The sequence below is a fragment of the Miscanthus floridulus genome, chromosome 7 (genome assembly GCF_019320115.1).
Source record: "Miscanthus floridulus cultivar M001 chromosome 7, ASM1932011v1, whole genome shotgun sequence".
NCBI classification, from domain to species: domain Eukaryota; kingdom Viridiplantae; phylum Streptophyta; class Magnoliopsida; order Poales; family Poaceae; genus Miscanthus; species Miscanthus floridulus.
The window spans coordinates 10015527-10087615 of NC_089586.1; the positions used below are offsets into that span (position 1 = coordinate 10015527).

The 72089-nt window shown below is 46.6% G+C and overlaps 2 protein-coding genes and 3 long non-coding RNA genes across 5 annotated transcripts; 3 read left to right on the forward strand and 2 right to left on the reverse strand.

Moving 5' to 3' along the window:
- The first annotated feature begins 13197 nt into the window (after positions 1 to 13197).
- LOC136462541 (uncharacterized) lies at positions 13198 to 18784 on the forward strand. The gene is made up of 5 exons (XR_010760743.1): positions 13198 to 13302; positions 13711 to 13785; positions 13985 to 14097; positions 18236 to 18614; positions 18705 to 18784. It is a non-coding gene; the product is annotated as an uncharacterized lncRNA (long non-coding RNA).
- On the forward strand, positions 16863 to 17446 carry LOC136462542 (uncharacterized). Its single transcript, XR_010760744.1, has 3 exons — positions 16863 to 17077; positions 17153 to 17273; positions 17341 to 17446. It is a non-coding gene; the product is annotated as an uncharacterized lncRNA (long non-coding RNA).
- Positions 18785 to 20067: 1283 nt separating the features above from the next.
- LOC136462543 (uncharacterized) lies at positions 20068 to 20698 on the forward strand. Its single transcript, XR_010760745.1, has 2 exons — positions 20068 to 20200; positions 20395 to 20698. It is a non-coding gene; the product is annotated as an uncharacterized lncRNA (long non-coding RNA).
- A 6377-nt stretch (positions 20699 to 27075) lies between these two features.
- On the reverse strand, positions 27076 to 32450 carry LOC136462544 (AT-hook motif nuclear-localized protein 7-like). Its single transcript, XM_066461639.1, has 5 exons — positions 31643 to 32450; positions 30150 to 30217; positions 29822 to 29953; positions 27829 to 27990; positions 27076 to 27672 (listed from the first exon to the last, which is right to left on the reverse strand). Exons 1-5 carry the CDS (start codon positions 32097 to 32099, stop codon positions 27373 to 27375), a joined length of 1119 nt encoding a protein of 372 aa, XP_066317736.1. The 5' UTR covers positions 32100 to 32450; the 3' UTR covers positions 27076 to 27372.
- Positions 32451 to 56795: 24345 nt separating this feature from the next.
- On the reverse strand, positions 56796 to 57753 carry LOC136462545 (probable calcium-binding protein CML11). Its single transcript, XM_066461640.1, has one exon. The coding sequence runs from the start codon at positions 57654 to 57656 to the stop codon at positions 57015 to 57017; it is 642 nt and encodes a 213-aa protein (XP_066317737.1). The 5' UTR covers positions 57657 to 57753; the 3' UTR covers positions 56796 to 57014.
- Positions 57754 to 72089: the final 14336 nt, after the last annotated feature.

Below are 72089 nucleotides of genomic sequence, written 5' to 3' on the forward strand. Positions count from 1 at the left end.
AGATAGAGCGAGGGTACGCGTTACCGCCGTAGTCACATTCTCCACCACTCCCATGGCCGGCAGCGCTGTTGTCGTCCAGGCGGATCCTTGGGGTCCGTCTGACATGTCTAGGGCGACGCTGTAGTCGCTCGTCGACGACGGTCTCCTCTGCCCGGTCTCTGACCCCAATAGGCCGGAGTGGATCGCTCCGAGGAACGAGCTGGAGCCGAGGCCACGCAATGGCTACATCGTGAGTTTTGTGGCCTTCCACGAGCGCGGCCTCAGCTAGCCAGCGGATCGGTTCATGCGGGCGCTCCCGCATTACTACGGCGTTGAGCTCCACAACTTCAATCCCAACTCCATCGCGCAGCCGGCCATCTTCGTTGCCGTCTGCGAGGGGTACCTGGGCATCGCCCCCCACTAGGAGTCGTGGCTTCACTTCTTTCGGGCAGGGCTCACCACCAAGCCGACGGGCACGACGGGTACATGGAAGGCGTTGAGGGCCGGCAGCTGCACTCTCCAAGTGCGCCAAGACTAGCAGCCCTTCTACATCCCGGCCTAGCTCGCGTCGTCCAACCACCGCTGGTACAACAGCTGGTTCTATCTCTGTAATGATGACAGTGGGCTTCCCCCCTATACTGGGCGGGTCGTGGAGAGCCAGCCGGAGAGGTGGAGGCACGGCGTCCCATTGGTTGATCAGCCCAACCTGCAGCCACTCCTAAGGGCCCTAGAGAGGCTGCGTAGCCGTGGCCTTACGTCGGCTGTGGTTGTGGCGGCCTTCCACCACCGGAGGGTGCTGCCGCTGATGGCTCGGCAGCAGCGCTTGTTCGAGATGACACCGGATGAGCCGATTGACGGCATCCGGTTGTCCGCCATTGCCCTCTCCGACGAGGAGATTCTGCATTGGGTGAGAGAGATGGTGGAGGGGCGACTGAGGAGCAGTGGTCTAACCCTGTTCCCGATGCGCCCGTCGTGGGGGTACATCTCTCTGGTAAGTTATGTGTTGCTGCGGCCTTCGAGGCCTTCTCGCTCCTTACATTTTTGGTCCGTTCCCTTATTGCGTTTACCGTTCCTATAGGGGATGAGGGATGTGCGAGCCTCCCCGCCACCTGTTCCCGAGGATGTCGAGCGGCGAGCCGAGAACAGGGCACGCGCCGAGGCGTACAAGGAGCAGAAGGACGCCGAGGAGTCAAGGCGCAAGAGGAAGAGTCTCGAGCGCGACGAGCTGGAGAAACATCGCTGGCAACAGAGGCACAACGGTCTCTCGGAGGAGCCGTCTCCGTCATCCTCGCCGATGGACCTTTTGAGCGACGACGACGACGAGAGCGAGGCGGGGCGAGGTCCCCTGGACCACCTCCCTGACATCAGGGAGACGGTGCCCGGGGCATCAGCGAGCGGCCCGGCATCTCCAGGAGGAGGAGGAGAGGGCACCTCGGGGCTGGCGATCGCCCGCCCCAGGGCCAAGGCCGACATGCCCAAGACACGAGCGTCGGGGAAGCACAGCGTCAGTCTGATGGGCTCGACGATGAAGGTGGAGCGGGCGACAGTGGGGGCGGCCCAACCGCCTTCGCAGAGGGCCGAGGAGGCGTTGGAGTCCAACGAGGGCCGGCCGGTATCGGCAGACATGGCGGCCGCGCCACTGCCACCGCCACCGCCACCGCCGAGGACGAGGGACGTGGTGCGAAAGCAATTGGTTCCCCGTTCGAGGTAAGCGTTTTTTCAGCGGATTTTGCAGCATTTCCCACTCGTTCTTTGGTCATATGCCGACCTCATGAGTGGTTTGTTTTTAGCCGAAATCGCCAGGCGGAAGCACCCGCCCTGGCGCCACTTAAGGTGCTCAAGGTGAGACCAGCTCCACTGCCCGATGGGTGGTGGACGCGTAGGCCGCCTTGTAGCGTGGCGCGGCGTCGGCCAGGGCCGACCCAAAGGAGCCGGTCGCCCAAGGACAGGCTACCGAGGCATCCACGGAGCAGGTGGGGGAGGAGGCACCCAGGACTTTCGAGGCCGAGGTGGCAGAGGCCAGGGCTTCTGAAGTCGAGGTGGCAGACACTGGGGCTCCTAGGACCACCGAGGCCAAGGTGGCGGAGGTTGGAGCTATCGGGACAACTGAGGCCGAGGTGGCGGAGGCCGGCGTGGGTGTGGCAGAGCCAATGGCCTAGGATGCGAAGACGAAGGCGGGGCAAGCTTCGGTACCGCCCTCGGTCCAAGACCTGCCACCGTCGCAGGAGGGCGCCCGGGAAGTGGAGGTTCAGACAATCTCCTCCGACGATACTTCCTAGGGGAACGAGGTGGCAGACATTGAGGCGGCCAGCACCGCGGAGCAGCCAGTCCCGACTTCTGGCGAGGGGAGCTCGGCCCTTGTCCGGGTCTGACCCGAGCCCTGGGGGTGGGACAGCCCGGGTGTTCTGTGGCGGAGCCGGGACAACCCTGAGGGGGAGCCTCTGTTCGCCCTTGAGGATGTGGCTGAGGGGGGCACTGGAGCTCTCTCGAGCAATTCCACTAACTGGCAGAGCGGTCGCTGCGGACAGCGCTGTCCGTTGTGGCCGAGGACTTGCCCGGTGTCGCCCAGGTACGTGCTTTCCTCTCTTGTGCCGCGTCGTCTTTCTTCCGAGTTCTCTCGCAGTACCTGATGTGTGTTTTGCTTATCTAGGAGCTCGAGGCCCGGTCCCTCGAGAAGTCAATGTTCCTCCGGCGGGAGAGGGACTTCTGGGACCAGCTCCGGCAGCAGAAGGACCTGCTCGCCAATGCTAATGAGCTTCTATCGGCGTGGAGCGCTGAGGTAGAGGACCTCCACCTTCACTGTGCTGACATGAAGGCCGAGGCAGCCATGGCTCGGGAGTAGGCCGCCCCTTTAGCGGCGCGGATCAAGGAGCTGGAGGAGGAGCTGACCTAGGCAGCCGGTGAGCGGGACACCTTCAGGTCTCGGGCCGAGCAAGAGGCAGCCTCTGCCAAGGCCATCGCCAAGCAGCTGGAGGCAGAGCAGGGCACGCACCTGCTGATGAAAGGTGCCTTGGCGGGGGCTGTCAAGGTGGCCGAGGCCTTAGCCTGGAAGGAAAAGGCCAAGGTTGAGTCCTGTTGAGCCACGCCCCCTATTTTATTTATTTTTCTTGAGTTCGACCCCTAACTCCCCGTCGTGACGCAGAGCTGGAGAGGGAGGCTTACAGGGTGGCCGAGGCCTCTCGGGTCGAGGTCCAAAGCAGGAAGGAGAAAGCCGAGGGTGAGTCTCATAGGCCTTCACCCCTGTTTGGCTTGTTTCCTTTTGTGCTTAACCCTATCCCGCTTGTCTCGACGTAGGTTTGGAGAAGGAGGCCTTCCAGACAGCCGAGGCCTCCATCGCAGTGGAGGCGGTGCTTGAGGCTGAGATCTAGAAGCACAATGCGCTACAGAGCACCGCCCGTACCACCTACGAGGCCCTGGAGGTCGGGGGGTCGAGTCAGGCAGCTCCCTCGGGAGCCGCCTGATCGCGTTGAGCGACCACGTCCACGAGCGGCTCTGGGGGGCGCTGCATATGGGCGTCAAGCGCGCCCTGGCCGTTGTCTCCTCATACTACGCCGGCGTCGACCTCGAGGCCATCAGCGATGGTTATGTCGTGGCTGAGGATGACGAGAAGGCCGAGGAGGAGGTCTTGAAGCTGGTGGAGGCGGCTGAGGCCCCTAGCACGGCACTGGCTAGGTTGTTCGAAGAGGAGGTGGTTCCTCCTACGCCGACCGCCGATGCTGGCGACCCTGAGTTTTGACCTGGGCCAAAGGGGCCATGTAAATAGATTAGGACTTACATCATTGTACCATGACGCTTGTGGCCATCGAGGCCTTTTAAAGTACTTGTGTGTATATGCTTTTTAATCATTTTTTATTGTTTTTCCGAGCCTCTGCCCTCTGTCTCGTCTTTGAACATATCTCTTGCAAAAAACTTCCTCGGAGCCTAAGCTGCCCTTCGGGCAAAAGGTGGTGAGGGAGTTGCCGTAGCCCAGAGGCGTAGGCCGTCTCATGGCTCGGCCGACCTTTTGGCCCTGAGGCAGACTTTCGGTCCTTAGGTTTTTTACAATCGATTTGTCAGAGTACGCGAGAGAGTTTGGCGTATAATTTTTTTCGAAAAACAACTAAAAAGGTGTCTGGGACTTAGGGGGGTCACCCCTCCTAGCCCCCGAGGGAGGCTCGGTTCTGTAGAGGCAGAGCCGAGTCTTGTTCGAGCCCCGCGGTGAGCACCTCTGCAGAGATAGAGCCGAGTCTCCCTTATAGCGTTATCGTAACGCCGATCCCCCATCGATGGGCTCGGGGGGTTTCTCGAAAAATTAGAACAATTAAAGAACACTTCTTTATTATATTTCAAGAAACAATGTATACAATGCTTGTGAATTTAAGGGTAGAAGTGACGTAGCTGTTCTAGGTTCCAAGCGTTGGTGAGGATTTCACCTTTCTTCTTGGCATCGTCGTTGGGGAGCCCGAGCTTGGCGTAGTAATGTCGAAGCATGGTGCACTCTTCGAGGGTGTGCTCCACCGGGCCCTGGTGGTAAGGGTAGGGCTTCTTAAGCATGTCGTCGAAGAGCCCAGGGCCTCTAGCGGGGTCTCGGGGATTCTTGCGATCTATGGCCACGACTAGATTGGCCTCGAGGACCTCCGGCTTCCCCTAGCGACCCTTTTTCTTTTTCTTGGGGAGGTGGGGGGTCGAGGTCCTGGGGGCCTTGTCCCTCCGCTACCCTTTGACATCGTCGTCGGGGAAGATGGCCCCGATAGCCTCTTCGCCCGAGGCGAAGTTGGTGGCGATGTCGAGGAGCGCGGCCGCCGTGGTCGGTACGTTCCGGCCTAACTCTCGGACCAGGTCTCGGCAGGAGGTGCTGGAGAGGAACGCCTGGACAATTTCTGAGTCGCCGACGCGGGGCAACTCGGTGTATTGCTTGGAGAAGCATCGGATGAAGTTTTGGTGAGACTCGTCCGGCCTCTAGCGACAACTCTTGAGGTCCCAGGAGTTCTCGGGGTGCACATATGTGCCCTAGAAATTTTCGACGAAGACCTTTACCAAGTCGTGCCAGTTGTTGATCTGCAAGGGAGGGAGGTGTTCGAGCCAGGCTCGCGTCGAGTCTGACAGGAACAAGGGGAGGTTGCGGATGATGAGCAGGTCATCATCCGCGCCACCTAGCTGACAAGCCAGGCGGTAATCGGCCAGCCATAGCTCGGGGTTGGTCCCACCGCTGTACTTTGAGAGGTTGGCCGATTGTCAAAACTGGGCCAGGAAGTGGGCGCCGCGGATGGCCTTGCTGAAGACTCGAGGGCCAGGTGGCCCAGGTGAAGGACTGCGGTCCTCCCCACTGTCATAGCGACCACCTCGGTGCAGGTGGTTGCCTCGAGCGGGCCCATCGTTGTCGTGGCACCGTCGCCTGCTGACCACATCGTGGTCGCCTTGCGCTTCGCGTCGGTCGCTGAGGCAATCGTGCACCGAGGGGGCCTTGTTGGCTTTTGGTGCCCGAGCAGGCTTGGGATGAACCGAGGCCTCTCTATCCTACCGAGGTGGTGCCGTGGGTAGTTTTGAGGCGCCCCCACGCCGTCAAGAGGAGGAACTTTTGGCCTGCTGTACCACAGCGGTCTCGAGGAGGTCTCGGAGCTCGCCGTGGGCCCATTGCCCCTCCGAGGTAGAGGGCTCGGGCATTGTCCGGAGTAGCATCACTGCTGCCACAATGTTCTGGCTAGCGCAATTGAAGATAGGGGGTTGCTTGTCTCCTTCATCGTTGTTGATGCGGTGGTTGACGTCGCGAGCCCTCCGTCGGGCTGCTCCGCCATCACCGCGACCCCGCTGCTCTTGCTCGAGAGTGTCTTGGAGCTACTGCAGAAGGAGTTGGTCTTGTTTGACCTTGGCCTAAAGCTCATGGAGCTGCTCTAGGTCTAGGCGTCGAAGTTCCTTGGGGGCGGGGTTCTCGTTCCGCGCTGCCAGGGGCTCGACGCGTGAAGGTGTGGTGTCGCCTGCCCCCGCGTGGGGCAGGGAGCGATTGCCTATTCCTTTGTCCTCATTGCTCGCGCTTGGCATCCCGAGCTCGACGTTGAAGCACTCACGAGTGGGGTCATAAGTGTCTTTGCCATCGGAGTCGGAGTACCGAAGCAGTAGTCGCTCGTGGCCATGAAGCGGCGCATGGCTTTAGGATCGCAAAGCCCGGAGAAGTCCGCTCTGGCCCACGCCTCGTCCTCCTCCGAGGAGTCAGCGTGGGTGTGGGTCAGGGTTGTGACGATGAGGTCGAGGGCAGAACGTTGGTGGTGTCCTAGGGGCTCTACGTGAGCGGATAAGCTAGACAGGTCCCCAGCCAGGGACTATGTACCAACAGCCGGGTATGGGGATACTGGCGGAGCGCGGTGCGTCACCCTAAGCTCGGGCGGTGTCGGGGTGGTCCCGCCTGCATCGTGCCTGGCGAGTGCGACGAGAGCGGCGGCCCGGGCGTCGCCTACGCCTAGGCTGCTGGTGTGTGATGTCGTCGTCGGTCGATGGGACTCTGGGTGGGAGGAGTACCATATCGTACTCATATCCTAGAGACACGAACTCTAGGCTCCCGAACCAGATCACCATGCCGAGACGCAGTGGTCGCACGGGGTCTGTCATCCGGAACTTGTTGGGATGACCTAGCTCACACACAGTATCTCCCCTACCTGGCGCGCCAATTGTCGGTGTTTTGGACCGGGGGTTCCTCAACCGACTAGTGAAAGTGTACTGCGTGCCCCTAATTCCGGATGGTGATGCAAAGAGACACAAGGTTTATACTGGTTCAGGCAATGAGTGCCCTACGTCCAGTCTGAGAGAGCGAGCTTGTATTCCTTGCACCGCGGTGCTTATAGTAGGGGCTTACAAGCTGGGCGAGAGAGGAAGCTAGCCCCAGGTCTCTGTGAATTGTAGTGTGGGTTGCTTGAGATGTTGATCTCTTGCAGTGAAGGAGTGTGTGTGTTACAGAGTGTTGTGCGTGGCTTGAACCGGTCTCCTCCTTTTCCTCCTCTCCTAGAAGCGGCCCCGGTCACTCCCTTTTATAGTCGAAGGGAGGCACAGGGGCGGTACATATATTTGCTACGTGGTGTTCTTCAGCAGGGGCGGCGTGTCCGAGCCCTACAACTTGTCACTGTGCCGGCGCGGTCGGTGGAGCGGCCTTGTCCTCCGTGCACTGGAGCGACGCGTCGGTCACGCCCGATCCTGTGCGACGTGGGAGTTCCTGCGGTGGCAAGCGCGCCTGGCGTGCTGGTCACTGTATGTTTGACCGGCGCGGAGTGCCGAGGCCGGGTTGATGCAATGGCGCGGGTACGCTGATTCCGAGGCTACAAGAGCCAGGCCCTGTGCACGACGTGGGAGCTCCTGCAGCCTGACGCAGGGTATGGCGCGTTCTGCGGGCGACGTGCTGGTCCCAGAGTGCTGACAACGTAAAGAGCCGAGGCCCAGTCGATGCAGAGGCTGGACCGTCGTGGGGGGCTCGGCGGGTGCGAGTCCCGAGGCTACAGGAGCCCGGAAGCGGATAGCCGAGGCTCGGAGGGAGCAGTTGGTCTTGTACGTCGATTCCGAGGCTACAGGGACCCGGACTTGACTTTCCACGTCGTGCTGTCCTTGGAGTAGGGGTTAGGCAGCACAGTGCAGCACGGGTGTCAGCCGTGGGCACAGTGCCGAGCACAGCGGCCGGTAACCCCTGCCCCGTACTGTCCCGGACGGCAGGCATCGATGTGACTCCTGTCTCGTCGGCCACTCCGCTGTATCGTGCCGTCGTTCGGCTGACATCGCGGGAGTGGTTGGACGCGTTAGCTGGACGTGACGTCCCGTCAGAGAAGTCGATCAAGGCGGCGGTGACGGGGTTGATGCCGAGCCGGCCTCGAGCGAGTCGGTAACTGGGTGCTCGTCCGAGGCCTTGCGGCGCGGGGCCTCGGGCGAGTCGGAGAATCGGTACCTCGTCCGAGGCCTTGCGTTGGGGCCTCGGGCGAGTCGGAGAATCGGTACCTCGTCCGAGGCCTTGCGGTGTGGGGCCTCGGTCGAGCCCGGATATTTGTTCGAGGTCGGCCGGGCGGTCCAGCCGGGCCTCGGATGTGGCGGGTTTGCCTGCTGTTGTATTTTGGTTTTGTTATTTACAAGGTCTAAGCAATTTTTTTGGTTCTTGCTTAGGGTACCCCTTTTTATGGTATCCGACATGTTGGGTCGTGCTGATTGACAAAAATTGGAGGGTGGCTACCCGAGGAAAGGCAAACTTCTCTCATCGTTTGACAGAGAGACCTTGGTTAAAGTTGTCCTCGCCTCCCAACCAATTTACCATTTGACATTATTCCCTTTGCAATAATGGCTTCTTCATAGAATTGCGCCCTGTTTAGTTCCACCAAATTCCCAACTTTGACACTATGCAAAAAGAAGATTCTCCATCACATCAAACTTATGGTACATGCATGGAGTACTAAATGTTAACGAAATCAAAAACTAATTGCACAGTTTGGTTGTACTTTACGAGACGAACGTTTTGAGCCTAATTAGTCAACGATTGGACAATTATTACCAAATAAAAACAAAACAACATTGTAGTGATTCGGGCGGCGCTGATTCGGCCGAACTAAACGTGGCCGTAGCCGCTTTCGAAGGAGCTTCCTCTGGAAGGTAGAGATCCGGGAAGATGCCCCGGAAGATTTTCCCTAGTAAAATGGACAATTATTACGACTATATAGATCAAAAGACAAAGCACACTATGCCACTTGCGGATGACGAGCCTAAACTTCATCACAGACATGGAAATCTCCCATCTGATGTGATGATGTTTCATCGTAGACTGGTAATAACTGGTCCATGACGTCACAATTCATCACATACTCCAACATTCATACGGTTGTTTCACCTTTCTGTGATACAGCCATACAGCGAATACCCAACGACTCTGATATAGTTTAATCAAAGACATGGATTTATAGCAAAGAAGTTTGACCGCCTCAATTTGATCTTTAAATTTAATCTATATCCCATATCTATACCTGATATCTAATATTAATGGACGAAAACAAACAAAGCCAATATCTATAAGAACATATTTTCTGTGTTACAAAAATATGTTTTATAATGAATACAATAACACCAACTCCAATCTATATAATTATTTAGTCATTAGTCAAAGTAAAAAATATTCAACTTTAAGAGGAAGTTTAAATGTTTAATTTGCTGAGAAGGTAGCAGTAGGTAACCAAAGACAGGAACCTTGGGATCGCAAGCGAGGCCTGAGTACTACACTACCAGTTTTTTCTTAGGGGTACTATCTCCATCCCAAAATAAAAGTGCATTCATAATTAAAAAAATTTCTCAAAATAAACGTTAACATAGGGTCTGACATCTAGCTGTACAAAAGGTCTAGCTGGCAGCTGTAAGGCTATTGATCACCTTGGGAGCAACAAAATAAAAAAAGTTGACATTAAAAAAAAGGAAAACCAAGAGATCAGCCATCGCTGCATGCGGAAGCTCGGGGGACTGCTCGTCTGGTCCCACCGCGAACCATAAAGTCTAGCCAATGCCTTTTATAAGGGCAAAAAGATAATTTTAAGCTAAGTCAAGGCCTTGTTTAGATTGTCAAATCTTTGGACACATGCATGGAGTATTAAATATAGATAAAAAAATAACTAATTACACAGTTTGATTGTAAATTACGAGACGAATCTTTTACGCCTAGTTAGGCCATGATTGAACAATAATTGTCAAATACAAACGAAAGTGCTACAGTGCCAAATACTGATCCCTGTCGAATTTTTTACTATTTGGCCCTTTTTTCGAAAGTTTCTCTCAAATAGACCCCTGGCGGAAAGAATTCCGGAAATGGACCCTTGGCTCGGCGCCTGAGTGAATGGCGCCGAGCTCGGCGCCACGGTCACTGGCGCCGAGGTCCTGGGCTGGGGCGAACTTACATGAATTTTACAATCTATCTAAATTACCATGGCCATGCCAGAGTGAATTTTATATATCCATCTCACGGTAAAACAAGCCAAAATTTTATATATCTACAAATTTTATATATCCTCATGCTCGGCGCCAGCGTCAACGGCGCCGAGCTCGGCGCCAGAGTGACTGGCGCCGAGCTTCGTTCCATGTAAGTTCGCCCTAGCCCAGGGGCTCGGCGCCAGGGACGCTGGCGCCGAGCTCGGTGCCATTTACTCTGGCGCCGAGCCAAGGGTCCATTTCCGGAATTCTTTCCGCCAGGAGTCTATTTGAGAGAAACTTTCGAAAAAAGAGCTAAAACTAAAAAATTCGATGATTCCTGACCACCATCTAAACAAGGCCGAAGTTGTCTGTTCAAAACCCTTTTTGTGCTTTTATTCTTGGACGAAGAGAGTACTCCGTACAAATCAAGGTGCCGCTTTGTCTGAACTGCAGCAGAAACTGCCGCGAACCTGCTGCGAACCTCTCGAAGAAGGCGCGAAAGTTTTCCAAAATTGTGCGCAGGAAAGCTGCATGCAACAACGAAAACACGACGTCGACTTGGCCTCAATTCCGGAGTCGAGTTGAAATTTACCATGCGATCGACAAGAGAGAGCGGTGTACGGTGCCTGCAGGCTAACTTCGGTCATCTTGTTTGTTGTCTCTGAATCAGGGAACTGTATACGAGTACTCATACGTATGTGTGCAGATAAGTACTTTAAGTGTTGTTCCAAGAGTCAAAACGTTTTTAATTTTGATCGAATATATATAAAATATTAATATCTACAAAACATAATCAATATCATTAGATAGATCATCGAATTTATTTTTATAATAAACTTATTTAAAGATACAAATGTTACTAATATTTTTTAGAAATCTGGTGACACGAACAACGTCACTTATTTAAGGACGAAGAGAGTACAATATATATATATATATATATATATATATATATATATATATATATATATATATATATATATATATATATATATATATATATATGCAATTAGTCCCAAAAGATGGAGACGTAGTTTCTTCACAGCTTCAAAGCACTCTCTGTAGCCTCTTTATTTCTCCAAACGTCGACGTCGTACGAGAGGCGCCAGCTGCCGCCTACCTGCCTGCCTGCATAGTCAGGCATGCATTCTTGAGCGAGAACTTTATCGCTACACACTCTTAGGCTCCGTTTGGCACGGTTTTTTCACCGGCTCTTGAAGCTGTTTAGAGCAGTTTTGTGTCAAATGTTGTAAAAACTAAACCTAAACGGCTGCACTCAAGGAGCCCCTTAGATTATGTTCTCACAAAGGATACATGGAAGGTGGAGCTGAAAATAGTGGCTTCAAAACTAAACAGCTTCACTCAAGGAGCCCCTTATATATTCTCACAAAGGATACATGGAAGGTGGAGCTGAAAATAGTGGCTTCATTCGGCTTCACCTCGTCCTGATGGGCCATACACAGCCGGGGTTCTATGGGAGCATGTTTTAAAGAGCTCTACATGTAGAGCTATTTTGTTAAACGATTTACCAAAAAAAGGCTCCAACACCACCGATGAAGTTGTTCATAAAGCTAAGAAGAAAAACGCCTTCGGTGACGAAGTGGAGCTGTGCCGAGCTTACAAAATGCTCTAAGTATATTTCCCACCGAACTTTTTTTTTTCCTTTTCATGCCCTCACGCATGGCCCATGGCCGGCAATGGAAAATTCTACGCTTCTTTCAGTTTCCATATATAATATATTATGCGCCTCTTTGTGCAGCATGACCATAATTAATAATGGAGAAAATGTATGTAAGAACCTTTTTCTCATGTGTGAACTAGAGTGTACTATACAATATATTATATATGATGAGTACATAACTTAAACAGAAATATTATACAACACACATATGTTTTAGCAAAAAAAAAAATATGGATTTTTTTGGCGGTGGCGCACGCAACCGCCCGAGCCGTCCCGCCTCCACGCCGTACTGCGCTGCTGTCCACCTGTCCCTGTCTGGTGGTGTCTGCCCCAACCAAATCCTTCCCACGCCGCTCCGCGCAGCGAAGTCGCGCCGCGCCGGCCAGGGAATGGCAAGACTGCAACACAAGATTCGAGATTCCGGCGTGCACTCCCGAAGAGATCGTGTGTGACGTTCACAAGACCGAGTGGTCGCACCGGACGCTAGACGAGACGCATTCTGCTTCGGCGGCGGCGGATCTGTGATTTGTCATTCCATAGAAAAAAATTGTGATATGTAATATGTGTTCTGTGATCTGTGAAGGCTGTAGGCTGGAGGTAGAAGAAGGATGTAGGTTGTTGGATCTTAATCCTATGGTGCAAAAAAAATTATGTGTTGAAACCGTATAAAACACGGTTGTGTAGTAGACACCATAGGCATCTGATGAGTATATATATGTACGTCTGCTGCCGCGAAGTGTCAAGGAATTCCTGTGGTGGGCCGGGCATGCACCTTGACCATTCATGTGGACCTGGCTACGTACGTGCTTCCATCCATCTTGGTCTCCGGCTAGTCCAGCGAGCTTTAGCATGCTCCCTCCGTCCCACGATCCTAGACGTCACTACTGGAAACAGCAACATTGCCGAGGGCAAAAGACTTTGCCGAGGGCCTGATTTCGGGCACTCGGCAAATCCTTTCTTTGCCGAGGGCCGCCCTCGGCGAAGCTTAGCCCTCGGCAACGGCTCGTTCGCCGAGGGCCGGACCCTCGGCAATCAACGGCCCACGGCAAAGGCCCACCTTTGCCGAGGGCCGGGCCCTCGGCACAGTACCGCCTCTCGGCGACCTCGGCCGAGCGTGACGGCGGCACTGGCCGTCAGCCTTTGTCGAGGGCTCGGCGTTAGGCCCCTCGGCAAAGAATTTGGAAATAAAAAATAAAACTCTTTGCCGAGGGCCCGTTGTACAGGCCCTCGGCAAATATTTTGAACGGGATGGCGCCGGCGGAAATAAAAAGAAAACATCTTTGTCGAGGGCCTTGGATGTTGGCCCTCGGCAAAGAAATTAAAGAAATAAAAATAAAAAAAGTCTTTGCCGAGGGCTCTGGATCTAGGCCCTCGGCAAAGAGGGGACCCCATATAAAAAAGGGAACGGCCGGGCGGGCGGCCTTATCCCAAGCCGCGCCCGCCCGAGCCTGCCACTCGCCCGCCGCCGCCGCCGCGCACGCCCACCGCGCGCTCGGCCGCCGCGCGGACGCCGCCGCAACGACAGGCCGCCGCGCGCTTCGCCGCCCGCCGCTCCACCCACGCAGGCCCGCCGCCGCGCACAGGCCACGGCGCGCCTCGGCCCACCGCGCGGAGACAGCCGCGCCAGCGCAGGCCCCGCCCGACCCCTCCCCCGTCGCCCCCCGTTTCCTCCTCTCCTGTCGTCTCGCCCCGTCGCCTGCCCACGGCCCGCCGCCGCCCCGGCCGCGTCCTCCGCCGTCGTCGCCCGGAAGGTTCGGTGCCTCTGCTCCCTCCCCAGTCTCTTCTTTACAAAGTCACCTTGATTTCGCAATCTTGACCTGAAACCTTGAAATGTTGTTATTGTGCATCATTGTATTGCTTTTGCATGGATTAGTCTTTGTTGCTAGTGAACTGATGATTATTTCTGCATAACTGATCCGTAAAGGGACGTTTGAAATGATTCTACTACAAAGCTTAGCAAAATCTGAATAACAACATTTATGCTCGCTATTAAGTATGAATGGAATTAACTCCTATAGGAAGAGAAAAGTGTAATGTGCTTACTTACAGCCCGGAAAATTTAGGATTTACTGGTTCAGTACTTTTCTGCAGTTGCACTTGTTTTATTCACTGTCTAAGCGGGTCATGTTTTGAAGCAATTACTTGGGCATGCAATGCAGGTGGTTCTGGATAACGGCCTCGTCTGGACGACCTTGCCGTCACCTTCACTTCCCCGTCCCTCGGTCGAGTAGAAGGTAAAACCATGGGTTGTCGGCCATCGCGCCGTTTTTTGATGTGGATGGCCTTCGTGCCTCCCATTGTTGATGTGTTGGCCTTTGTGCCGTGAATGTGGGTGTTGGCCATCGAGCCGATTTTTTTTTGCAGGTTTTGAAAACCTCCCCGTACAGGGGAGGTTCTGCCAAAATTTTTAACTTATACCCTTTTTTTTTGCAGAGCAGAGGACGTCAAAGGAGCTTCAGAGTAGTCGATCGTCCTCGTCGGCGCTGCGACTCTCCACTGCCTCGACTCGCCACTGCCCCGCTACCCTGTCTCCACCGCCACCTTAGGTATAAACAACCTCTACTCCTCTATCTTTGTCGTAGACTGCGTAAACCAGTTAGGCGTCTCCCGTCCGAAAGAGATACGGTTGGAGGCATGCAGATCACTGTGTGTATCTGACCGTATCTATTTCGGATTGTCCATATTTTTTGGACAGCCCGCGTATGCGTAGATGAGGTCAGTTTCCATGCTCCGCTCCGATCCGAGCCAGAATTTCGGCAGCACCTCCCCATTGTTCTCCGAATACACAAACTTCTTTGCAGGACGTGTATTGGGAGAACATCGGAGAGGTGCTGCCGAAATTCTGTCTCGGATAGGAGCGGAGCATGGAAACTGACCTCATCTACGCATACGCGGGTGGGATTAGGATCTATCCTCACCTATTAGACAGTAGGAACACCGGCTAGGTGTAGTTGATGGTTACGTTACTCGGTGATGTATTTGTCAAAGGATGGAGGACCGTCAGTGGATGTACACGGGGCGAAGAAGTCGAAATGATTACGACGTGGATTGGGTGAAGAGGACAGATGACTTCTTGAAACATGCATTTGGCGAGGGTGTAGCTAAAGGGCATTCTCTAGTTTGGTGTCCGTGCAGCCACTGTGACAACAGGAGAAGGGTGGACAAGCAAACCATGGGTAAACATCTTGTGTACCATGGTTATACGCCGGGCTACCACCGGTGGATCTACCATGGTGAAGCCGATCGTATCAGAGAGGAGGTGGTGAGACCACGTCTCGAGCCTTTTGATGATGATGCTGGGGTAGCAGACATGATAGATGACGCTCACCAAGCTCAGTTCGTTGAAGGACGTGACAAGGAGGAGATGGAGGCAAACGTAGAAGCCTTCTACAAAATGTTGGACTCGGCGTCTAAACCCCTTCACGAGCATACAAATATTTCTCAGCTGGATGCCATTGGGCGTGTGATGGGGCTGAAGGCCGAGTTAAACCTGAGTCGAGAAGGCTTCGATAAGATGTTGACTGTGTTTGGCACCATGCTACCAAAGAACCACATTCTGCCCCCCAACTTGTACGAGTCAGAAAAACTCCTTCGTGCGCTCAAGATGCCATATGATAAGATACATTGTTGTCCAAAAGGGTGTGTCCTATTTTGGAAAGAACACGAGCATGCAAAGTACTGTCCAAAGTGTGGATCGTCCAGATACCTGGAGGTAGTATCTGGTGATGGCCAAAAGGTGCAGCTTACGATCCCCGCGAGAGTCTTACGTCACCTTCCTTTCATAGCGAGGATCCAACAACTTTTCATGACCGAGGAAACTGCGAAACAGATGACATGGCACAAGAATGGCAAGCGGTACAATCCGGACAAGATGGTTCATCCATCCGATGTTGAAGCATGGCAGTACTTTAATGATCGACATCCTGAGAAAGCAGCTGAGGCTCGGAATGTACGTGTCACCTTCGCAACAGATGGATTCAATCCTTATGGATTGATGTCTTCCCCATACACATGTTGGCCTATGTTCACTATCCCTCTCAACCTCCCCCCTGGCATCGCCTTCCAATGACAGAACGTATTTTTGTCGTTGATAATTCCTGGACACCCAGGAAGTAATATGGGAGTGTTCATGGAGCCTGTGATTGACGAATTGATAAAAGCTTGGGGAGGGGTATGGACATACGACCGAGCTACAAGGTCAAGCTTCAAAATGTACGTTTGGTATCACTACTCTCTGCATGATTTCCTGGCGTATGGGTTATTCTGCGCCTGGTGTGTTCACGGGAAGTTCCCGTGCCCACTATGCAAGAAAGCTGTGAGGTTTATTTGGTTGAAAAAGGGTGGCAAGTATTCGTCGTTCAACAAGCATCGTCAATTCCTCCCTTCTGAACATCCATTCAGACAAGACATCAAGAACTATACAAAAGGTGTTGCAGTGACAGACCCTAAACCCCACATCAGGAGTGGTGCCGAGGTTCATGCTCAGATAGATGCTCTCGTGCCCAACGAAGGAGGTGGTTTTGTGGGTTATGGTGAGGAACATATGTGGACTCATAAGTCCGGCTTGACCAGGCTCCCCTATTTCGATGACCTTCTTCTGCCACATAACATTGATGTAATGCACACCGAAAAGAATATCGCTGAGGCACTTTGGGCAACTCTCATGAATACAGAGAAATCTAAGGACAATGTTAAGGCTAGAGTGGACCTGGCGACGTTGTGCGATAGGAAAAAACAAGAGATGCAACCTCCTAGTGGTCGAAACAAGAAGTGGAAAAAGCCTAAGGTGGATTTCGTCTTGAAAATAGATGCCAGGAGGGAAGTACTTCAATGGATCAAGAACTTGATGTTCCCAGATGGCTATGCCGCTAATCTGAGTAGGGGAGTGAACTTAGGCACTTTGCGAGTCAACGGGATGAAGAGTCATGACTACCATATATGGATTGAGCGGCTTCTCCCTGCAATGGTCCGAGGCTACGTCCCTGAGCATGTCTGGAAAGTGTTGGCAGAGTTGAGCTATTTCTTTCGCCTGCTGTGTGCTAAGGAGATATCTCGGAACATCGCTATGGAATTGGAAAAGGTGGCACCTGTGTTGGTCTATAAGCTGGAGAAGATCTTCCCACCCGGCTTTTTCTTGCCGATGCAGCATCTGATCGTGCACCTTCCCACTAAAGTACGTTTGGGGGGGCCTGTGCAGTTTCATTGGTGCTTTCCAGTCGAGAGAGGACTAAAGACTGTTCGCAAGAAATGTACAAATAAAGCCAGAATTGAGGCTTCCATTGCAGAGGCATACCTGCGGGAGGAGGTGGCAAACTTCACAACGCTGTACTACAAGCCGAACCTTCCTAGCAATCAAAATCCACTCCCTCGTTACAATGCTGATGAAAATGAATCGACCCTCGGCCTTTTCCAAGGACAACTCGGTAGCGCAAGTGGATCGACCGTTATGATCTTGACAAATAAAGAGTGGCGCAGTATCATGTTATACGTGTTGAATAACCTTACTGAGGTGCAACCTTTCATCAAGTAAGTTCTCAATGATCTTGTTTCAATACGCCGTTACTATTCAACGTCCAACCCTATTGATTCTCGCTCCAACAGGGAATTTGTTCGTGAATCCTGGCATGAACCTAGGGATCCTACCCCGCAGGAACAAGACACCCTTCTATCGTGGGGCGCGGGAGCGGATAGGCCTGATTTCATTTCTTGGTTTAAACGAAAGGTAATGTCCAATTTAGCTTGTACATTCGATATTCGAATATAACGATCTATCATGTTTGAGCTTGCAGGCCCAGACCGATTCGTCCATGAGTGATGAGTTGAAACAAGTTGCGAACGGCTGCCAAGCTAGGGTGAAGTCATTTACCGGATATGACATGAATGGTTATCGTTTCCACACAACAAGATACGAGCAAACCCGGCCCAATCGGAAAACCACAAATAGCAGAGTTTGTACGCCTGGCACTGATGGTCTCGACTACCATGGAAGAGTTGAGGAGATCTACCAACTAGAATTTGATGGTGACAAACCTCTTAAACCTGTCATGTTCAAATGCCACTGGTTCAATCCTCGCGAAACGAGACTGACCCCTCATCTTGGGCTAGTCGAGGTGCGAGAAGATTCCGTTTATCCGGGAAAAGACATCTACATTGTGGCTCAACAGGCCGTGCAGGTGTATTACACGAGATATGCCAACTAAGCCAAACAGGAGCTTCAGGGTTGGGCTATTGTGCACCAGGTTTCTCCACACGGGAAACTACCAACCCCTAACGATGACGATTACAACTTTAACACAAACACATATGATGGAGAGTTCTATCAGGAAGATGGGCTACCGGGGACGCTTCAGATAGTCCTACCCGAGGCCCTCGAAATGGAAGTAGACAACGAAACAGTTGATGACGAGGACGATGGAGATGTGGTGCAAAATGCCAAGGACATACAAATGCTTGAGCGATTACTTGTAGCAAGTGACGAGGACGATAACATAGAACCTTCGGATAGTGTTGCCTATTTAGATAATGTTGACAGTGATGACGAGACCTATAATCCCAATCATGAAGATTATTCGTAATACATGTAATACTATGTCTTGTTTATTTATTTTCATTTATATTTTGTTTATTTATTTTCAGTCTCTAATATGTGTACTAACAAGTCTTGTTCATTCTTCGTGCGTACAGGTGATTGATCAAAGATGGCGAGTAGCCGGCCACGACGTGACACACCCTCGGCTTACGCGAGGAGGCCGCCGGAGGAGGGGGAGGCAGGCGAGGGACAGTTGCAGGAGGCAGCGGGAGGACGAGGGACAACGGCAGGAGGCCGCGGGAGGAGGGGGAGGCAGATGACAGGAGGCAGTGGTAGGAGGCAGCGGACTCAGCCCCCTGAGCCCGTGCCACCGACGGAGGAGCACGAGGAGGAGGAGGAGGTCGAGGAGGAGCAGGGTGCGGCGCTCGAGGACGAGGGAGGCGAGGCGTCGGGTGTCTACCAGCGAGGCCCGGCGACGCTCCCTTCGTTTCCGCTTCCTCAGAACCGTCTAGTGCTTCGCCCTGTGCCGCCCAAGTAAGTAAATATAAATGATATCACAACTACTTCATATGATATGTTTGAAATCGAAAGAGAAACTGATAAATTTTCTTCTTACTTGTGCAGGGCTTGGGAGGTGTTGTCAGGTACTCCTCTGCGCTCTCCCGTGACCGTCTTGGGTGTGTTGTGCCGGAAGTGGTTCCCCGGCATTGTGGAGTTGCCGTCGGAGGCCCGAGAGCCAGCCTACACGTGGGACAGGTACGCCCTGGGCGAGGACGACCATTACCGCAACAAGCAGGAGCGGATACTTGCTGAGTTTTGGGTAAGTTCCTCTCGCACAACATTAATCAATCCTTCACATTGAATTCTATTTTTTCAAATAACGATTGGATATATCATCTTTTATGCAGAGGTTTTTCAGGGCCGAAGAAGGAACCGAGGGCCTCGCTGATCGTGTGGCGCATGCAGCCTATAGGAAGTATGTCACCGACATGTTTCACGAGGCGCGCGTCCAGGCCCACATAGACTACTACGCGTCGGCTCGTAGAATGACAGTCACCAAGAGGGAGGCTCGACAGATGACGCTGACCCAGGAGCAGTACCTTGAGGTACATGAATAACATTGAAATTGTTTTGTTTTTGAATTAAATATGTTCAATTTCATCTTCATATATGTCAAACACTCGTTGACTTGTAGGTGATTCCCTGGTGGTGCCGAGCGCATGCCGACGCCTGGACAATGATCGTGGCTAGGTGGTTCACGCCGGCCTACATAGAGAAGCACGAGTCTCAGCGGGCACTGCGTATGCTCAGGCCAGCTGCCACTCACCATCAAGGCAACAGGAGTCTCCCTGGATTCAAATCGGCATATGTAAGTGATTTTTCTTCTATTTAGTTTCACGCTTAACGTATGCCTGATTGCTCACCACCTGCCGCCTTTCTCGCAGGAGGCTGCGCACCCGGACGAGGATGTCTCGATGTTCACGGCGTGGGCTATGTCCCACCAGACCAGGGTGGCCGGCGACGTCACCTGGGACCCGGCTGCCCCTCGCGAGGCATACTCCGACCCTAACGTGTACACTAAAGTCCAGGAGTACACGTCGGCGGTACAGCAGCGGCACGGGCCAGAGTACGACGTCCGCACCGAGCCCATTGATGCCGAGGCCATCATGAGGCTCGGTGGCGGCAGGAAGCACGGCCGGACGTGGATTGCGAACGCCGCCATCGACCCCACCATTGTTCCCACTCTGAGCCAGCTCCGAGCACAGAGCATGAGTTCTAGCCAGCCCATACGCTCACGGCCTACTCCGACACTGCAGCGGGTCGATGCGCTCGAGGTAATTCTTGTTTTACTCGTCGTAAATTAATATTCTCACACTTGAGTTAGATTTGCATTACTGAAATATTGGAGTGCAATATTGCAGGCCCAGAACAACGAGAAGACGGCGCAGATCACGGCCCTCACTGCTCGGCTGGAGGCTGAGCAGGTCGCTCGGGAGGCCCAGGAGGTCAGGATTGCAGAAATGATGCAAATCATGCAAGCTCTTGGGCAGAAGACGGGTGTGCCTGTGCAGATGTCAGCTCCTCCGCCTCAGGTGCCGCACGCGTTTGCAGCTACTCCTGTAAGCGTTAAAGTTCACTTCTCGCTTGTGTGACATAGAAACCCAGAGAACACTAGCTACTGATTTGCTTGTATGACATAGAAACCCAGACAACACTAGCTATAAAAAATTTGATAGGTTTCTGTCTAAATACTAAAACTGTAGTCCTAGAATAATTACTGTAATCTCACATAAGCATATAATTGTTTGTGCAGCCTCAGTCGGCGGGTTCCAATAACCCCCCTCGTGCGTCACCTGATTCTGGAGGCTTCGTTACACCACCCTCGACGCAGAGGCCAGACGGTTGGGAAGGTTGGTGACGCAGAGGCCAGACGGTTGGAGAGGTTGGCCAGCCTCAGTCGGATTTGAACTTGTGGACTTGACACTTGAGTTAGATTGTGGACTTATGGAATTGTTGAATTTGGACTTGTGATGATACATGTGATGATCTATGTGATATCTGTGAGATATATGTGATATTTGTGAGATATATGTGATGATTGTGATATTTGTGGGATATTTCTGCCGTTGAATATATATATATATATATTTTGTCTGCATGGAAAGCAAGAAACAGGTGGAATGTTGAAAATTTTCACTGGTCTTTGCCGAGGGCCTTGACCATAGCCCTCGGCAAAGAAATTCCCAGGAAAAATTAAAAACAGGTCTTTGCCGAGGGCCTTAACCATAGCCCTCGGCAAAGAAATTCCCAGGAAAAATTAAAAAGTAGGTGTTTGCCGAGGGTTTTGAACACAGCCCTCGGTAAAGAAATTCCGAGACAAAAATAAAAACGTAGGTCTTTGCCGAGGGCCTTCGATATAGCTCTCGGCAAAGAAATTCCGAGAAAAAAAAAGAAAATAGGTCTTTGCCGAGGGCCCTGCGGTATAGCTCTCGGCAAATAAATTCCAAAAAAAAAAGCTCTTTGCCGAGGGCCTGTATGTCAGCCCTCGGCAAAGACGCCGTGGAAAATAACCGCGTACCTAACGGCTACTTTACTTTGCCGAGGGCCGCCGTTAGCCCTCGGCAAATACTTTGCCGAGTGCCCGATAAAAGGCCCTCGGCAAAGACTCCTTCGCCGACGTTTTTTTTCCCGAGGGTTCTTCACCGAGGGCTGCCCTCGGCAAATCCTTCGCCGACGGCTGAAGAGCCTTTGCCGAGGGCGTCAGGCCCTCGGCAAAGACCCTGCGTCCAGTAGTGCGTTCTAGGAACAGACACCCTGTTGGGGTGTTCGGCTGGAGGAATTGTAAAGGAATTTGGATGGTTTAGAAAAATGTTGGAGGAATTTGTGAGAGAAAAATACTGTTCCGGATAAAAAAAAAGAAGTGGATTATGCCGGGTTTAAGGGCACGCGAACGGGGCCAAGCACGACGGTAAAAGACCTGTATGCCCCTGCTTCTGTACTCCTTCTACGCCTTCACGCAGTCCCGGTCGTCCTCGCCTCCGCGCCTGCGGTCACGCTGGAGCTCCAACCAGATCGACATGCAATTTTTACATCTCTTAGATGTGAAGCCAAATTACAGGACGATCTATATGCAATTTTTACAATTTTATAGGCAACTATCTACTATAGTTTAACCTTGTATCAAATTATTTCAGGGGTGGTTCATGGACCACAGTACCATCTAGCTAGTTTCCTAGCTCCAGGGGCGAATCTAGGATATTGTGTCACTGGGGTTCAGGACTAAGCAACGGGGTCAAAGATGTGTTGATTTTCTATTTGAAGAGCAATTTGCTGGTGGATGAAAGAATTTTTAAAGAGTTTTTTGCAAGTTATCGGGGTCAGCTGACCCCAATGGTTACACATAGATTCGCCCCTGCCTAGCTCCGCCTACGCGAGTCACTTTATAGTTTTTTTTTCTATAGCCAAATAATGGCAAAATTGCATATTATCCAAACAACACAGAAAGTAAATCAGACACTGAGATATAGCTAGGAGAAGTGCATATATAATCGAGGAGAATTCAAAACCTGGTAGATCAGCCACACAAACTTGGTAGAGCCATACAGTTGACTACCTTTGCTTTGCATGCATATAGGTAAATTTCGCAGATCGAGAGCCTGCCGCAGCTGCGGGTAACTGAAATTTTGCAGAAATTACTACACTGATGCTATACTGCTGTGCTGGGGCTCATATCGACCGAGAGAACCAGACTTGGCCTGCTGGCTAGACGCCTGCCTAGCTAGCAAAGCCACGAACGCCCGTGCTGGAGAATCTGAGAAGAAAACGTACGGGCGCAAATAACAAGTCGCCGGGCGTCGCGTCGTCGATGGGTACAAAAATATAATGCAGGCCGGGCGACTGGACAGAGTGAGTGGGATGGATCGATCGGATTTTCAGTCCACGCAATTTAGTCCCAAGTTAGTCTCGGGCAGGCGCCATGCATATGCCTGACCCTGACTTTGCACACTCCAAAGGCCACAGGAGTATGTGGCTGGGATTCCATGCATTGCGTGCATGACCATGCATAGCTATCCAGTATATATGTTGCTGCCTCCTTTTTCCTTTGTCGCTCGTCAGCTTATTTTGTGACCGTTCTAAGCATACCATTAATTAAGATTTTATTCAACGATACCGTCATCGATCTGTTCCAATATATGTTAGAATCCGCTTTCGTACTATTGTTGTTGAACACGCATTGTTATAATAACTCGTACAAGTATGGGTCATGAATTTAGGTCATGGACGGGCACTAGCACAAAAAAGGTTTATGAAGACAGACATTTGGGGTTTTCAGAGGCGGGCTCCGTGTCCGCCTATGTGGCAAAAAAAAAAAAAAGCGTCTAGCGAGCCAGAACGGAGGCCCACTAGCCCAGCCCGCTCAAGCCCACTGGTTGTCCTTCGGGCCCGCCATTGAGCCCACCGGTCTTAGGCGGAAGAGGATGGCACGGATCTTAGGCGGAAGGGATAAGCGCAGTGAAGTTTTTGTTTGAGAGAGAGAGAGAGCGCCAGAGCGGATGAGTAGAGGAATTGAAGGGGTAAGCGTAGGGGATTTTTTATTTGAGAGAGAGAGAGGGAGTGGCGGAGCGGACGAGTGTTGGAGCTGCGTCTGGACGGGATGCGCGACCGTTGCCAAGTATTATCACTTTTATCAAACAGGTTTCACAAATCGAGTCTGCGCCGTAAAACATTACAGTAGTTATTTTAGACAAAATTTCAAACATAAAACTAGTGTCGTTTTGGGACACAGGGAGTAATCTTTAGGCTGTATCTGCCCGAGTCGAGGACAGGATCTTATGAGAAAGGTACAGGAGCTATCTACAGATTCATCGATCTACCTTTTTTTCTGAAAGACAAGAAACATTTATTTACGCGTATATTATTGATAAGAGGAATAGAGTTTTAGAAGCAAGATGCCCATAGACTTCCATATGGACAGATCGCCAAATGGGACAAAAAGGAAAGTTAAAAATGACTACTCGCTCGAGTTCCAACAAGAAACCAAAATGCTAGCTTTGCGTCCGCCGGGCACCGCGATGCTCGACATGCAGGAAGTTTTCAGGAATTTGCGTGTGCACTGCGATGTACTCCTGGATACTACCTCCGTCTCCCCCCCCCCCCCCCCCCCCCCCCCCCCACCCCCCACACACACCCCAAAAAAAAGTTCATGTTTGACCAAATCTCCGGTAAAAAATGTTTACATTTATGGCTCCAATTTTAATGAAAATATATTTTGTAATTAATCTAATGGTATTTGTTTGGTACCACGTAATTTCTCAATACTCAAAAATAAAGTCGTTTTGGACGAGGCTTCGGTCAAACATTGAGAATATAAATCATGAATAACTTTTAAGTTGTTGAGTTTGAAAATGTGAAAACCATATGTATAGTTTGATCTTAAAAAATACTTTCACAAAAATTTACATATATCACTTTTTGATAAATATCTTTATAAAAATAAGTAGTCAAAGTTATGCTTTGGAAACCATGTCGCTGTCCAAAACGACTTCATTTTGAGTATGGAGGGAGTACTTTTTTATATCTATAATTAGTCAAACTTATACTAAAATGTGACACTGTGCTAGAATTATATTCTTTTTGCCTTTCTAGGATAGAGGTAATATATGGCCCTGTTCACTTTGCTGAAAAACCATCGCTGAAAGTACTGTTCGCTAATTGATTATAAAAGAAAAATATTATTTATTTGTTGAAATAGTACAGCTCTCGTAAGACAACATGTAGATGCTGCGAGCGGAGACTACTGCGTGCATCTCTCTATCCTCAAAGTTTTCCAGGAGTTGCACATCAACAGCACACAGGTTCCTGTCTCATCTGCGTTAGCTTTACCTCTGGTCCACTCCAGGGTATAGATGTATAGATATATATACTTATATATTCTTCAATCAATTCATCCGGCGATGCTAGCTAGCTCTAGCAGCTTAAATTTCTCCTCTTTTTCCACTAGCTGATGGAGCTAGCTCCTGGATCGACGACCATGCATGTCCGTAGCTAGCTAGCTGCAGCAAGCTCTAGCTACCCTCGAACGGAAGTTACTCCGTACATGAATAGCCTGCTAGTCGTTGTTGAGCGAGAAAAAAATCGCTGCATATATATGGTCGATAGATTCATGGTTGCTTCGAAAAGTATGTATATATATATAGTCGTCGATGCAGCAGCCACCAGCTGCGTCAGCGTTATTGAGAACTCCCTCTATATCCTAAAAAAATGTTTTTCTGACTTTTCAAGAGATCAGAAGTCAATAAATCTTAATATAAGCTTGGCCAAATATATATTTTATGGCTCATAATAACAAGTGACATTAGATGAAATCATAGAATATATATTTTATAATAAGTTTGTTTCGAGTATAAATGTTGGCAATATTTTCTATAAATTTAGTTATTTTTTTAGAAAAAAAACGACTTAGTTTAAATATAGGATGATATTGTTCTTGGATGGCCGGAGGTAGTACATTGTGACTGAATTTATCTTAGCTAGGATATATATCTTAATTGCCCTAGCATTGTTATGATGGTGATGGTAGCAGCAATGTCTAGTATTTTTCTACGAGTTGCATTGATCGCGAGGGCGTCGACTTTGTGTTAATACCAATGCAATGCAACCTCGTACCAAGGTGACACGCAGTCAACGTCCAGAGTTTTCAGACTTCACTACTCCGTATATACATGCACATTCATATACTAGTTCTGCCCCCTGGGAACTTCTCCGACCATACATCATCGATTGATGATCCATTGTCAATCAAAAGTATAAGAAAAAATTACTTAAAAAACAATAAAGAAGAAGAGCATGGATCATGCTTATTATATATATTGATATTAAAAATAAGTTAAACTCCACCTTCTTTGACACGTGCATTGTTTGTGTACTGTTTAAGTACTGTTCACAGGAGCTCTTTTTAACTTTTCTCTCTCGTTCTCTCACAGAGCCGGTGAAGCTAGTTTTTTCTGGCTCACACTGCTCTAGCTACAGTAAAGCAAGAGTGTAGGAGCCGGAGCACTTGAGAGTTGAGATCCCTATCAAAGGGGGCCTGTATATGACAGGGAATACCAAAACAAACGATAAGGCACTATCAACACAAGGCTCAAATAAACAACCAACACAAAGCAATAGCACAAACAAGTGCTCACTAGTCTACGGTATATAGAAGCATTAAAAATTATACTAGTAAATATAAGGGATTTAGAGGACGGCCGGGATGACATTTGCCTTAAATAAGCATGCAAATTTTGGAATGTACATTATTGTTATTACCTGCCATTTATCAAGCAAAATCCCTTTTTAATCATGAGATGAACATCTTTATTATTAGAAAATAAAGTGAAGGTACATGCATGTGTTTTTTTTGTATTATGTACTTCAAGTTAGTTTTCTTCAAAAAAAAAATAGTCATATAAGTGCATAATTTAAAATTGTATGTTTGCGTGCGTGTGTACGGTTATTTAAGTTTTTTCATAATAGTTCATTTGGTGACTAATTAAGATGTAGATTTGTATGAATATTTTTGTTTTTTATATGGCAAAAGGTGGGTAATTTAGATGCTTTACTTCTGTCGTAATAACATGGATATTTTAGATGCAAATTTAGTGTTTTTATTTCAAATTATATTTGATTGTGGTGGAGGTGAAAAATTTAGAAGCAAATTTAGCAGGTTGCTTTATGATGCTTATCATAATGATAAATGTGGGTAATTTCTCAATAAACAAAATAGATCCAGTGATTCTGTTATATAGACCTTCAATTAGTAATAGTAAGACCATGTCGGCATAACAGAGAGACTTTGACGAAGCACCAGTCTATCATAAGTCTTCGTCTTCTTGTCATTGTCCTCGGTGGTGCCAGATGTAAGGTGACAACCAAAGAGGACGTTCCCTCTATCTGCTGATCATCTAGGATTTTAGGGCATTCGCCTTAGCTTGGCCTCAACATTAGACTGTGTGGAGCCATCCGTGACAATGTTGGTGAAGATGGGGTTTATCTGCATTTGAGGGGTTTTTTGTTGTTGTTGGTTCCACCATCACAACATCATTGTCAGAGCTAGCTTCCTCTATGGTGTTCGCCATTGGAACTGACCTTTCCATGGCGACTTAGTCCAGTCTCCTTATACTAGCTGTTATTTGTGCATAAGCCATAAACAACAATTATAATACAACTATTATGTGTCATGAGAGATGAGACTTCTTGTAAGAGGACATCCATAGGAGACGATACTTAGCAGCCACGAACAGTTATGTTCCATGACAATGATGGTGGAGATGTGGAGTCCTCAATCGTCTTATATGCACTTGAGTGTTCCTTTTGGTTGGAGTTGGATGCATCTTCATCCACCATTTCGTCACGACGTCCTTCCATTGGCAGTCTGTCCCGGACCTTCCGCTGAGGTGTTTGCCATTGAAATTAGCTCATTGAACTTTCTATGGCGACTTTTGGAGTTCGATTGTGCATATAAAAAAATACATGCTATGTATATTTGTTTCAGATGAACACACAAAAATTGCTACTACTACTTAATTAATACTAACAAAGGATACACCGATATTAAACCATGGATAATGAAGCTCCATACATATATAAACCGGAAAAATGTCGACACCTAATTAAATCATACTGACTCACTTTTGTACTAAAATGGCATCATTTTAAGGATCACAAGTTACTGAGTTCCCTACAAGCTGCAGGGCCTGATGGTCACCAGCCTACAAGCCGGCTAATGTGGAGGATCCCAGCCTCAGCCTCACCCTCCGGGAACGGGGACTTTGGCCTCGGACGTCGGTGGCAGAGGCGGCGTCTTCTTCGCCCGATCGGGCGCAGGCGCCGTCCAGTTCTCCACCTTGAATAATGCCGTCGTCGAGCTCCCTTTCGCCGCCACTGACCGTGCCTGCTGGCTGCCGCTGTACGCGTCGTCCATGTCCCCGCTGGAGATGGTGAACCCTAGGGTGGCCGGCGGCGGCGGCACTGTCGTGATCTCTATGACTGGCTTCTTGTTGGCGTTCTGGTCCATCTGGTAACTTGGCAGGAAGCTTCCCACCACGATCTGCCATGCCACAACGGCAAGGGCACTTCAGGTTTTTGCTCATTGCAATCAACAAAGATTTGTTGTGTCATGATAATAATGGACTAGTGACTACTAGTCAATCATGTAATTAACCACAATTTTTCATTTCCGTGGTTCAACAATGGGTTCACATACCTGGACAGGGCTAGCAGCCACGAGGAGGCCGGCGACTCCGCCTCCGATGACACGGCCGTCGGCGGCTGCTAAGGAGACGCTCATCCCACCGGAGCGGCTTCTGGTGCCACCGCTATCAGTGGGAGTGAAAGATCCAGACAAGGAGAGCAGCTCGAACCGGCCCTGAATTAACAGGATGTATGTCAGTTAAAAATATCACTACAGAAAATGAAATAGCACTTGCTTTCAGAGATCCAAGGATTCACAATTTTTTGTCTAAACAACAGACACGCATTCTCTCAAAGAGAAGTTGAAGGTCGTCACAAGAGTCCAACATGTGTAATTACTATTCGTCTACCATGTAAATGAACACACAAAGAACTATCAAACAACAGGCCAGCTGGGCACATCCTTTTCCTACTTCTCAACACTTACATGTAACAACTAACAACACACGACTTGTCTATATGTGTATAGTTCATTAGTTCTACATATATATAGTTTCTCTGCAGCTTCTTCATGGTGGGATACTGGGATGCTACTAGTTTCCATGCGTTTACCTTTTTCTCAGAAAGAGTGGAAAGGTTCTGAACATGATTGGCCTAGTCACACAAGTCAACACACTCTGCTGGCAGCATTTCTACTAGGCTGCAACTGCAATAGTCACCTTTCAGATTCAGAATTTCTCTTTGAGGCGCCTATTCAAACATGAGTTGCTAGACATTCAAAGGATTAAATGTACTAAATTTAGTCTTGTGATATGCAATTTGACATTCCGTTGGGGCACGACACACAGTGAACTAGAAATTTTTAGTATATTTCCGCTGTTAGCATTTCTCCTAATAGGAATAGCAAAGCCATGACTGAACTATCTGCATACCATATAACAACACACATACAACTATATACAAGAACATCAAGCAACAGGCTAGCTAGGCACATCTTTTTCCTAAGACAATACACTAACATGTGACAACACATGACTGATGCATATCTATAATTGTATACATGCCTATAGTTTCTCTGCAGCTTCTCAATGGCGGGATGCTACTAGTTTCCATTGAGTTTCCATCCATTTACCTTTCATAACAACAAGTGGAAAGGTCCTGATCATGATTTGGTCTAGTCATGTAAGTCAAACCATACGAATATTCTATAACAATATATATATGGTCATGGTGTGATTTGCAATTTGACCTTCATCTTTAATTTGCGCTCGCTCTCAATATGAGGGCAGCATTTCTACCGGGCCACGATAGCCAACTTCTTTGAAGAATTGCTATCAGATAGCTTATTCAAACATCAGTTGCTAGACATTCAGAGATTAATTGCTTATTAAATTTAGTTTTGTGATGATATGCAATTTGGCATTTCATTGGGGTATAACACAAGAGTAAACCACAACCTCAGCTTGTAGAATTTTGCTGCTATTAGCATTTCTCCTACTAGCAAACCCATGGTTGTGTTATGTGTACGAAGGTCCATCTATTATAGGCCCATATGGCCCATGAGTCTCCTATATGTATAGTCATCTCTGCTACTAGAATGTTCATATTCTCAGACCCCCAAGGTTAGTAACATGGTACTTTTCAATTGATACTACAGGTGACCAATTAAATATTTGAAATCTGCAAAAGTCATTATGACACATCTTAACTGGAGAGGACTATGATAAAAACTAAAGAAGCAAAAGCCACAAAGGCTTGATTATTCAGTTGTGCAGGTCACACATAATGCATTGATCTATCTCACAAGCTCATTTAGTTATAACAATTGTTGCTAAAGAAACGTCAAAGAACTCTCTTTCAAGGAACAACTGCTAAACAAAAAAAAATGACACATCATTGTAATAGATAACATGGAGGTAACATGGTAAGTAAGAACTGAAGTTCATCCATTAGCTTCACTTCTTAAATGAAACGTGGGTGCTTTACTGCTACTGCATATTCTAGAATGATCTGGCCAAAAAACTGTTAACATATGTATATAACTTCAGAAGTCAATATGGACAAACCTCATAAGTAACTGTGCCACCTAATGAGTCCTGTTGACGCAGTGTAACATTTGCAATAACACCATTGGCAGATAGAATGCAAATTGCCCTTGGACCTTGTTGGGAGAAAGATATGACCTTCATATTGACATCCTAATAGATAAAATAAAAAAGTTGGTAAGAATACTGATGAAATTAAAATGAAATGTCTTGTAAGAAGGAAGATGTCTGAATTCTCAAGAATGCTAATTCAAGAGTTAAGGGCATCGATCAAGAAGCAAATGTATACAGCGCATCAAGCTATTAAGTACAGTGCTTTTATCAAGCAGAGGACATAAATGATACTTACCTCACCAGCAGCAACATTAATAATATGCGGTGTAAAGTTGGCACCAGAAGCACAAGCTACCAATTCACCTGCCCATCACCAAAGATCATGTCTCAGAAATGAAATACACGGAATTCTCAAGAGAATGCTCACTTTGAATATTCTGTATTCATTTTGTTAAGCGCAGAGGGGGTACAAAGAGTACCAGATGGCAGCCCTATGATGCATACAACAATCTTATATTCAAATTCAACTAATGCACCAAACTATTTTTTCCTCTTGGGCTGTATATATAGTGGTCATGCCAGTCTTTATAGTGTTCTATTTCTTGGGCTGTCATCCAAGAGTTCCGCCTAATTTGTTAAATTGGAGGAGAGTCAGGGAGTGTAAACTGTTAAGTTTTACTCATCGCAACTCTGGTGGTAAAAAAACAAAGGAAAAGAACAATGAGGAGGAGCAATCAGAATTGTTACTGTAGCACAACTGACAACAGAGTTATTTCATGACACAGTTGTTTAGAATGAGGTGGCAGTGACCTCTGCTGAATCACCTCCGAAGTTTGTGTTTTGTGCTTTTAAGAGTCCCCATAATCTTTGTAGAGAAATTTGTAAGCTATCCCACCAGGCCACCACACTTTATCTAGCTACCCATGCCAAACAGCAAACAGTAGAAACATACAGGTTTCATGGATGAAGGAAACATTGTAAACCACTTAGTAAAAAACGTAGATATCACACGTAACACATGCCCCATCCACACAAGCAACTTTTAACTATATGTTTCCCTCCGAAAGGAAGGAATATGCTCCCGGCAGACATCATCTAGTTTAACATCGCTATCAGCCATAGTTATGTGTCCAACTAAATATCAATAAATAGGCTTCCAAGTCACTCAACCCGGTCATCTGTGACAACATATCAATCATATCATACATTAATATGAATAGCGATATTTACAGTCGTGAGTTCCCATCGAACTTTCAAATGCACAACATTCAGGCAGAATCCCTAATTCCCTGAACAGGCATGATGGACAGTTCCAGTTTCCCTTGTCTTTCTTTCTTTCACCCCTAGGTTTAAGGTACTAGTAAAAGAACTCAGACATGAACAACAATCATCCAGTGGTCAATTTATCAGATAGGGTTGCAAGCATGTCACAGCCTGAAGAATGAAAGCCTGAAATCACTTGCAAAGCACAAGTAAAACACGACATGGATACCGAACAGACGCCACGTCTTCAGGGTCCAAGCAGAAAAACCTGAACTGAAACTAGTTGCATGTCTCTTTCAGAGTTTCAGTTCACCTACCTAGAATAGCAGAACTCTCACCAACTATGCTCCGACAAAGCAGAGTTTCTTTGACTAATAATAAATAATAAATAAAAAGGTTGCAACCTGTCAGTTTCGCCCCCCAAACTCCAATCTCGGATCGAAATTGAACGAACTTGCCGCTAAATTTCTCAGAATTATGGAACACAAGGAAGGCGTGAGGAAGGAAGGACGGAGGACGACGTACCGAGCGGCGCGAACTGGGAGGAGTGCGGCGCCGGCGCCGGCGCTGGCGCGGACACGACCACCGCCGGGGTGGGCGCGGCGGCCGTCACGGCCACCGATATCGGCGTGACGCGGCTGATGAACCCGACCGGGCGGCCCCGGCCCCTCTTCATGACGGCCCCGACGGCCGCCGCGGGCGTGTAGTGCCCCACTCCCGCGTCGTCCGGCGCCGACGCCGAGATCGGCGTCGCATTCAGCGGCCGCAGCGGGGTCCCGTCCGGCCCGTACTTCCGCGGCCTCCCCCGCTTCCTCTTCCCGTCTCCCCTCCCCGCTACCGCCGCCACGGACGGCGCAGCCGCCGGAGCTGCCGGCGCAGGCTGAGAGCTCGCCGGTGTCGTCATCGTCGTCGTCGTCGTCTCCGGTGCCGGCGCCGGCTGTGCGACCGCGGCCGGCGACGGTGACGCCTCCGTGATCTCCATCGTGGGCTTCAGGCTATACGCTACCACCACGTCCCTGGTCGGGCCGTGACCATCAGAGGCTACTTGCTGCTCTGCTTGTTCACAGACACGAGCGCGATCACGACGCAGGGAGCTCGGAATTATTCAGACCCACAACCCGGAATTCAGCACGAGAACTCGGGAAAGCGAGCGAGCAGCCGTTACGGTTCTCCGGCGAGCTTCCGCCGGCAGTGTTCCGGCGAGAAATTCAAGAACAGAAGCGACGAGGGGAGGAGAGAGAGGGAAGGAAGGAAGGAGACGAAGGAAGAAGATATGGAAATACAGCGAGGAAATAAAAGCGATCGATTGGTTTTTAATTTAATTTAAACAAGGGCAGAAAGTATTTATTTTAAAATATTTTGCAAATGGACGGAGGGTTTTAAAAGATTTGGAGTTTGTTCGGTTTGGTGATTGGGGCTAAATTAGTGGGGGGGTTTTAATGTGGAAAATTAATGGTGGGGTTTATTTTTTAATTGTTTCCTTGTTTTGTATCGTCTAGAGGGGGAATTTTTAATCCTGGCTGGTGCTAATTTCGAAATATGCAGTGTGACGCGGAATTAGTTTATGTTTTTTGTGTGTTTTTTTGTGGGTGAGTCCTTGATGATTTAATTATTTTGATTTTGATGAGGTCGGAGAAGGAGTTCGTGCTGTTTGAATGGTTCCCGCTTTCACAATCCTTGACGGTACAAACAAGAGAAAGCATGTTGTTTTCCTCTCTATTTTTCTCTCATGTTATAAAAATATTGTATTTTTATGTGTGCCTCAGTTAGAATTATTGCTATAATTATTGATTGAACATATATGCTCATATTTTGCCCCGTTCGCTTCGCTGAAAAACAAGTCGAAACACTATTCCGGTTGATTTGTTGTGAGAGAAAAATAGTGTTCCGGCTGAAAAAACAAGCTGAAAAGTACGGATTACAAGAGAAGCGAACAAGGCCATTAACTAGTAGTATTTTTTTAGTGGCAATATGTGTTTATACTATAATCTATATGTTTTGAGAAAAAATAGTACTTTTTATGAAAAAATTCAAGTAATGCTAGTACATAGGACAAAATATATTCACATCCATAGAAAATTTGTATTCCTGTCTCAGATTTTTAATTTATATGTATAGTTTGCTGTAGTACTTAACAAATATATGGACCACAAATCCATCATCATAGATTCCGGTCATCCTGGAAATAAAGCTGGTTCCTTGGACGACATAAATTTGCAGAAAGAGAAGAGTGTTTTCGCAAAACAACATTTTATATTGAAGTTTCTTTTGTTAAAGTTATATTTTATAGCCTAGCTAGCGACCGAAACATTAAGAAATGTATGCAAAGGGCATATATGTGGAAAGCAAAAGTATGACTTTGTCTAAACTAAAAAACTATACATATTATTTATGTGAAATTTCTTTGGTGGAGGAGAGCCTCTTGCCCACCACTAATCTACTTCTTATCTGACGACTACTTTAGCAAATGAATTTCTATAAATAAATCAAAAAAAATATTGTAATATTAAGTAACTACTTTAGTACTACCTCACATATGTATGTAAATCATGGTGATCAAGAGGCTTAGGATTAATTAATTGTCCTACCTATCATAAATCCTCATCTCATCTAGACTAAGTGTGTTGCCTTAACTTTTCCACTCTATATTTTAGTATTTATATTGGGGTTCCCACTTTAGATCAGTGATCTATACAAAAGATAACATCGACGTAGTTTACACTCAAAGGACACCGATTTAAAGATGATTTTAGCCATAAATATTCGTCTCGCATGACAATAATCACATGGACATTAAAATATCATTTAATTTCCCTATCCAATATCGACGTATTCATCATCGATGATGTTATTTACTTGTCTACTAGAAGATATATATACATATATAATACAGAGGCAGTTGGTTATGATGGTATTATCATTATGTTAATCTCTGATCGATGATAACACCTTCAAATAATAAATATAGAAATCAACATTGCACAAGAAAAGTCAGTACATGCCAAACCACCTTTCGCACAAGTGGCAATGATTAGATTATCCTAACCGATGACCATCTTGCAATTAGCACATCGGCTCAATAGTTTTTTTATAAATAATTAATAGTTTGGTTCATTCCCACAAAGAAAAGTTGAATCTTTTGGTTAGTAAAGAAAAAGGAGCTACCGGTTTTTCTCAACATCCAGTTCACTTTCATTTTTAACCATGGGTTCACACTATCAATTAGTCCTTACACAAATTTATTAGATGCTTTTCTTTCAAAGAAAAATATGTAAGATGCTTTCCGACAAAACCGTTTTGATGGGTGCACTAGTGACCCTCAAGTCAATCTATTTAGATCCTTAGATTTAATTTCATTATTGCAGTGAAAAATACATAACACGTGGACCTATATGATAATATGTCTCAACTCTCAGCTAAGGAAAGAAATGTAGCAACAATAATCAGGGCAAAGCAGATAATAATCACTTTGTTTTCAACCAAAGCATATGTGTACCATCTTGAGATTTTTCATAATAAACAAATATAAAATGCATTATATATTTTAAAGTCCTTATGTATATTGGGGAAGGGTGTAGAAGCACTTACTAGTTAATTACGATTTCCAAAGTGTTCACATGCATCCGGGCCCATATTTCTTGCAGCCGAATTATATATCTTAGAGCATCTTTATAAAATACATTTTATTTATTGAGGCGTAATTTGACCGAATTATTTCTTTAGTGGGGGACAAATTTTGACCGATTTGATATGATCAATGGGACAAGATTATAGTATCTTATTTTACGCGAATTATGGATTTGTGTGATCTAGGTGGTTTAGACAGTGTGACGTGGTAACAATATTACATTATGTGCCAAAGGAAATGATGTCGATTGGCTTGTTATTGCTCCGTCGCTGCCAAAAATGCTTTTTTAAAACCATGGGCACATGACGTGTTGCTGTTTGTCCATTAGTTTACACAGCCTTGTACAGATAAGTCCTACCCAACGGCCTTATCTCTTTTCCAATTTTTTATATCATATATTAAAATAAATTAAATAGTTCATTTTATGTTCTTTACTGAAAGTCCAGATATTTTATTTATTTATCTGTCTATCCTTATGGAACGATGCATCTTCAAATATATTTTTCTTTCCTAGTAAACTTTGATGGTTTTGAATCTTATATAATATTTTCGGTCAAAAGAAATTTGGTCCAGTCGAGGTATTACCTCCTCTAGGGCATTGTAATTAAGGTAGAAGGCCTCAACCATACCGCCAGAGAAAATCCCCCAAACCACGGCTTTTGCCAGCGAGAGGATTTTTTTAACAACGCGCCACGAGCTACCAACTCGTATGCACAAGCAGGTCTGTTTAAATTCGCTTCCATGTGGAGCTGAACCCAGAACTTGAGGTAGTGCTACTAATTTTGGTCAAAAAAATCATGCAAGCCGCCTATCTGCTGTATACTCCCTCTATTATCGGCTTTGTTTGGCAGGACTTATTTTGGGTCCGACTGATTTGTATGACTGATTTGTTGTGAGAGAAAACAATATTTTCACGCTGGCTTATAAACTCAAGCGAATAGATCCATAATTCGGAATGGAGGAAGTATAATATATTCGCTCTGTTTGCTTGGCTGAAGTTGGCTGAAAAACATTGTTCTGGCTGAATTGTTGTGAGAGAAAAACACTGTTTCGACTGAAAAAATAAGCTAAATAGTGCCGCTTTTAAGGTAAGCCGAACGGGGTCATTAGCGGTTAAAACTCCAAAGTTCTATCCACTAGGACGTCTTAGAATGTAGTTTTAGAACACGGAAATTCCACAATTCGAAATGAAATCGCGTTGTTTCTCCTTGTGATGTTCGGATGGAATTCGAATGGAGTCTTTTGCGTCGGAAGTTGGAACTAGGCCACTAATATAGGGTGAGAGGTGCAGAGGGCCTCAGAATTGAAGCAAATTAAAACGAGAAGCAAATTAAAACGAGTCCAAGTGTCTTCATCTTGGGCTCCGGTGTTCTAAAGCAGGCCGTCGAAACCCTTGTTTCGTTGGGCTGGGCTTCAGTGGACTTCTAAACTAGCATACGTGGGGGTCCGGAGGAGAGAAGGCAAGTGGATGGACCACGTGCGCGTATTCATCCGCGGGCTGACAAGACAAACTGAGCAAGCGTAGCGGCCAAGTCTGCAAATGCTGTCCATCAGCAGTACTAGACGCTGAACTGATCTTAGATGTGTTGGTTGGACTCCATACATGTCTTCCCGAGTTTGAGTTCTCGACTTAGCACGGGTGCTTATATTTTTCTAGATTTATTCTAAGATTTAACGGCGCTATACTTTTGGTGGTAAGCGACGTACCCCTCGACAGCGATGCGTATGTGGTGACTTCGTGAATCTTAAGATCTGCCAGCTCAGTTCTTTAAGGGTAGGGTTTGCGGCATCTACGCTGTACTGTGTAATTCTCAAAAAAATCTCAAGATATGCCGGCTCATTTCTTCGGAGGTGCTTATAGGGGTAGGATTTGCGGCGTCTACGTTGTGTAATTCTAAAAAAAAAACAGCAATACCAGTCCAAGTCTCGCTGCATTTGGCATGTGTTGGTGTTGGAAACTGGCTCTATACTCTTCTGCCTCTTGGAAGATGTGGATGTGATGACTCTTTTGTCGTCTCATGGCTAAAAGAAGTACGGAGTAGTTTTTTCCCCTACTGATATTTGTTCAGGCCTTGTTTCGTGCATGAACAATCGGAGAGAGTAGTGGCCAAGAAACCATGAGTTTCAAAAGATGAACCAAGGAAGTAGGTAGCAAAGTAGAAACATGATTGTTAGCAATAGTTGAGGTAAATTTATTTGTTTTTGTTAAGGTAGTTTTTGATGAAATTTGGAACGAGCAAACAAAATTATTACGCTATGGGTTTCAAATTATGTCATTTTGACTTTGTACTAAGTCAATCTTCTTTAACTTTAGCCACGGTGTTAAAGAACATATATTGACATCGATCGATTCAAATAAATGTATTACCAAAATATATGTAATGGAAATTCCAATGAAAGTAGTTAGTCGTTGGTTGTAAATATTTAATTTTGCACAAGTACACAAATAGTAGCTCTGTTAGGCTCCATTTCTCGCGGCTGCAACGGTTGTAGCGGCAAGAAGTGTAGCCGAGCACTTATGGTATGAGAGACACTAGTGCCCGCACATCCGGCCCCAGCAGCATGTCCAGATGTAGCTCCCACACCCGCGCTGACGCACGCTGAAAGCATATAGGCCCCTAGTTGGGTTTCAATGATTAATGACAATACAAGATTACTATGACTAACGTGCGTTTTGCAGAGGCAAATTAAGTTAGGTCATGGTAATGGAGATCAATTGGGCAATCGAGGTGGTCATGCCCCTACGATGGAAATCGTTTCGGTTTTCAAAGGATGGACGACAAGGTTAAGGATGACTAGTTCTAAATGTCGATTGGAGTTGGAGAGACACTTAGAGTAGTTTAGGACTTTGTTTTTCCTTTCCCGTACTATTAAGGGGGGTATGGATGGGTAGCTTGACCTAGGTGAGTCTAGTGAGTTAGGTGTGGTGCACACTTGTTAAAACTAGTGCTAGGTAGCTCCTACATATGCCTAAGATCTAATGGAGCAAACTTCATTCACATATGATCAAGAGTTGGAAGTGAATGGAGGGTCAAATACTGACCGGACGCTGGCTCCGGTGTGACCAGACGCTGGCTTAGGGTCCGGTCAGTTCATTTGGGCAAGGTGAAAACGTTCGGTGTGACCGGACGCTGGAAGGTCAAGTGACCGGACGCTGAGAGCCAGCGTCCAGTCGTTTCTAGTAAGGTTCTAGAGAGGGTAAATCGTGACTGGACGCGTCCGGTCAGTGCTGACCGGACGCTGGCAGCATCCGATCACACTATAAACCCTGGAGTTCAGGGTGTACTGACCGAAGCGTCCGGTCAACATGACCGGAGCGTCCGGTCACCCCGCAGAGGCACATAACGGTTCATTTTTCAGCCGGTGTTATAAATACCACCTCCACTCGTGTGTGGGGGTACTTTTGCTCATTCCAACAGCTGAGAAACATCTTAGAGAGTGCCAAGAAGAGCAAGGTCCTAGTGAAGTGATTGAGATTTGAGAATCCAAAGAGAGCCCTCATTAGTGAAGATCAAGAGTAGCAAAGTGTGCATCCACCTTCTCATTAGGCTTGTCGTGGTCAAGTGAGAGTTCGTGCTTGTTACTCTTGGTGATCGCCATCACCTAGACAGCTTGGTGGTGATTGGGAGTTCGGTGATCACCCGACGGAGCTTGTGGGTGACCCAACTCAAGTTGTGAGCGGTTGTGGGTGATTCACCGCGACAGAGTGTCAAAGAATCAACCCATAGAGAGCACTTGATCCTTGCGCACATCAAGGGGGAGCTACACCCTTGCGCGGGTGCTCCAACGAGGACTAGTGGGGAGTGGCGACTCTCCGATATCTCGGCAAAACATCGCCGCGTTCCTTCCTCTCTATTTACTTTGAGCATTTACTTTGTGCAATTCAATTCATGTCTTTATATTCTTAGAATTGTCATGCTAGAGTAGGATTGAAACTTAGGTTGCAAGTCTTTTGTGCGGTAGAACACTTAGAAACACTTTCTAGGCACAAGGGGTTAATTGGGCTAACCGTATGATTTAATTATTGCGAAGAAAGTTAGAATTAGCCCAATTCACCCCTCCTCTTGGGCATCTTAATCCTTTCAATTGGTATTGGAGCCTCATGCTCACATTTTTAGGCTTAACCGCCTAGAGCAAGATGTCTCACGGGGATGGACCCCCTCCTATCTTTGAGGGAGATGATTTTCCTTATTGGAAAATTCGCATGGAGGCGTATCTAGAGGCTCTAGATATTGGTATACTTAGAGCCGCCTCACAAGGCTTCCCAAAACCTTGGGATGCTACTAACCTACAAGGCGATGAGGTGAACTATGAGAAGTGGAATGCAAAGGCTCGAAACACTATCTTTAGAGGCCTTTACAAAGATGTGTTCAATTGTGTGAGGAACCACAAAGACGCCCATGCACTATGTGATGGGTTATGAGGATGCTACGCTAGCCGGAAAACAAAAAATTTTGACCTCATAAACCAGGATGTACTGCTAGTTATAGATCACGGGATTACCACTAGACGCGCAGGTGCAACGGAAGCGACTCGATGTAGTCGAACGCGTCGTAGCAGTGCCGTGCAGTTGCGAGGTCGTCTGTCCATCCATCCCTTTGTGCGGTTCGTCCTTGTGCTCTAGATGCAGCACCTCCGAGGTATCCACACGTACAGGGAGGAAGCTTGCGCCTCTAGACTGCTAGGTCCGCGAGGAGCAGCAGATGCGAGCGTAGGATGAGCGGCGACGGCTGCCAAAAGGCATGGATAGATTTGCCCCGTTGCCCCACCCCACATATTTATAGGCGTCCCTAATGAGCTCCCGAGTTGGAGGCCCATTAGTAACCCTAAGCCTTGTCTAATTCGGATCCAATCCGAACTAGGCTTCCAGCCCCTTAAGCGTGCGACCCTATGGGTTCACGCACACATAGACATGGCCCAAGTACTCCTACTCAGCCATTAGTTGACAGCGGCTTCGAGCAAGGCATGTCAACTCCTATGCGTACGCAAAGATCATATCAGACGAACCACCACAAAACCACATACTTGTTATTCCCTTGCCTCACGATATTTGGTCCAACTCATAGGTTAACACTTAACCCAAGCACGACCATGCATTTCTTGATCTAATCATTAGAGTGATCAGTGATACCTCTCTCATATATAGAGAGGGGCAAATTCCATCTTGATTGTCTATGTCTCATAGCATGTTTCCCGACAAACCTGAAAACCACCTTTATAACTACCCTGTTACGGAGTAGTGTTTGATAGTCCCTGAGTAGGTCATTTCACATCTTGAATACATACAACAATCTCAGGTCTAAGGACATAACGTACATGATGTGAATAGAGATAATAACGACATCTCACATTGGGTCAGTCCAACCCCATGACATACATGTGCCCACATTATTAGTTTGACATCTCCATGTCTATGACTTGTGAAACATAGTCATCAACTAATAATGTGCTGATCCATTATTCATGTGTGTCCTCACACAAACTCTAACTAGGGACAACATTAGAATAACCATTCAAGTAAAAGAGTTTCACAAACAATTCACATAATTGCTAATCGATACAGGTTGTCTTTAATGGAAATTCAATCAACTCATAATATATCATGGATACAAGGCAATATAATCATCTCTATGATTATCTCTAGGGCATACTCCTAACACTATGGTCGGACATTTGTGCGCTCCATGAGGGAACTAAGAGTGAGCGTGAGGAACGCTATCATCTTGTCATGAAAAATCTCAACTCTTTTGAAATGCTTCCTAAAGAATGTGCTAATGAAATGTATTCACGATTGAATGTTCTTATAGAGGAAGTCAATGGGCTTGGACTCACTCAAATGTAACCATCCGATGTTGTAAGAAAGATCTTGAGTGTCCTCCCCATTGACAAATATGGGCATATTGTGACCGTGCTACATCAAGGTGATCTTTCCACCGCTACACCGACATAAATCTTGGGAAAGATCAATGCTCATGAGATGTATATGCACATCACACCTCAAGATGGCTCATCCTCTACAAAGAAGAAAGAAAAAGATTTAGCATTCAAGGCTAGCCAAGAGAAGGGCAAAGCAAGACTTGAGTATGAGAGCTCAAGTGAAGATGAAGTTGATGATGAAAGTCTTGCTCTCATGGTGAAGAATATCGCGAAGATGCTAAAGAAGCTCAACAAGAGTGGCATCAAGTTTGATGGCAAGAAGAAGAAGTTTTTCACAAGCTCTAGAAGGAAGCCAATCTCCGAGATGGATTGCTACAATTGTGGAGAGCTTGGTCATCTAGCTCATCAATGCACAAAGCCCAAGAAAGACAAGTTCAAGAACAAGAACAAGGGCAAGAAAGATGACTCAAGCAATGAAGATGAAGATGAGAAGAAAAAGAACAAGCCATACAAGAAGAGAGATAGCAAGAAAAAGGACTTTCACAAGAAGAAGAAGAGTGGAAAGGCTTATATCATCGGTGATTGGCTCACGGACATTGATTCATCTAGTGGATCATCCAATGATGAAAGTGACAATGAGAAGGTGGCCGCCATTGCTATTGACTCATCATCTTCACCGCCACCACCGCCATCATCCTCTACACACCTATGCCTTATGGCCAAGGGTGAATGCAAGGTATCACATGATGATGATAGTAGTGGTGATGATCATGCTCATAATGATGATAGTGATAGTGATAGCGATGATGAATATGAGTCACCTACCTATGATGATCTTGCTAAATTACTAAAGAAATACACTAAGATCATTATAAAGACTAGAGCTAAAAATGAAAAGCTTGAGATTAAGAATGATTCTCTTTTAGCTAAATGTGAGATAGTCGAAAAGGCTAGTGTTGAGCTTAGAGAAGCAAATGATGCTATGTCATCCAAACTCAAGGATCTCAAATCTTCTAAGAAAGAGCTTAAAGATAAACATGATAAACTTGAGTGGGTGCACAAAGAGCTCATCACTAGCCATAACAAGCTAAAGGATGAATATACCACTCTTAAGGTTAATCAAGATACCCTTGTTATTGCTCAAGAATTTTTACCCAATGAGCCACATGATGCCACTAATGATGTTGTTAAGATTGATATAGCTACATCATATGATAATCTTATTGATGAGAGCAGTGAGCAAGGATCTAGTAGCAAAGGCAAGCAAGTGGTTGAGTGCAATGACTATGATGAGTATGTCAAGCTCAAGCATGACAATGAAAGCTAAAGAAAGAGTTTGAAGAGTTCAAAACCCACAACATCATTGTGCTAGAAACTCTTGATCATGATGGCAACTTGATTCTTGAGAATGAGAAGCTAAAAGAAGAAAACAAGAAACTCAAAGAAGAAAGAAGCAAGGTTGCACTCAAGGAAGATAAAAGTAGTGATGCACTCAAGGAAGAGAACAAGAAGCTCAAGTTGGAAAAAGAGCATCTCAAGATTAGATTGAGCAAGTTCACTAGAGGCAAATATCTTCAAAGTGAGCTCCTACTGAACACCGTCATGAAGATGGATAGAAGTGACATTGGGTACATGGCAAACAAAGAGAAGAAGGCTCAAGCTCAACAACAACAATCAAAGCCAAAGCCAAAGAGATGCTTTGAGTGTGGACAAGAAGGCCACTTTGCTCATGAGTGCCAAACTCCACCACCACAACCCTTGCCCAAGCATGCTAGACCCTTTGCCTTCAATACTCACTACATGCTTAGAAAGGATTCTAGTGGAAAGATGAAAGTGATGTTCTTAGGACCTCCAAATAAGAATAGGCCTAAGAAAAATTAGGTTGCAAAGTCACTTGTTGAGAAGGTGAAGGGCCCTCAACAAGTTTGGGTTCCTAAAGCTTGATCTCTTGTGTGTAGGTGAACTACAAGATCGGTGGAAGTCATTGGGTTATTGATAGTGGTTGCATATAACATATGACCAGTGATCCTCGTATGTTCACCTCACTAGATGAAGAAGTAGATGGGCAAGAAAGAATCACATTTAGAGATAACTCAAAGGGCAAGGTCAAAGGATTGGGCAAAGTGGCAATATCAAATGATCATTCCATCTCCAATATGCTATATGTTGCTTCATTGAGTTTCAACTTGCTATCCATTGGACAATTATGTGATCTTGGCTTCCAATGCTTGTTTACCGAGAAGGAGGTTGTTGTATCCAAGAAGGATGATGATCATGTGATATTCAAAGGATTTAGATACAACAATCTATATCTAGTGAACTTCACCTCCGAAGATGCAAACTTGAAGACATGCCTATTCACCAAAACAACACTTGGGTGGCTATGGCATAGAAGACTTGCTCATGTTGGGATGAACTCACTCAAGAAGCTTATGAAGAATGATTTGGTGAGAGGGTTGAAGGATGTGAAGTTTGAGAAGGACAAGCTTTGTAGTGCATGTCAAGCCGGCAAACAAGTTGCAAATACCCATCCAACAAAAGCTTTCATGTCAACCGCAAGAGTGCTAGAACTCCTTCACATGGATTTATTTGGACCAACAACATACAAGAGTTTGGGAGGAAATCTATATTGTCTTATGATTGTTGATGATTATTCAAGGTATACATAGGTATTCTTCCTTCATGACAAATCCAAAGTTGCATCTTGCTTCAAGAAGTTTGCCAAGAGAGCACAAAATGAATTTGAAGTGAAGCTCAAGAAGATAAGAAGTGACAATGGGAAAGCATTTGACAACACAAATATAGAAGTTTATTGTGATGAAGTTGGAATCAAACATGAAGTCTCCGCAACATATACTCCTCAACAAAATGGTGTAGTTGAGAGGAAGAACCGGACATTGATCACTCTTGCTAGAACAATGCTTGATGAGTACAACACCCCCGAAGCTCTATGGGTGGAAGCAATCAACACCGCATGCTATGCATCCAACTGCCTATTTCTTCAAAAGTTCCTTGGCAAGACACCTTATGAGTTGCTCAATAGGAAGAAGCCGAACGTCTCCTTCTTTAGGGTGTTTGGTTGCAAATGCTACATCTACAAGAAGCGGCAACACCTAGGGAAGTTTCAAAGACGTTGTGATATTGGTTTTCTTGTTGGTTACTCATCAAAGTTCAAAGCATATAGAGTATTTAATCATCCCACCAGCTTGGTTGAAGAAACATATGATGTGGAATTTGATGAATCTAATGGCTCCCAAGGAGCACATGAGAATCTTGATTATGTAGGTGATGAACCATTGAGAGAGGCTATGAAGAACATTCCGGTTGGAGACATCAAGCCTAAAGATGATGAAGATGATGTACAAGTAATTGATCTACCTTCTTCATCAAGTGTGCCACAAGATGATGAAAAAGATGGGAGAGTAGAAAATGAAGATACTCATATCTCCCATGAACAAATGGTGGTACAAGCACAAGATGTTGATGCTCCACAACCTCCCCCTCAAGTGGTCAATAGAAGAAATACACCCCTACTTCAAGATCATCCACAAGATCTTATCATAGGGAGTCCATCAAAGGGTGTAATGACTCGATCTCAAAAACTTACTTCATTTATTGCACATCACTCTTTTGTCTCTTGCTTTGAGCCTACTAAGGTAGAAGAAGCTCTTCAACATCCGGATTGGATAAATGTCATGCATGAAGAGTTGAACAACTTCACTCGCAATGAAGTTTGGACTCTTGAAGAGCGGCCGAAAGGTGCAAGAGTCATTGGAACAAAGTGGGTGTTCTGAAATAAGCAAGATGATCAAGGTGTTGTTGTGAGGAACAAGGCAAGACTAGTTGCAAAGGGGTTCTCTCAAGTTGAAGGTTTGGATTTTGGAGAGACCTTTGCACCAGTTGCAAGATTAGAAGCCATCCATATCCTCCTTGCATATGCATCACATCATGAAATAAAGCTTTATCAAATGGATATGAAAAGTGCATTTTTAATGGCTTTATTAATGAACTAGTCTATGTTGATCAACCTCCTGGGTTTGAAGACCCTAGATATCCTAATCATGTTTATAGGTTATCCAAGGAACTATATGGGCTTAAGCAAGCCCCAAGAGCTTGGTATGAGCGCCTTCGGGACTTCCTCATTGAGAAGGGCTTCATCATTGGGAAGGTCGACACCACACTATTCACCAAGAAGCTTGATGGGCATATCTTCATTTGTCAAGTGTATGTTGATGATATTATCTTTGGATCATCCAATGAAGATTCATGCAAAGAATTTGGTGAATTGATGTCGAAGGAGTTCAAGATGTCAATGATTGGAGAGCTTACATTCTTTCTTGGTTTTCAAGTCAAGCAAATGAGAGAAGGGATTTTCATCTCTCAAGAGAAATACACTAATGATCTTCTCAAGAGATTCAAGATGGATGAATGTAAGCCAATCAAGACTCCAATGCCAACAAATGGACATCTCGACCTAGATGAGGGAGGTAACCCAGTTGATCAAACTCTCTACCATTCTATGATTGGTAGCTTGTTGTATTTGACCACATATAGGCCTGACATCATGTTTAGTGTGTGTATGTGTGCTAGATTTCAAGCTAATCCTAAGGAAACTCATTTAATTGCCATAAAAAGAATCCTTAGGTATCTTAAGCACACACCAAGCATTGGCCTTTGGTATCCCAAAGGAGCTAGATTTGAGTTAATTGGCTATTCCGATTCGGATTATGCCGGATGCAAAGTTGATAGAAAAAGCATATCTGGAGGGTGCCATTTGCTTGGTAGATCACTTATGTCTTGGTCCTCCAAGAAACAAAATAGTGTGGCTTTGTCCACCGCCGAAGCAGAATACATTACCGTGGGTGCTTGTTGTGCATAAATACTTTATATGAAACAAACTTTGCTAGACTATGGTGTAGTTCTAGATAAAGTACCTCTTTTGTGCGACAATGAAAGTGCGGTAAAACTTGCAAATAATCCGGTTCAACACTCTTGCACCAAGCACATAGATATCCACCATCACTTTCTTAGAGATCATGTTGCTAAAAATGATATATCACTAGAAGGTATAAGGACCGAGGATCAATTGGCGGATATCTTTACTAAACCACTAGATGAGGCAACTTTTTATAGATTGCGGAATGAACTCAATGTGCTTGATTTTAGCAACTTCACTAAAAATTGAGCTTGTGTTGTCCCTTGTATTGCATTGTAATATACAACATGTTTAATGCTTTATAATGCATATAGGGCTTGTCTAACATGGTTAAGATAACCACCGAAAAGCGTGTGAAGAAGCTTAACCTTGGATCAAACTTGACAAGCAACTAGATTTACTTTCAAGTATTGCATTGCATATGCATGAATGTTGTTTTGTCGTTTATCTTAAGTCGCCCTCTTATTGCCTATTTTCTTAAAAAGAATTATAGCCTAAGGCAAAATATTTTGAAAAACTTGAGGGTTTGAGAGAGGTCACTCACATCAGTCCCAATTGGTGTTTATTTGGATCTTATTGGAGTTGGGACTTGATTGGAAACAAGTAGCACGAAGGAATTTGAAGATTTGCTGAAGGAGTGACCGGACGCTACACCGGACTCTAATGTCCAGCGTCCGATCAGTTCACAGGAGGTGAACCTACTGCCGAAGGAGTGACCAGACGCTGAAACAGTGTTTTCCAAGCGTCCGGTCGATCATGAAGACATCAAGGCTAGGTGACCGGATTCTGGCTGCATCTGGTCGGTGTCCACCGAACGCGTCCGGTCACGATTATAGAGGTTTTGGACCTCTCTGGAATCGACCAGACGCTGGGTGGTAGCGTCTGGTCGCTACCATAGGAGCGTCCGGTCAGTAGAAAACATGCGGCATCGGATCTCTTTTCTCTGTTTCCTTTTCTGATCCATGTGGGCCACCTTATAATCCACCGCTATGTCGCATGTTTGCCCTAACCCGCATCTACTCCGCGCCGACATCGCCATTTTTGCCTCCACCGCCGTAGACCCGCGCTTGCCTCTGCCCAGCCACCGAGCCCGTCTCCACTGCCACAATTCTGCCCACGCACCCTCGAGCTTCACCACCGCGCTCACGCCGAGCCAGCACGCTCCCACGCCGCTAGCGCCTCTTCGAGCCACGCCGTGCCCTAGCCGCCAACTCGCCGGATTCACCGCTGCTAGCTCGCGCACCACCACTACCCCTGCTCCAGCTGCCTCGCACGCCACCGCTGCTCCAGCGTCGCTGCCAGCTGCCCCGCTCGCCACCACTGCTCAGCTCACCACCGAGATCCTCTGCTATAGTGCCACCCTAGACCTAGCTCAACACCCTCATTGCAAGGCTCAGCACTACCTAACATCGTCGCCGGTTGCAATCTAGTGCCGCCAATCCTCGCTGTCGACTCATCACTTTGCGTCGCCATTCTTCGTCGAGTCGAAACCCTAACCCTAGCCGAGTCGGTGGTTTCCCACGGATTGCTTCTCTTTTCTTCGGATCGCCAGTTCGTAAGGTAGCAATGCCCCATGTTTCAATTACGTATCTAAATTGCTTGCTTCCTAGGGTTTTGCATCTATTAGATATATCATATTTATTGTATATCCTATCTATTCCATCATGTAGCGAGTCAGTGCCGTTGAGATCGTGTGGTAGTTGTCAGTTAACTCGGAGTCAAGCTCGCGAGTAAGTATTGAGGCCAAGCCTCGAAAGTGTCAGCGGTAGTTGATCTTTGATAGAGGCAGTTGTTTCTTTGTCAGCGGTAGTTTTTCCTTAGATTTTTCAGATGGCTCGCACGAAGAATGTCGGAGGTGGTCCAGGAGATGAGGATCCAAGGCGTTCGCCTCGCTAGCCTGCAGATCCTAAAGGCAAGGCGACCAAGAAGCTGGCAGTCAGAAAGCGCAAGTATCCAGATGCAGATACAGCGAGGGCCACCACAGTTGCAGAGGCCATAGAGCATGCCGAGAGAGGAGGCGCTCACAGTGGAGTTGTTATTGTAGATCATCTGTCACCAGAGGCGTAGGGTAGACTTGAGCGTATTGAGTGTCTTCATGGTAGTCCACCTGGGACTATCTTCCCATTGTGGATCCTCAGCCTCAGGGGGAGTCACAGCAGGAGCCAAAGCAGCAGCCCCCACCAGTAGAGCCGACAGAGCAGACTCAGGAGGGCTAGTAGGCCAAGGAGATAGAGCAGGCACCTCAGCCATAGCCTCGCCGCTCTGGTCGTACCCGTGCCCCAGTCACACCGAGGGCTGACACATAGCGGAGGGGTTCTCGTCCACCGCCCAGACCACAGGGTCCGCCTCCAGTGACCCATCTTGACTTGAGGGCCACCACGGCCAAGCAGGTTCAGCAGCTGAGATTTGTTGATTTTGAGGTATGGTTTCCGCTGAGGAGGGATGAGAGAGCTTTAGAGGGATTCTACACTCCACTGCAGGAGGATTTCTACAATGCCTATCTCAACAGTGGGGTAGTTTTTAGATCTCAGAGGGTGTGCCACATTGACTCTATAGTTGCAGCAGCTGGAGAGCACATTCGCCCTTACCTCACATATCTGCCAGGGCTATCAAGTTTGATTAGATGGACTGAACTATATGTTCCATCTTGGATTCGGCAGTTCTATGCTTCTCTCTTTATTGACCCGCACCATCACTTTATTCACTTTGCATTTGGTGGGAGAGACTATCGATTGACGAGCACTAGGCCCAGGGAGATTCTTAGACTTCAGGAGCAGCCAGTCAGACTTCACGAGGTGTGCTATGGCCAGACAGCACCCCCAGATGCCCTCATGGTGGCAACGTGCCCCCTACTGACTTGGTCCGTCACTATTTCAAGGAGCCTTTTGGCGAAGGGTCGAGGAGGAACCCCAGTGACCTTAACCCCACTACTCGTGTGCTTGAGGCTATTATGAGGAGGACACTGCTTCACAGGATGGGATGCAGAGAGGGCTTGACACGTATCCAGTTGTGGCTGATCAACTCTCTGATGCAGCAGATAGTTTTTGATATTTGGGATCTTCTTCTGTCAGAGATGGAGGATACTATAGCTGAGGGCTTCAAAGGTCGTAGGCAGTTGCCCTATGCTCACTGAATCACCTGGCTTATCCATAGAGCAGTCACAGTGAGGCCACTAGAGATGCTTGTAGAGTATAGTAGTGCTACGACTGAGTTCCCTGCCTATAACATGACACAGATGATCAGGCACAGTACACCTACAGCACCCAATCAGCCGCGTCGACGTCCTGAGGTGCCAGAGTATGCAGCCCAGCAGGATGATATCATCAGAGGCATTGCAGCTATAGAGGAGGAGGAGCTTGCTCAACAGGAGGGGATGTTCATGAGTGACCCCAGTGTAGTTCTGATGATGACTATCAGCCCATCCCTCGGATGCCTCCTCAGTGACATGACCATGAGGCTGGCAGCTCTAGCTCAGCGCCACCTACCCCACAGATAGACCCCGCTCTCCTTGCTATACTAGAGCAGATGAGGCAGGACCAGGCATGCCAGGCTCAGGAGACAGCTACTACATTTGCTCAGTTCCAAACTCGGTAGGATGAGTTCTAGTGCCAACAGCAGCAGATAGCTATACATCAGTAGACTCAGGCTCTACAACAGCAGCAGCATGCCATGCATCAATAGTAGATACTCATGCAGTAGCATCTCCTTGGATTTATGTAGCATGTGGTGACTGCTATTGGGGCTCCACCATCATAGCCTTCGCCCTAGCTTGGTCAGACAACCACTACTTTGATGACTCTAGCATTACAGCCTAGTGGGCTTCAGAGTTAGGGACAACCACTAGTATAGTTTGCTTCTCCTACAGAGCAGGTGTCCTAGTATTTTGCTACGTCACTGCTAGCTCCACAGTTCACATCACTTCAGATGGGCTTTACACTAGATGAGACACCCTCGCTGCTAGTACTAGAGACCACAGTGTCTAGGACCCTTCGTGCTTCCTTTAATGAGTTGACAGGGATGCCTACTCCTCCATATCTACATGTCCTAGGTCCCTCTACTGTTGCACCAGTCACCGGGACTACAGAGATGCTCCCTTCCTCAGTGGCATCATTAGAGCCTACTATAGTCCTACCAGCTGAGTCTACAACAGCTCCAGTTCCTGATCCGACCCAAACTACTACAACACCGATTACAGCTACAGAGGGTCAAAGTGCTTAGAGCTCCAGATCAGATGATGATGCCAACCAGTTTTAGCTTGCTCATCGTACTTCAGCGCCCGGCTCATCTGCTGCAGCCCCACCGACTGACCCTTAGGTTTTTGTGTTTGACGCCAAAGGGGGAGAGAGATCGAGTATGATAGATTTAGGGGGAGCAACGTATTTAGAGGGAGCTTAGTTATCTTATTAGCTTATCTATTGACATTTGGAGTTTTTATTTGTGAGATACACTATTATGTTTTTGTGTGTGTGATACATTATGCATTCTTGTTTACTATTATATCTATGTGATAGTGATTTCTACGTGACCATGATATATGACATGTGTGCTCTCTACTTTGAATTATTTATATGTCATATCACTTGTGTTATGCTCATTTGCCTTTGCTTCCACGTTTTACTCCGATGCAAATGAGCTTTATTACTTGTACTCATGCTTATTTCATATTTTTTGAGTACATCATGTTGGCTTGGTTCATATAAGCTTGACTAACACCTTTGTTCTTATTGACAAAAGCATATATGATCCAAGCATGTTAAAAACCTCAACTCTTTCACATACTCGAGGTGGTATTGTCATCAATCACCAAAAAGGGGGAGATTGAAAGCATCTAGGCTCCTAGTTGGGTTTTGGTGATTAATGACAATACAAGATTACTATGACTAACGTATGTTTTACAGAGGCAAATTAAGTTAGGTCATGGTAATGGAGATCAATTGGGCAATCGAGGTGGTCATGCCCCTACGATGGAAATCGTTTCGGTTTTCAAAGGATGGACGACAAGGTTAAGGATGACTAGTTCTAAGTGTCGATTGGAGTTGGAGAGACACTTAGAGTAGTTTAGGACTTTGTTTTTCCTTTCCCGTACTATTAAGTGGGGTATGGATGGGTAGCTTGACCTAGGTGAGTCTAGTGAGTTAGGTGTGGTGCACACTTGTTAAAACTAGTGCTAGGTAGCTCCTACATATGCCTAAGATCTAATGGAGCAAACTTCATTCACATATGATCAAGAGTTGGAAGTGAATGGAGGGTCAAATACTGACCGGACGCTGGCTCCGGTGTGACCAGACGCTGGCTTAGGGTCCGGTCAGTTCATTTGGGCAAGGTGAAAACGTTCGGTGTGACCGGACGCTGGAAGATCAAGTGACCGGACGCTGAGAGCCAGCGTCCGGTCGTTTCTAGTAAGGTTCTAGAGAGGGTAAATCGTGACCGAACGCTGGCAGCGTCCGATCACACTGTAAACCCTGGAGTTCAGGGTCTACTGACTGGAGCGTCCGGTCAACATGACCAGAGCGTTCAGTCACCCCGCAGAGGCACATAACGGTTCATTTTTTAGCCGGTGTTATAAATACGACCTCCACTTGTGTGTGGGGGTACTTTTGCTCATTCTAATAGCTGAGAAACACCTTAGAGAGTGCCAAGAAGAGCAAGGTCCTAGTGAGGTGATTGAGATTTGAGAATCCAAAGAGAGCCCTCATTAGTGAAGATCAAGAGTAGCAAAGTGTGCATCCACCTTCTCATTAGGCTTGTCGTGGTCAAGTGAGAGTTCGTGCTTGTTACTCTTGGTGATCGCCATCACCTAGACAGCTTGGTGGTGATTGGGAGTTCGGTGATCACCCGGCCGAGCTTGTGGGTGACCCAACTCAAGTTGTGAGCGGTTGTGGGTGATTCACCACAACAGAGTGTCGAAGAATCAACCCGTAGAGAGCACTTGATCCTTGCATGGATCAAGGGGGAGCTACACCCTTGCACGGGTGCTCCAACGAGGACTAGTGGGGAGTGGCGACTCTCCGATACCTCGGCAAAACATCATCGTGTTCCTTCCTCTCTATTTACTTTGAGCATTTACTTTGTGCAATTCAATTCACGTCTTTACATTCTTAGAATTGCCATGCTAGAGTAGGATTGGAACTTAGGTTGCAAGTCTTTTGTGCGGTAGAACACTTAGAAACACTTTCTAGGCACAAGGGGTTAATTGGGCTAACCGTAGGATTTAATTATTGCGAAGAAAGTTAGAATTAGCCCAATTCACCCCCCCCTCTTAGGCATCTTGATCCTTTCACATGCAACTCCCTTTGACGCCTATACGCATTGCCTCTCGCGCCCACTCGCATTGCGCGCTAGCATCTATAACCATGCCCCCACGCCCACACGTGAACCATGGTGGCACCCTAGCAGCAGCACCAAGCTTGCTACGCCCAGCCCATGCCCGCACGTGAACCACGATGGTGCCTTAGTGGCAGCACCAGGCAGCTATGGCAGGCCCCTATCTGCCAGCCACTAGCACACATTGTAATATGTGGAACACTCCGATCTACTTTTGAAACATAATCATGAAACATTTGCAAGATACAACTGAAATAGATGAAACATTTAAAACATGCTCTTGAAACATGTGTGTATAGCCATAGCAACATATGCAACATTGTTGATGAAGTATGGTCGGTAGTCCACCTAGGGGTATGCCCAAGGTAGTAGATTATCGGTAGACAGGTGCGCAAGCTACGAACGAGATGGTGACGCAAGACAGACACGAGGTTTTTATCTAGGTTCGGCCACCGTGAAGGTATAATACCTACGTCCTGCGTCTGATTGTATTGCCGTATGTCAATGAGATGATCTTGATGGATCTTAATTGATCGTCCCCACTAGGGGACCCCTGCCTCTCCTTATATAGTCTAGAGGGATAGGGTTACAAGTAAAATAGCCTATTTGGTACTATACAATGTCTTGCGGTGCACGTCAAGCAGCGCCATGCACGCCTTGCTCTTGTGAGCCGGGCCACCTCTGATGGTGCGGCCCATGTCTTGTCTTGAGGATATCGGGGGCCATACCCCCACAGCTAGTCCCTAAGCCTAACAGTAGGTGACGTAGTCGCGTGGTGCCAAGGTCAGAAAGTAGAAGACCAGCCAAGCAGGCAGCCAATCCCTAGGCGTAGCCTCGAGATGAGAACAAGCACATTCACCGCAAGGTGAAGTGTGCCCACTTAGTCCCCGAGCCTGCTGGAAGATGAAGAATGAATCTTGTAGCAGGGTCAAAGAAAAAGAAGTCTGAAAGCTTTGCCGATGTCATCCGACATGCGCATATCAAGACCTAGACGTGCTTCCCAAGATCAGCACCCTGATCCGAATAGCATGGAGCATCTTGATAGTACACCGATGAGACGTAGCAAGATCCAAGCAGCAAGGGAGTCCCCAGCATCGCTGGCGATGACCGAGCACCGAAGAGCGAGGAGTCCCCAGCATCACTGGCGATGACCTAGCACCGAGGAGCGAGGAGTCCCCATCGTCACTGGCGATGACTGAACACCGAGGAGCGAGGAGTCCCTGGCAGCTAGTCCCCGAGCACCATGTATTATGTTGCGACACGTCGTTTGATCTTCTTCGGCTAATGCGGTCTGTCTTCGTGTCATCTCCAACTGGTTGAAACATTGACCAAGCAAATGCACCAGTATTTTGGTCAACATAGAGAGCAATAGACCACGATTATAGCTGAAGATTCTAGTTGTCCGAAGAATGCATGGTGCTCTAAAGAAAAAAGAAAAAGATTTCTTTCTCGATCAAGTGTGCCCACTTGTATTTCTAAAAAAAATGTAAGTGTCCCCTATACAGGAATAGTTATGGCCAACGGTTAGAGTGTAGGGGTGGATAAAATAAGCACATTCACCGCAAGATGAAGTATGCCCACTTAGTCCCCGAGCCTGGTAGTAGGTGACGTAGGCACGTGGTGCTAGGGTCTAAAAAGAATTCCCGGTTAAGTTGAGAATCCAATCGTCGTAGAAATGATACGATCTGCACTTGTAGGTGCATCGTACTGATGTAGTCCCCGAGCTTGCTGGAAGGCGAGGTATCAGCCTTGTAGCAAGGTCTAAGTGAGAAAAAATATCCCAACTGTATGCGAGTCGCTAGTCGCATATAGTCGAGACGCGAAGGCCCCGAGCTGTGGTCGGAGAGTGGTCGAGGCAGTTCCCGAGCACAGGTCAAGGAGCGAGCAACGAAGTCCCCGTGCGTAGCTCAAAATTCCTGCAATATAAATATGTAGAATGGTAGTACATGATGTACAAAATAATAAATTATGGAGAAAAATTCAGCGCTGAAGAAATAGCGTATGACGCTCAGCAGTCATTTGCAAATGAGCATGATGTGATAAAGCAGTTGGTGCTTTGCAAACATCAGTGTTAATGTGAAGTTTGTGTTTATACTTAATATAAATCGCCTGACCAGTTAGTATGTAGCTGAGTCTCCAGCCCTAGCTAGCCCGTTAACCATAACACGGGGCGCGGAGCCCGTGCACGTGTAGGAAGAACAAAGTGTCACTAAGGAGCCGTTGTCGACCACCCATAACGCAGAGGGCAGACGCTCGTGCACGTGTAGGAAGGAGCCGGAGATAGGGCCATTTCTGGAGACATCGAGCGTCAACATGACTGGTCGAGGATTTGCATTAAGTATAGCTGTATGTTATCTTTAAGAAGGTATACATGGACAAACGTTATTTGAAGAATAATCATGACGAGGATGTTTGTGGAGAAACATTGTAATGAAAAATTATATTAAATATAAATATTAGAAGTGTACTTTTCTTTGGATAGAAATCTGGTTGATGGCGATAAAGTTGTCCGGTCCTCGTGCTTTTCGGCCTGTTGTGACGGTGGTCGCGGTTGTCATAGCACCGTTCTTCGTGGCGATCATTATTGCGACGTGGTCTGGTGGTCAAGGTGGTCGAAGCTCGGTGGAGCCGCTCGGGACGTGGTCGACGTGGTCCGTGGTCTTTGTGGTCGGAGCTCGGCGAAGCCGCTCGGGATGTGGTCGACGTGGTCCGTGGTCGATGTGGTCGGAGCTCGGCGAAGCCGCTTGAGACGTGGTCGTCGTGGTCGGAGATCTTCCTTGCTTGCATGAAGGTTACGGAGTAGTCTGATGGTGGTTTAGTAGATTGTATGTGGTCTTCATATTTGGAGTCGGAGAAGCACACGGAGCCCTTCCAGGTTGTCACTGTACATTGTGTATGAATACATACATAACACGAACACCCATAGTTGGCCCACTTGCTTGTACTCCATCTTCTTGCATGGCTGTTTGATGTCATCTTCATCGTGCATGTAATGGCAAGCCATCATGCAAATCTCTTGATACTCCTCAATCCGAACCATGTTGACGAAGTTGCGTAGCTTTGGCCGAGGTTGATGTATAAAACACAGATCCGAGCAGCGTTGTATATTGTACGCATAGTTGGAAGCAGTGTTTCACAGGCCGTACGGCTGAGCCAGGTAATTCTCCATCGAGGCTTCACACTCGGAGAGCCGGAGACCCGTTGCGGGGGCTGGTTGGCGACGAACGGAGCGCCCTTCAGGAGTAGACGTGACCACGAGATCCGTACCGAGTCGTGCAGGACGACTGGCCTGAGCTGGTTGGGTAGATCTGTTGTGGGTAGTGGTTACCTGCTCGGTAGATTGATTTTGAATCGAATCTACCAGAGCTAGGGTTTCAGCAAGCTTGGTGCCGACCCGATCGATGGAGTCGAGCAGGTCGGTGTTGTCGATTTGCCTCCCTTTGTAGCGAGGAAGCGAACGACGGGTTGTCGGCGTGGCTGAAGACGATGCTGGTGTGGCCGGAGCCAGATCCAATGTGGTCGGAGCCGTAGCTGATGCTGGTGAAGCAGTGGTCGACGCAGATTGGATCTATACCTTCTCCGTGGTCATGGCGATGAAGTTGTCGAAGCCAGTGGTCCAGGTGATCTGGCCGATGGTGAACGTGAGGCCGTTCGGCGTGGACATGGAACCGGGATGATGACCATCTTGTTCGTCTGGGGAGCAGCACGCACACCCCCTACCTGGTGCGCCACTGTCGACGAAGTATGGTCGGCAATCCACCTAGGGGTATGCCCAAGATAGTAGATTATCGGTAGACAGGTGCGCAAGCTACGAACGAGATGGTGACACAAGACAGACATGAGATTTTTATCCAGGTTCGGCGCCGTGAAGGCGTAATACCTACGTCCTACGTCTGATTGTATTATCGTATGTCAATGAGATGATCTTGATGGATCGTCCCCGCTAGGGGACCCCAGCCTCTCCTTATATAGTCTGGAGGGACAGGGTTACAAATAAAGTAGCCTATTTGGTACTATACAATATCTTGTGGTGCACGCCGAGCAGCGTCGTGCACGCCTTGCTCTTGTGGGCCGGGCCACCTCTGATGGTGCGGCCCATGTCTTATCTTGAGGATACCGGGGGCCATACCCCCACAAACATCCAGATCCACTTTTGCAACATAAGTCTAAAATATCTAAAACACATGAAAACAAACACTTGAAACATGTGTGTGCAGCCATTGCAACATCTAGATGAAAATACTTGAAACATACGTATGAAACAACTAAAATATTTTGAACATAGGCTTGAAACATGCGTATATTGTCATTGTGACATATAGAAATATCCAAGATATACTTGAAACATAAGTTGGAATGCTTGAAGCACTTGAAACACGGCATTGCCGGCGTCCATGACCTACCTGGTCGGGGACTACCGTAGACAGGAAACTCGGGTTTAAGGGGACGTCGAGAGCAACGGCCGGTGACCTCCTCCTGCTAGCACCATGGTGCTTTGTACGCCATGGCAGTGACGAGCGAGGCGGGCGGCGACGCTCGGGCACTTGGGGAGGATGATGGCGGCCGGCCAGATGCGGTCGAGAGGGCGCGCGGTGCGGCGAGGCAGCACGGTCGCTGTGGAGTGCGTCGGCGAATCGAGAATGAGTGTGATCGTGGCAGCGATTCGAGAGGAAAGTAAGCGAAGATTTTTTATTTGAAAATGCTCTGGAGCAACGCAAGCGACCGTGCGAATGGAATAACCATGTTGGGTCGTTCGGGCGGGCGTCGAGGCCCACCAACGCTAGCGAACGGACAATCAGACGCTCTATCGACAGCATTTCCGTTATGGTATTCTCGCCTACTCTATATTCGTTGCTTATAAAAAGTAAAGTAATGAAATTTGATTTGTCCGTGGTGGAAAAAAGACGAACACAATCAACCATGCATATAATTTGTCCCTAAATCGATTCCTTTTTTTTGTTTGATCTGTTATTATTCACAAGAACGCCTCACCTCATCTATAGCTTCCTAAATTAATCTCCCCCACAAAAAGAAGACGAACAAAGTGAAAACTGGGAATGACGACCAAGAAAACCGAATCGACGATCGACAAACACACATCCATTGCGGCTGTCGATAAGGCTGTCGGTCGGTCAGGAGAAGATGTTGTCAAATGCGGCGGCGGTGATGGCGCGCGAGAACTCCTGGAAGTTGATGCGGCCGTCGCCGTCGGTGTCCGCCTCCTTGATCATTCCCGTGAGCTCCTTAACGGTGAGCGCGTGGCCGAGCCTGGCCATGGAGTGCGCGAGCTCGGCGGCGGTGATGAACCCATTCCCGTCGCGGTCGAAGATGGCGAAGAGCTTGCGGAGCTGGTCCTCGGAGTATGGGGACCGGTCGGCGAGGAGGTCGGGGGCGACGAGAGCGACGAACTCGGAGAACTCTACGAGGCCGTTGGAGTTGGTGTCGGCGCGGGTGATGAGCGCGTCGAGCTGGTCGGCGCTGGGCGTCAGGCCCAGGGACCGGAGCAGGGAGCCCAGCTCCAGCTGCGTCAGGCTGCCGTCGGCGTTGCGGTCGAAGGACCGGAAGATCTCCCGCAGCTCCGCCAGCTGGTCGTCGTCCAGCCGCGGCTGCTGCTGCTGCTGCGACGCCTGGCTGATGGTGGCGGCCACGGACACGGAGCTGCCGCCGCCCCGTCGGATGCTTGCCATCGTCGTCTCCAGCGACGCGGCGGCGGACGGCGCCTGCTTGTGCGCGGCAGAAGCGTCGGCGGTGGGGGCCGTGGTCGCGTCGCTCATGTTCAGATCTCGGGAGCGCGAGGAGGGAGGCGGGGAGGACGATCGACGAATTGGGTGGAGCGGCCGGAGAAGACGGATCTTCCCTCACCTCCCTGGAAAGTCGGCATGCCAACCCATCTTCGCAACTGCATGCATGCGGCCGCCCAGCTTATCTTCTATTCCACTGCCCATTGATGCTCTGCGATTCGCGCTGGTCAACACCTTCTTACTGTTGGAGTATTTTTTTTAGTTTTTTAAAACAAAACTAGGAGTATATATTTTTTAATGGCGATATACATCTATGCTATATATTATATATGTTCTGAGAAAGAATAGTAATTTTTATAAAAATAATTCAAGTAATGCGAGTACATAGTACAAAATATTTCATATCCATAGCAAATTTATCTATCAGATTTTTAATTTACATGTATTATTCGTTGAAGTACTTAATACGTTGTTATGCAGTAACAAATATATGGGCCACAATTCCATTATCATTGATTCGGTCCTCTTAAAAGTGAAGCTGGTGTCTCCAACGACTTAAAATTGCACAAAAACAAGGGTGTTTCTGCAAAACAGCATTCTATTAATAAATGTATGTAGAGGGCATATATGTGTGGAAAGCAAAAGTATGACTTTTTCTAAACTAAAAAACTACATACTCCCTCTGTCCCTGGATAAATAGATCCCTAGAGTTGTTTTAAGTCAAAATTTTTAAACTTTGACCGAATTTATTGAAAAATATTAAGACTTATGGTATCAAATTAGTATTATTAGATTTACCATATAATATAGATGTTGTTACTTTTTTTATAAGGTGCTCATTTTATGATATAGATGTTGTTACTTTTTCTATAAAATCAGTCAAACTTAAAAACGTTTACTGGCACGGATTCTAGGAATTGATTTATTTAGGGACGGAGGGAGTATTATTTATGTGAAATTTCTTTGGTGTAGGAGAGCCTCTTGCCCACCACTAACCCACTTCTTATCTGATGACTACTTTAGTAAATGAATTTCTATAAATCAAGAAAAATATTGTAACATTAGGTAACTACTTTAGTGCCACCTCACATGTGTATGTAAATCATGGTGATCAAGAAGGTTAGGATTAATTAACTGTCCTATCTATCATAAATCCTCATCTCTTCTTGGCTAAGCTTTCTCTCCCCCTATTTTACTATTTTAGACTCGGGTTCCCACTTTAGATCGGTGATATATATTGTGTGTGTATATATATATATATATATATATATATATATATATATATATATATATATATATATATATATATATATATATATATATATATAAGTTTACACTCAAAGGCATCGATTTAAGATGATTTTAGCCATAAATAATCAATTTGCATGACAATAATCACATAGTCAAGTATCATTTAATTTCGCTATCCAATATCGACGTATTCATCGTCGATCATATGTTATTTACTTGTCTACTAGAAGATGGTATTATTATTATTATTATTATTATTATTATTATTATTATTATTATTATTATTATTATTATTATTATTATTATTATTATTATTATTATTATTATTATTATTATTATTATTATTATTATTATCTTAAGCTTGGTTATGATGGTATTATTATATCATATACATATAATAATATTACATTTAAATTCTCAAAAAATAATAATATTACATTATGTGCCAAAGGAAATGATGTCGATTGGCGTGTTATTGTTCCCCAACTGCCAAAAATGTTTTTTTTTAAACCATGGGCACATGACGTGTTCCTGTTTGTCCATTAGTTTACACACCCTTGTACAAAAGTCCTACGCAACTGCCTTATCTCTTTTCCTATCTTTATATCATATATTAAATTAAATTAAATAGTTGATTTTATATTCTTTATTGAAAGTCCAGATATTTTATTTATTTATCTAACCATATGAAACGATGCATCTTCAAATATATTTTTCTTTCCTAGTAAATTTTGATGCTTTTGTATCTTATATAATAATATCGATCACAAATACAGTCATGCGAGCTCCCGCTACCATATACTCTCTCCATTTTAAATTATAAGATATTTGATTTTTCTAAATATATTATTTTTATCATGTATCTAAATATAATGTATATCTAAATGCATAGCAAAAACTATATATCTAAAAAAGACAAAACATCTTATAATTTAGAATGGTGGAAATATAATATATCAGTCGGTTAAAACTCCAAAGTTTATCTATGACGTCTTAGAATGTATTTTTTTAGAACACGAACATTCCACAATTTGAAATGAAATCGGCTGTTTCCTTGTGATGTTCAGATGGATAATTCGATTGAAGTTTTTTTTGTGAATTATACTAATAACTAGCAAACATGCCCGTGTGTTGCAACGTGAGATATAACTTGTGCGGTTATGTAAATAATTTGTAGCTCGAAAATTTATCCAACAAACGTGTGCTGCTCTAAGTTGTATATATAAGCACGGGATGCTTTGATATTTATCCAATGATCGTATGTGTATTTCAATTTGTCTTGAGATCGGACTCTGAATAATGTTTGAAATTGCATCATATGTTTACATTTGTCTTTCTGTCGAACTCTATACCATGTTGGATGCACGCTGCTCTAACTCATTATGTTGTATTCAGTCTTTTGGTTCCTTTTTTGGTGTGTGTTTTCTTTTTTCCATTCTTGTTTTCTTTTCCCGTTTCTCTTCTGTTGTGTTTAGTGCGAGTTCTTGTTCGTTTTTCCTGGGCCGCACTCTAAAAAATTGCACAAACACACGGTCGCACCACCCGTCTCACCATCTCAGTCTCCGGTCTCCTCTTGAAGCCGCCACTCCAAACTCAACGAAGAACGCCGTGAAATTTTTGTATTTTGGTCCTATTTGAAAACATTTTTTTACAAATAACCCCCTGGTGAAACATTTTCTAGAAATAGGCCAAACACTCGGCGTGTTAGGACACAACGCCGTGGTCTGTGCATCGGCGCAATGTCAGTTGATGCCGAGGTACCGCCACGTCAGCGCTGACTCTGGTCGTATTATTTACCGTGGCACTGAGGCTCGCAGAGCTCGGCGTGGGCTTAGTTAATGCCGAACTCCATACCTCGGCGTGGCCCGATTCAACGCCGTGGTCTAGGCACATAAGGCCGCACCGCGGCCCCCTCACTGGGGCCCGTAGAGCTCGGCATGGGTTTAGTTAACGCTGAACCCCATACCTCGGCGCGACCCGATTCAACGCCGAGGTCTGGGCACATAAGGCCGCACCGCGGCACCCTTCTTCCTCGCTCCCTTCATTCTTCTTCTCTATTAGCCACGGCTCCCTGCTGTCTCTCTCTCCCGTCTGCCCCCAACAAACCCTAACTCCCAAATGCTCCTCTAGGCGGCCAGATCTCGCCTGCCGATGGTTCCCCGAGGTAATGCTCCTTCCTCTCTTCCAATGTGTCCGCATAGATTTACTTGCATTGTCTCTAAAATTGTGGAACCGTGGGGGTATGTTGCTATGGTATTTTTGTAGATGTATTTGTGTAATGTATGACTTAGTTTGATTTGGTAGGTCATTTGAGGTCTGTTTTTAGGTTGTTCTTGTTAAATATTGGTTAGTTTGCCTAAGAGTTGTTAAATTGGCATTAGGGTTTCATGTTGATTGGTGTACAAATTACTATTGTTGATTATTTGGTGTATGCTATAATTATACTAAGCATCAGTGTGTTACTTAATACCTAGTGGTAAATTTTGTTAATTGATTTATTGATTTGCGTATTACTTATGTCGGATTTGTTATTAGTTCGGTTCTAATTGAATGATATTTGCTTGATATGTGACAATATTTGTTGTGTGATGGCTGTAGATGGACAAATTAGTGAGGTTGCATCACGGATGACGTGTTGTTAGGACAAGAGATGATTGTGTGAAATTTGAGGACATGTTTGAGGATGTGTTGATTTTTTCTGAGTCACCCTCTTTGACCCAGTTAGTGGACCGAGTGAAAGTAAGGCTAGGTTGGTCTGAAGGAGATGTGCATGTTTAGTTTCAAAGGGTCATAGATGTTGGGTCGTCTCAGGGTCCATGCATCAAGAGGTTGCTCAAAATTACTAGCGAGTCTGAATGGAATGATTACAAGGTAGTTGTGTTGGCCTCCGAAGTGCGATCTTTGGATTTGGTGATAATTAAGGAGTATGGCATAGGAATTGAGAACATTGAAGCATGCCCATCGCTCGACGATCGCATAGAGAATGGTCCTTTAGTAGAAGAAGAAATAGTTCTCACACAACCAACCTACGGCATCGGAGATGATCATGAGAACACGATAGCCGATGGTGATGAGAATCATGATAGTGATGATGATGATGAGTCTTATGGAGTTGGTGAGGGAGAAGAAGGTTTGGATGACGCTAGCGGAGATGAATTAATTGATGATGATCTTAGTGACGAAGCTGATCTTAGTTGTGAAGATGAGTTTGGCGATGCCAGGGCTAGGAACCGGTTTGATATGGAGGTAGCTGGACATGATGAAACCTTTGTACAGGAATTAGTTGAAGACTCTAATGATGATCGTCCTGTTCGTCGTCTTAATGATAGGGAAATAGAGATATTGAGGAGGGTGTTGCCTGAGAGGGATCCACTGGTTCCTAATTTCGAGGACCTAAGCCAAGGGCATAGGGCAGTAGCTAATGGAGGTCCAAGTGATACAACAATACCTGATGTTAGTGGTTGCAACATCATAAGGAAGGGCATTTTGTTTGGTACCATAGATCACTTGAAATCATGGTTGCAATAGTACTCCATTATTCATAACCGTCCATATAGGGTCATCAATTCATGCAAGGACTCTAGGTACACTGTTGCTTGTGAAGAACAAAATTGTGGGTGGAGAGTATGCTCTAGGAAAACGAAGGCAGGCACATGGAAGATTACTTCAGTGAAGCAACCACATGTTTGCGCCACGACTGAGGTAGAAGAAAACCATTTGCAGCTGAATTCTAGGTTCATCGCAAGGCAATTATGTGTCATGGTGATGCATTTGCCAACCGTTACGGTGTTTGCGTTGGTTGAGATCATCTTCCTACGTTACAATTACTATGTCAAGTATGGAAAAGCATGGAGGGCAAAGCAACGTGCACTTGAACTTATCTTTGGAGATTGGGAATAAGCGTATGAGTGTCTTCCTATAATGTTGAACGCAATGAAAGCTATAAATCCCGGGATGCACTTTGAGTATTTGCCTAAGGAGGGTGAAATGAGGAATGGGAGGCAAGTTTTTGGTTGGGCATTCTGGGCTTTTGGCCAGACCATCGAAGCATTCAAGCATTGCAGGCCTATCGTCTCAATTGATGGCACGTTTCTTATAGGAAAATTTTAAGGCACAATGCTTATATGTATTGGAACTAATTTAGGACACCAACTTGTTCCATTGTCCTTTGCGATTGTTTGGAAGGAGGACACGGATAGCTAGTGTTGGTTCCTCAGACTAGTAAGACAAGTGGTTATTGGGCTAGGGCGTGATGTTTGTGTCATATCAGATAGGCATGCTAGCATTCTATGCTCTGTTCGCTTGAGCTTATCAGCCAGAATCAGCCAGCCAGAAAATAGTGTTTTTCTCTCACAACAAATCAGCCATTCAAATCAGCCGAAGCCAAAATAAGTCCTGCCGAATAGACCCCTAAATGTTGTACAAGAAGAAATGTCCGGTTATGGCCAAATACATCACCGGTGGTGCACGAGACACCTTGCTCAGAATCTTATAAGGTGTGATGGCACAAAGGACAACTTTAAGTTATTTGAGGAGGTTTGTAGGCAGCTTGAGGTTAAGTTATTCAATAAGAAGCTAGATGCCCTGAAGTTAGCCACAAATGCTAGTGGAAGACAGTTCCTCGCTGAGTTGATGCCGTCATGTGGCAGAACCGCCCAAAATAGCACACTTACGGAGGCGCTCGTCTTCCATTAGACACTAAGCACCTCGAAAGTGGGTTACCTCTAGCGGTTCCGTTGGACACACCCCATGGGAGAACTCGAATAATCCATATTTTTCATCTAGGATCCAATAATGAGAACAAGTTTACAATACTTAGTCCATTCCATACAATAAGAGTTCTTGGAAATAAATTATTACAATACCAGAGTTCAGAGTGCAGAAATTAAACAACGGAATTAAAATAAACATCTAGTGATAAGATACAAGGATCTATATGTGCCCACCAGAAGAATCCTCCACTCAAAAGCCATCCTTAAGCTGCACCTGCAGTAGGGGTAAATAAACCCTAAGTACACAATGTACTCACAAGACTTACCCAACTTGTGGGAATAGTTTCCTGACTCCAAAGGATATGATAGGCTTTATGGCTTGCTGGTTTTCTTTTAGCGGAAAACATTACTAATAGTAAATCCTTATGTTTGTATTTTATTAGCATTTAGGATTAGTGCATTAGCTAACCATTCTATGTAAGCACCTGTTCAACTTTCAAGCATGAGTTGAGTAAGCAGATCCATTCTTCACCTTTCATCTTCCAGTTCTTACTACGATGCTAGATCATAGTCATGCCATACCACATCACGCGGTGATTCACGAACCAATGTATCCCAGCTAGGTACCCTGAAACACACAACCTGCTTATACCCCAGGCACAAGCGAGACCAACCCACAACCCTTCTATCACGGGGTCTAGGTCCCCGTCCAAACTTGGACTCCAAGCCCCCACTTTTGAGTCCCGGACTCAGTGCGGTGCTTAGACCTCCACCATCCCCACCTCCAATCAGTCAGTCTGGAAAGAGCCAGAACCCATGACAAGAGAGCAATAAGCCTTCCCACGCCCATACACAAGTATGTGTTTAGGATAATAAGTCTGTGACCTAACTACCATCCATTGCAACGAGCGGTCCTTAACCGACACAGATAGGGAAAATAGTGCTACCCAGTTATGCCTTGTTGGCCGTGGAACACAACCCATTACACCCACTGAAACCCATACCATATCCCTGCCCGGTCGCCATTTTTTCTTTCACCATGTTATTATGAGAGTAATAGTAATAACCATCTATTGTGAGTAACGGTAGGTTACTCACGCTATCGAAAACCTAAGCATAGCAACTACATGGCCTGTGCTAGTAGGACTCATAGGTAGGAATATCTATGCATGTAGTTTTCAATATAACTCCTGAAACATAAATGCACACAACATATATATATATATCCAATAATCATTTCAAAAATAAGGGTTATGCACCGGGGCTTGCCTTCAGCGGGCATGGTGTCAGCAAACTCAGTCGCTGGTAGCTCTGGGGCTCCCTCCTATACGAGAAGCTCCTCCTCATACTCCTTGATCACCTCCTCGTACTCCTGCTCGCCCGCGGTTATGAACTCCACCAACTCGTTCTCTATATGCATGCAATGATAATACAACACTTAGTATTACGGCAACAACAACTCTTAAAATAGTAATACACCTACCAAGCAACTAAGCTAACTCTAATGGCTATTATGCTAAGATACCCATCATTTCCACTAAACAAGTATGAAACCTATCAAGCACTACTTAGCAACTAAAATGCCTTCTCATTTCTATTAATGATTTAATATACACTTAAAAGGGGTAATTAGCTTCCTTATTTCATATTCTATCCTATAGCTACAAAAATTACAGTGAGCACATAATAATATAATGAACCTACTGTAAAAGTTTCAGAGCCTATTATCAATTAGCCACAAAAAATCCTACAATATTATCCTAAATAATACTAAGCTCTTTCAAATGAATTAATATACCTTAGCATCAAGTTAGACATGTATCCACTAATCATTCCATCAGATAGACAATATTTTTAGGAACCAAACAAAATTTATTTCATCATTTTTGGACGTCTATGTGAATTGATATGATTTTTCAAAGTCTAGCTTAGAATCTAAAAATAAAATCTATTTCTATTTTCTAGAAAAAGGAAAACGAATTCCACCCACAGCCCACCACCGCGTGACCCGCGCGGACGCGGCCAAACGCGAGGCGGACCACAATGGGGAGGCCCACGTGCATGACACATGCAAAAACGCCCCTAAACTTTGGGCAAACTAACCCACAGTCCATGTCGCTATTCCTAAAGAGAGCAACTATGCAACGAAACCCTCGAAAACTCCCTCCTTTACAACGGCATGGTCCTCGGCCACCTGCGCACGCGCTGGCGTGGCGATGATGGCATTGGACGGCCATGCCGGCCAGCTAGGACCTACGCTGGCTCCATTGATGGGCCGACCCCCATCTACAACCCTAGCGCCTACACTAGCCTAGGTTACAAGAGCGGCGAAGCTCGTGGAAGTGGTGACCATGGCACACGACCATGCGCGACAGTGGCACGACCATGTCGGTGACCCTAAACCACCGTGTAGCTACTAGCTAGCATGAGAGCATCACTAGCTTACCATAGTCATGGCTGTGGTAATGGTTCGGTCGGAGATACCCCAAGCAGGGCTGGCCATGTGTGGCCAGCGGGAGGCTGCATCGCTTCGCGATGGTGCGGCCACGTTAGCAGCACCGACGAGGTGGTAAGGGTGCAAGCGAGGAGCATAGGGTACAGTGGAGGTGGAGGCGAAGCTTGTGGGGTAGTTGGCTGGGCGTGGGATGGTGCAGTAGTTGGTTGCCCTCAGCCACGGCTGAACCCGGCCATAATGGCACGGTAGAGGGGAAACTCCAAAATTGGAGCTTGGCAGTGCCTCCATCATGGCTTGGTAGGGTCGGATAGCCAGTAGGCATGATGACTGAACTACAGACGCACCGAATTGAGGTGAGGTGATCCCTCGCTGGCTAACCATGTGGGCCTAGCTCCGACGGCAGCAGCGGAGAGGGAGGGAGAGAGAGAAATGATGGGGTGGCGGGTGGGCTCGGCACTACTTCGGCTCGGTGGGACATGGGCGACGCGATGCGAACATACCCGCGTAGGCACAATGGACAATGCATGTGTCCCCGATCGGCCATGTCCTGTGTGGCCACAGTGCCATAAATGGCAAGCGATGAGGAGCGGGCTCATAGATAGACACGAGCTCGATGGATGGGACGGCAACGGCAGCGACTGTGGTGTGGCATGAGGCGGTGGTGGTGCATCAGCGTGTGGAGCAGGGTAGTGCCACCCCGCAGTGTGAGCGGCAGCAGCGACGGCTCCACGTTGTCGAGCCAAGGCGGCCAAGATAGGGCAGCCATGGGCGGCCAAGCGTGGCAACGTGCGTGCGCGTGCAGAGCGCCCGGTGTGGCGGCGACGCGCCCCTGAGGCACGGTGACCACGCTCACATGGCAAACTCCCTCGAGAACATGTTGTGCATGAATTTAAAGCTCTCACCATGACTAAATCGTTGCCCCTAAACTTAAACGGTCTTCACTACACTCCAGACAGTATATAAGACTACCAAATCGAGCTTTAACACTACATCACTCCTAAACCCTATTCCTCAAAATAAATTGCTAAACTTAATAATGTCTAGCTGTCCACAACCTTGGAAATTCTTCTAAGTTTTTGAGCTGAACTTAATTTCAAGTTGCATTTCTAGGCCATTAGAAATATTAGCTTGCAAGGTTATTTTTCAACAACAAGTATTTCATTGTCATCTACAAAGTTTGTACTTCCAACCTTATTAAAGTTTCGTATATATGTTCTATAGTATTTTCGTTCAATAAAAAATTGCCAACATACTTACTTGATAATTTCATAAGTCACGAACAACGATCTTTCATTTTAAGTTTTTACGATTTGTTTAAATTACACTGCTTCACTTGTTCATATTATCACATGCAATAACATTTAAACATGATGCTTATGACATGTTTTAGTAAGTGATTTATGGTGTAACACCGAGGGTGTTACACATCAAAGGAGAAGTGGACCCTTGCATATGACACCGGAGGTTGGTGATGGGGCTTTATGACTAGTAACATGGCAGAGATGTTCAATAGTCTTCTTAGAGGCTGTTGGGGTCTTCCTGTGACTGCTATTGCCTCATTCATGTTCTTCAAGTTGAATGCTTGGTTTGTTGCGAGGAAAAAACGTGTGAGATCTCTATGGATAGCAAACAAACCTTGGCCACTGTTAGTATCTCAACAACTCTCTTTCTCAAAGAAGAAGTCTAAAACACAAAAGGGAGCATGTTTCGATCCTTTGAACAATGGATATGAGATTCTAGAGAGCGGTGGAACTAACATCGGTGGTGAAGACCGTGGTGCTGCAAAGCATGAAGTAATAATCAATGAGAACAAATGTTCATATGGGAAACCAACCATATACCATAGGCCTTGCTCCCACATGATTACGGCTTGTTGAATTAGACGTGTTGATGCTGAGGTCCCTCCCTATTTGGCAATTGAGTTCTCATTGAGAAAACTTATGAGCACTTGAAATCCTTAGTTTGAGCCATTTCTAGACGAAGACCAATGGCCATTGTATGATGGCTCGAAGTATGTGGCTGATATTGCCTTGCTTTAGAAGAGTAGAGGACCCAGGAGGCGAAAGCAGTTCAAGATGTACATGGACCGAGCCGCCAAAGGAAGATCAACTACGAGTAAGGTTGGGACACATTTTGTAGAGGACACTCAATGTAGCCGTTGCTCAAAGTGTCATAAGTCGGGCCACAATAGAAGGAAATGTCCTAAAGTACTTAGAGAATAGGTATCCAATGCATTTGTTTGCTTAGTAGTTACTAGGTTTCTTATTAATGTTTTGTTATCTTTTGCTGCACTTGTTTTTGTCACTAGTATATATTGTTATATATATTTTTCTTAGTGGTTACTAATGCAGTGTTTACTAGTTGCTATAGTGTTGTTATTTAACTTTTGTTACTTGTTCTCTTACCAATGTTTGTTAATTATTGTCATCAACACTAATGCTTTGTCACTTGTTAACATGTAGGATGGACCAGTTCCCCCTACTTGACCCATGGTACGATGAGAAGCACTGGGCTTGGAGGATTGAGTAGGGAGAGGTAAACTTCAATTGCCTCCATTTCTATGAATTCAACAAATGTAATACTTACTGTCTATTCTATTTGTTTTATAGGTTCTGAATGTCTTGAGGCTAATGACACATGAGTCCGCTACGACCATGGTCTATGACAAGCACTACACGCCCCTCCTGAAGCATGCGAAGCTTGCTACTGTTGCTCATGTCTGTCGTCGTGGGGTGCCACCTTTCAACCCAGCGACGCTGACAGCGATGATTGATAGGTAGCGACTAGAGACACACAGCTTCTACCTACCATGCGGAGAGATGACGATCACTTTGGAGGATGCAGCCATGATCCTTGGGCTAAAAATCCAAGGATTCTCAGTCATAGGAGACACAGAGTCTGCTAGATGGGAGGACCATGTGGCTCAGTTCTTGGGACGTCCCCTACTAGAGCTTCAGCCTGGCAAGAAGCGGCGTAGCAGTGGTATGCCACTGAAGTGGCTTCGAGAGGAGTTTCAGTAGTGCCCACCCTTACCAAATGAGGCGGCCATGAACTACTATTGCAAGGCCTAGGTCCTACACATGTTTGGTATTGTTCTATCCCCTGACGGTACCAGAGACACAGCGTCATGGATGTACATCCTGTGCCTTCTTAACTGGGATGATGCCGGGAACAGGAGCTAGGGCTCGATGGTACTTTCCTTCCTATACCATCAGCTATGCGATGCTTGCTGGTGGCCTGCAGGCATGCACACTACAATGTTAGGGTGCACCACACTATTCTAGGTAAATCAAAACTTGTGTAAGTATGAATTCTTCAATTGTTGTTTGTTTAACACATTTCTGTAACTTTTCAGATTTGGATGTGGGAGAGACTTCTAGTTGGGAGGCCACATGAGATTGAACACCCTCAGGCTTGGTTCCCAGTCGGAGACCCAGTCGTCGCCCCTACTATGGCACACCTCTATGAGCAAGCCTGCGGTACTTACCACATCTCCCGCCATGTGTACATCAGCTACACAAATGAGTTTGACATCCTATTGCCACAACACGTAAGTTTGTGAACACGCTAACTCATATTTGTATTTGTGTACATAGTTCTCACCACATTGTATGCAGGTTGAATGGCGTCCATATACTCAGGAAAGGATTACAGGGATGAATTTGAGCACACTATGCAAGGAAGACAAGGAGTTGTGGACGATGAGGTGCCCGCTCATTTGTTTCTACGCAGTGGAGTACCATCTTCCTCACCATGTCACGTGATAGTTCGGTAGGATATAGCCTTGTCCTCTGAAGGACTTCTCCATGAGCTGGCAGCTCCACAAGTATGTAACCTCCACTATGTCACGTGTCATTGCAACGTATCATTTTCTTTGAATTGATGTCAATATTGTAGGTTGAATCAATAACGCCAAAAGAAGGTCACAAACTGGCAGAGTGAACACCAGTGTTTCAATGATGAGTGGCATTTGTTTGAGCAGAACAACATGTGAATCCACGCTATCGATCGAGATAAGGCATTCCGTGAGTACCTTGTTTAGCTAGGGGAAAGGATAAGGTTACATTTGAAGCCAGCCTAGACGGAGCAAGATATTGCTGAGATGGCAAGCTCAGATGAAGGTGACAACCCTTATGACCAAGCTACTCGAGGAGGATAACAAGTTGAGGTCGCTCCTCTCTTAACCTGAGCGGTGAGTGAGAACCAAAGCTTGTTTTTAGTTTTGGTGGGTAATGTACTAACGAATTGCTTGATTAGGGCAAGGAAATCATGAGGATAGTAGCAGAGCATGGGGTGGCATTGATGATCCCCAAGGGTGATCCTAATGAGGCTAGCCTGCTATGACAGGCCCTTCAGGTGGTCCTCAATCTTTTGTTGTCTTTAGACTAGGATATTCAACATTTGGTTTACTTGCATCGTGTTGACAACCGCAGCATGCCATTTATCGCCTACGCAAAATAGCAGCACGCATCAAATGTCGACATGGCCAAGATGTTGTAGTCCCACCATAGCTTGTTGCTGCTCCATCTAGTTCACATGGTGGTGTAGGTACGTCCAGCACTGCCCATGATGATGACGAAGGAGAACACCAAGGAGGCGACCAAGGAGAAGATGATGACAATGACTATGATAATGATGATGATGACGTCGACTATGATGAGCTAGGCATGTCACAACTTGATGATGCACCTCAAGGAACTCAAGGATCCTCTGCTACTGGATGTCCGCATAGGATGTCCAAACCAGTCGACAGGTTCACTCCAGGGATGTATGCACTTGGTAGAGGCAAGCATAGGACTAGGCGTCCATGTTAAGGTACAATCATTGCCTTTGAATGTTACATTGGTAAACCCCTTTGTGCTATTACTCCAAGCCTTACTCGAAGCCCCTTTGTGCCTTTCAGTGGTCCACTCTTGTAGAATGCATCACATCAAGTGAAGTGGGCAAAGTTGAGCCAATGCCATCTTACGACACGCATGAGTGGTTCCTTTTGATGTGCTAACTTTTGTGTGTATTGTTGGCAACATGTATTGCCTATGTTGGAAACAAAATGGATGGATTATGTTGCAAACTTGTAGGGACCATTCTATCTCTTTGAATAATTACTGGGAACTATGTATGCAACTTGTATGAACTTTGTTGTATGAAGTATGTTCAAATGCTATGTCTAGAAATGGTGTGTATTCAGTTATGTGCAATTCCTTTAATTTGTGTTGCCAATACCTACTAAAAAGGTCGACGGTCGATCAAAAGTGCCGAGATATGTAACCTCGGCATCACACTATTTCACACCGAGGTGGCCGCTCGGAACTAGTTCCTTACTAAGTTTGGGGTGCTCATGGCGCCGACATGCCCTACCTCGGTGTGCGGTCCAAAGACGCCAACCCACAGAGCTCGGCGCTGCCCGACTCGACGCCGAGCTCTGCCGACCCCTCCTGCACGTCAATGGGTTGAGGCCCATATCTCGGCGTTGCGCTAGTAGGCCCAACGCTCGATGCGAGGTCAAAAGACATCGACATGCTATACCTCGGCGTGTGGTCAAAAGACAATGACCCACAGAGCTCGGCGCTGCTTGACTCGATGCCAAGCTCCATCGACCCCCAACTTGCATGTCAATGGGCTGAGGCCCATATCTTGGCGTTGCGCTACTGGGCCCAACGCTCGGTGCTCAACGACTCATCACTGAGCACTAAGCCGTGTTGCGCTGGTGGGCCTAATGGTCGATGCTCAAGCACTGAACGCTGAGGCCCAGCTACTAGCGTGGCCTGACTCAGCATTGAGCCATCATCCGCTTCGCTCTACTGGGCCAACAATCAGCTAGGCCCAAACCTTGGCACACAACGATTCAACGCTGAGGCCCCAATCTAAAAGAGGCGTCTAGTCTCTTCCGAGGCCCCCTTCCTCATTCTAATCCCTATCACGCCGCACCTAGGGTTTTGGGCCACCACCAGCCACCATGCTATGTCATCAGCAGCGCACCGACAACCCACACCGCCACCATCACCAGCGTGGGCAGCCGGCCTGCTCCGCCATGAGCGGTGCACCCCC

What these genes read in the sequence shown, in the direction of transcription:
- LOC136462545 (XM_066461640.1), bottom strand. Translation starts at nt 57,656, where the DNA reads ATGAGCGACGCGACCACGGCCCCCACCGCCGACGCTTCTGCCGCGCAC.
- LOC136462544 (XM_066461639.1), bottom strand. Translation starts at nt 32,099, where the DNA reads ATGGAGATCACGGAGGCGTCACCGTCGCCGGCCGCGGTCGCACAGCCG. An exon ending in CTCCCAGTTCGCGCCGCTCG is followed by an intron (nt 30,218 to 31,642) that starts GTACGTCGTCCT and finishes GGTGATGGGCAG; the next exon opens with GTGAATTGGTAGCTTGTGCT. An exon ending in GTGGCACAGTTACTTATGAG is followed by an intron (nt 27,991 to 29,821) that starts GTTTGTCCATAT and finishes CTGTTAATTCAG; the next exon opens with GGCCGGTTCGAGCTGCTCTC.